The sequence below is a fragment of the Sciurus carolinensis genome, chromosome 8 (genome assembly GCF_902686445.1).
Source record: "Sciurus carolinensis chromosome 8, mSciCar1.2, whole genome shotgun sequence".
NCBI classification, from domain to species: domain Eukaryota; kingdom Metazoa; phylum Chordata; class Mammalia; order Rodentia; family Sciuridae; genus Sciurus; species Sciurus carolinensis.
This window is the reverse complement of record NC_062220.1, coordinates 40118961-40191049: the sequence shown is the minus strand read 5'-3', so window position 1 is coordinate 40191049 and position 72089 is coordinate 40118961. Positions and strand designations below refer to the sequence as shown.

At 34.3% G+C, this 72089-nt stretch overlaps 1 protein-coding gene across 1 annotated transcript; it reads left to right on the top strand.

The window, feature by feature from the left end:
• The first annotated feature begins 31644 nt into the window (after positions 1-31644).
• On the top strand, positions 31645-55493 carry Tmem106b (transmembrane protein 106B). The gene is made up of 8 exons (XM_047561051.1): positions 31645-31850; positions 34208-34429; positions 38164-38227; positions 43605-43764; positions 51421-51561; positions 51825-51874; positions 52558-52611; positions 53263-55493. Exons 2-8 carry the CDS (start codon positions 34210-34212, stop codon positions 53399-53401), a joined length of 828 nt encoding a protein of 275 aa, XP_047417007.1. The 5' UTR covers positions 31645-31850; positions 34208-34209; the 3' UTR covers positions 53402-55493.
• The last annotated feature ends 16596 nt before the right edge of the window (positions 55494-72089 follow it).

The window sequence follows — 72089 nt, the reverse complement described above, 5'->3', positions numbered from 1 at the left end:
GTTTCCAGAGAAGAATCCACCTGGTTGGTACCTTGTTCTCAGGCTTCCAAAGAATCCAGTTGAGCCAGACTCAGACTCCAGCCCCACAGTAACTTAGATTTAATAAATTGGTGTTGTTTTAAGTCACTAAGTTTATAGCAAGTCTTCTGTTAGCATAGCAAGTTCGAGGGTCTAATAGGCTTCTTCTCCCAAATTTATCATGTCCAAAATTAGAGTTGTGATCTTCCTGTTACTCAATTCTGCATCTCCTCTAATGTTCCCCAAATTGACTGCCTCACCATTCATCCAGCTGATTAGGTAAAACATCTTAGAAACACAGGGATCTTTAAGGGCCAAATGATCAGGCCCATCACTATATCTCCTCTTCTCATTCATTTTTTTTCTCTAGTCACACTGATCTCTTTTCTGAAAGCTTCTTGAACATGCAGAACAAATTCCCTAATATAGTCATTTAGTTTACTGCCCCTTTTGTCTAGAACAAATTTCCCTTAAATATTCTCATGAATTACTTTACTTTTGTATTAAAATTTCTGCTCACATATTTTCTCCTCATAGAAGCCATTTACAAATGACCTATTAAAGTAGAAAGCTATATGACTTCCATTTTGCCTATCTTGCCTTTGGTGTTTTGATTTTTTTTTTAATAGTGCTTATTGAAACTGTTACTTTTTATCATTTTTTTATTCATTTCTGTTGTCTCATTAGAATGCAAGCTACATTATGCTAGATAACTTATTGATTTCCCTTATTTCTGTATTTTGAAACAAAATAAGGTTAAAGTAAGCAGTTGGTTAATTTTCCATAAAATTGTAGTTCAAACCATTTTGGAATCTTTCTAGAAAAGCAGTTTGACACAAATTCAAGTTTTTAGAAGTTTGCATTATCTCAGGACAAAGCATATAATATATTTCACACTGTTCTGAAAAACTAATGCTAACTGATCCTGAGACATTATTCAGTCTTCATCTTTTTGTATTCTGTTTTGAGAAAAGATTTAAATGAATTATCTTCATTAGGCAATGAAGGTCCCCAACTGAAGTTCTTGTCTTCTTGGACTATTAAAGCTTAGCAATCATTTTTCACTTTAAGCTGCTTATTTAATGCAAAGAATTTAAAAAATAATGTGGTCATAAAGTAAAATAACTTATTCCCAAAGTATGCTAACAGTAAGTGTTTAAGTCAGGTCTGTAATGTTATTCAACAGAGGCCAGAGACACTGTTCACAGGAGATCTGCTCAGGGTAACTCAATCCATCACACTGCCATTGTTTGACAGTCAGAGGCAAGAAAAAACACATAGGAACTTCAGATGAATTTTCTCACTAACAACTCACAGCAATTTGCAGGATGTTGTATTGGGCACATTTTCTTCATACAGTTCCATATGTTATAATAGGAGGAAGTTGCTTTTTATGCTGTTCATATTTTGTACAGGATGATATTTTGTTAACAGAGAGGAATAATGTGCTAATGAATTGAATCATACAATCCTCCCTGCCCTCTCCTGTCTGAGTCAGTGCTTTATTGCTGGAGGAGTGGGCAACCCCGATGATTGATAACAGAATCCACAACCTTTCACCTCTGAGTCACCAGTTTGAACACAAGCTAGTTGAGCAACGGGAGACATTTGTTTCCATCGGCAGCTTGTCAGAGGCTTGCATGAAATGAATGACTCGTCTCTATTTGCTTATTGGACCTGAAATGATAGTTACTTGCGAAGAGAAATATATTGTGCTGTGAGTGAAGCCTAAATTATTATTACCTTAATGTTCCTTTCCCAAGGCCCTAAAGTTAATATGTGAGATTGGCTTGTGCTCAACTTCTGAATAGAATTTTACTCTTTGAGACAAAACTACAATATTTTCAGTGTTCCCAACATTAAATAATTATTTCAAATTTTTAATAATTACAACAAAATTTGTCAACAAACCAAAGATGCACATGATAAATAAGGTCTTGCCTTAGATTTGTTTCCATTCTCAGAAGTTAGGAGGTCACATTCCAAAGATTTTAAAATAGATTTTATAATGTTTCTAAGTTAGTTCAACAATTAATGAATTTAAAGATCAACTCATAAGACAATGTTTTCTGAAGATGTTTCAAGATAAAGAAAGGTTTATCTTCCTCTGTTCAAATGACATGGGATATAATGGGTGACTTATTCAGAAGTGAATTATACCAATTAGGACCCTCACATTTCCTAAGAACTATCAAACTGCATATAATGGAAGAAAGAAATATTTTCACAGGTAGTTTAAAAATGTATGCTACTTGTACTAGTCTCCTTTACTTGCAGTATCCCTATATTCACTATTGAGATTAGAGTCAACATTAAAGCTATTCAGAACTGTTCCATCTCTTCCTCCTGGAACAAATTAGTGTAAGTATCATACTTCCTGATCCTATGGAAGTTAGATGTCTACATTGTAATTTGCTTTTTCTAATAAAATGTGAATGGAAATTATATGTCACTTTTCCTGTTGTTGCCACAATCACAGAGCATGAATCAACCTTTTATAGTCCCTTCTTACTAACATGCATGTATTATGAGCAATATATTTTTCTTTTCATATTAAGCACTTGAAATTTATAGGCTGTTCATTATCAAGGAATAGCACAGCCTATCCTGATTGACACAAATTTTTTTCACAGACATGTTAGAAACACCAAAATTTTTTTCTGAGGATGCAAAAGATGCATGAGAAGGACCAAAGTATGTAATATAAGAAAGGGCAGAAGTGAGAGAATTAGAAGAAGACATATGCATGAGGAATTGTATAAATGATTAGGGAAGAAGGAAAATAGAGATTTTTACTTTTAGGTAACTGAGAGGAGAGACATAGAAACTGATTCCTCAGAGAGATTTTTAGAAAACTAAAAGTGTTGTGTAGTGTTTAATAAATGAACCACTCAGCTTCCAAGCCTCCTCTTCTAAAGGGCAGAAATCCTTTTTAACTCACTAGTTCTCTGTGGAGTGTATTTTCTTTTGGGAAATGGGAAAAAAATGTTTCAAGGTTAGGACAGGGATATCTCAAAACTGCTAACAGGAGAAAATCAACACAATTTTTCCCCAAAAGGTAAAGCAAAGGCATTTTGTGTGTGTGTGTGTGTGTGTGTGTGTGTACATGGCTGGAAAATCTCCAGTCTTATGTCATGAATAATATTTAGTTATTCAGAATCATTGCAAACACTAATAATTGGCTGAAACAACAATTTTGAGTATGAGTATTGAAACCATAGAAAGAGGGCAAAGTGTGTATGTCAGGAGGAAAGGTCAAGGAGGAGAAGTAAATCTCATGCTCACCTTCCAAAGAATTCAATAGCTAATATCTGTAACTGAAAATCAGGAAATGTCAATGTACACATGTTACTTTAAAATATGGACTAAAGTAATAGAAGAAGGAGTTAAAGAAGTTGAAAGAGATTATCATTGGGTAATGGAATTGGGATCAGGGTGGGTAAGTATGGAAAACTTATAAACTTTCAAAAAGCATATTTAATATTTGACAAAAATTAAATGCATAAGCTAAATTAAAGAAAGAATACAGTCATACTCTCATTGTTTATCTCTAAATCTCCATTTTGATGTCCTTAAAATTTAAAAACAAAATCTTGGTATTATTGCAGTTATCAAATAAAGTATGTGCCAATTTTCCAAAACATAAAAATATAAAAAATTATAATTAAACTTAGCTATATTTTCCTGACCAATGTCCAGAGTTGTTCTATGTCATACAGGAAATGAAGTCAGGGGTCACTCAACTGGACATCTGTGTTTTATTTGAATACTGAAACTATCTTCCATCTTAGGATCCACAAGGCATAAAAATACACCAGTTCAATAAATAATTATGGACTGAAAATTTCCAATTGAAGGTAAGAGAATCAATGCAGATACTCAGATTACAGAATACTGTATGCTATTAAGAAAACATTTGAAATGATCAAGAAAATCATTACATGTGATGATTTACACAATTAAATTATTGTGGGAAACACAAGACACTTGACTAAGCTAGTTCATTGAAGACTTTTGGATAAATGAGTAAAGAAATAGTCAAGGAAGAAAACAGATGGTAGATTTTTTTTCATCCTCTTTCCCTCCCTTTTTTCCTTCTTTTTCTATAAAAAGCAAGTGATGGAAAGGTAATTCTTAGTAAGTAGAAAGGTTTCTCCTCCGGCAACAGTTGTTTCAGGCTCAGGATTCAGCATGAATCAATCTTATCTGAGTAGCAAGGGGAGGGAAACAGGATTTACCAGCTACTTTTTCCATGGTTGTGACCTCCAGGGCTTACCATTCTTGTTGATGTTGTTTTTTTGACTTGTAGTTTTCTAATGTTTCTCACTAAATTGATTATTGCCTTTAGAAGTAATTTCATGGTTTCTGGAGTACTATAGCTTTATCTTTCTAACCTTCATGGTACTATGAAAGATTGGTCTCATTTCTTGTTAATTCTGATTCTTCTTTGAGGTTATTTGCTCACTCTCCAAGGGAATCACCAGGTGCAGTTTTTATTAGTTGTACACATCATGCCATCTCTGGAGAATTTATACTGGCTAATTCATCTTTCCTGACAATGGCCAAAATAATGGTAGCCTGAGAAGTTGTTTTATTTCTGTGAACTTATTTTATTTCATAGCAGTGAACAGTCATAAAGATCAAATAGTTGAGGACTTTCTGTTTCAAATATTTTATGTAATGGTCAGTTTTAAATTATCTTAGTTACTAACATTTTATGGAACATTTTAATCCTGCATTCTTTATCTGACATATTCATTTTTGCAGTGGTAGCAAAGTGTAATGTTAGATAGAGTTCACTGGAATTAGAGTTTAGATTCTGTCCTAAGCTGTGCATATGACCTTACACAATTAACTTGAGTTCTCCAAGCCTTCATTTTATCATCTGTAAAACATAGAAACGTAACTCTGACATTGGCTCAGTTTTTATGAAGTTGTCTTTCTAATAAGAAATGATATCTTGCTAGGCATGGTAATACATATCTGTAATCCCAATAACTCAGGAGGCTGAGACAGGAGGTTCTTAAGTTTCAGGCCAGTCAGGGTCACTGAGAGAGACCCTGTCTCAAAATAAAACAAACGAACAAAAATGGCTGGGGATGTAGCTCAGGGGTAGAGTGCCCCAGGTTCAATCTCCAGTAGCACACACAAGAAAAAGAAACATATCCCCAATGTCAAATGTTCAAACACCAAGAATTAACCTTGAGTATATTTTACATTACATTTATTAAAATGTATTCAGAAGGTAATGGCCATTGTTTCTCAATTTTTAAAAAGATATATTTTATCATGAAGTGTTCTTTTATAAGTATACAACAGTAGACTAATAGATGCCAGAATCACAAATGTTTGGAACACAGACTGAGGTTAAGTTAGAACAGTAGCTACTTTTAATTTTTCCTTGAAAATCCAGTTCTCAGAAGCTAACATATTTATTATGTGGCCCTTACCAAAAAAAATTTCCCCATTCTGAGAATAAACAAACAGGGATTGAAATTCCTTACAGATAATTCTAAATATTAAATATAGAAGAGAAATAAGAAATCTCCATGAGAACTCAATAGTAATAATCACAGACAAGTTTCACTGATGAACGTTAAAATTAGTGGACAAAACTTAATGGGGAAATAGGGATACATGATACTTTGCATGTCCAAAAGTATCTCTACCCCCAGGTATTAATTGTTACAGGGATTTTAACATATTAACACAAAATTTTGATACTTCTCTTCCAACTAAATTCTCCTTAAGTGTGGGCTGGCTTCAATGGCTAACTTGTAAAGAACAGAATATGCAAATGGAAAAGCAATCACTTTAGACAGATACAATCTCAAGTGATCAAAATTAAATTTTCCAGTGGCGATTTATGTTGGCATCATACTCCTCTGACAGAAGGAAATGAGAAAGGCACTTTGCCTCTGTGGTACTCTTCCCTGGGACCCATAAGCCCATTATAATCATGAGAAAACATCAGAGAAGCCCAAACACAGAGACATTTTACAAAACACCTGACACAGTAATTCTCACATATCTCAAAATCATACAAGCAAGAATGTATTTGGACACACCAATAGACAAGGAAACTGAGGAGTTATGATGCCTAGATACATGGCAGTATTCTGAATTATATCCTAGAACAGAAAAAAGACATTGGTAGAAAAGTGGATTATTTGATAAAATGGATGTTTTGTAGAATATACAGAGCAAACTTATAGTTCTATAATAAGATGTCAGAGAATCTTTATCAGAAATGAATAAAGGATTGAAACACACATTTTGCCAAACAAAAAAATTAACAAGAAATAAGCACAAGAAAGTTGTTCAACATCATTAACAAAGAAATACAAATTGAAACAATGATATACCACTCTACACCAACTCCAAAGGCTGACTGTAGCAAATACAGATGAAGATGTGGAACAAATGGAGCTCTTGAACACTGTCAGTGAAAATACAAAATGATACAATCACTTTGGAAAAATTGTGGTGGTTTCATATACAAATACACACTAGCAATCCCACGACTAGTTTAACCCAAACAAATGAAAATGAACTTTAATAAAAAGAACATTCAAACATTAATGCAGCTTTACTACTGAAAACAAGAAATTGGAAACAACTCAAACGACCATCAACTGGACACTGGATAAAAAAATAGATAAAAATTTTCATATCTACATGACATAATATATAGAAATAAAAAACAAACTACTGACACATGCAAAGACATAGATGAATTTCAAAAGTATTATGCTAAATTTAAGAAGCCTGACACAGAACACTAGCCACTGTACTACTCAGTTTCCACTAAATGTCCAGAAAACACTAGCTTATTGTGACAGAAAGCAGACCAGTGGGTGCTAGTAGCTAGACTTGATAAGGGAATTGCCTACTAAGAGGCACAGGTAACTACTTTGCTGTGATGAAAAAGTTTTATGTTATGAATAATGTCAAAGTTCATTAAATTGTACATACATTCACTGGTGAATTTTATTGCATGTCTGTCTCAAACAAGCTGATTAAAAATCATAAAAAACATTGAAAATAGATCTTATATGGGTTCTAAATATTTGACAGATTAGAGGGATAACCCTGGAGTGCCTGCCTAATTATTGGAGTCATTTAAGCATGTTTTCTGCAAGGCATTCACAGCACACTTATTTGTGGGCATTTTACTGCTTGTAAAAATGGAGCAATTTATTTAGTGTGTGAAGCACATGGACATCAGATTATAGCCAGATAATACTGCAAAATTATGGAAAGCTCAGGTTAATACGTGAACCTGAGTTGCATACGGCATGCTGAATATGAGACAGTTTCAGAGAACTCTTGGATAATATATAATTAACAGAGGGAAACAATGCTCCATATCCATGTTCTGATAAAAGTACAGTATTTTGTTAAATCAGTGATTGGGAAGGACTGAGTAAAACCCTGCTTTGCCCTGTTCCCATTGTCTCTTATTCTAATTTTTTTTGTATAGGGCTAATGATTATATTGGTCCTAATATGCAACCATGAATTATTTTTTTTATTAAACACACAACACTGGATGGAATAATAACAGGGAAATATCTCAAAATATATTTAAGATCTTGTGGGGCATGCCTGTAATCCCAGCAACTTGGGAGACTGAGGTAAGTGGATCACAAGTTCAAGGCTAATCTCAGTAATTTAATGAGGCCCAAGGAAACTTGGTGAGATCCTGTCTCAAAATAGAAAATAAAAAACATTGGGGATGTGACTCAGTGGTAAGGCAGCCCTGGTTTCGCTCCTCAGTACCAAAATAATAAATATAAAATCTTAATTATATACTGTTGTAAAAAAATGATGTATATATTAGTATTACAAAATAATTATAGATGACTATTCCTTTTAAAATATGACAATTTGTGAGCATTTTCAGGTTTACTGAGGTATAGTTGATAATGTTGGAAAAAGTGTACAATGTGAAGACTTCATATATGTATACATTGTGAAATTATTACTATAGTTTATTAGCATATCCATTGCCTCACATAATTACCTTTTGATTTTGATGAGAATGCTTGTAATCTCGTGTAGCAAATTTCAAGTATACAGTACAGTATTATCAACAAGTCCACTGTGGTGTACATTATATCTTCAGAACTTTTTCTTCTTATAACTGAAAGTTCATACACTTTGACCAACATCTCTTTGTTTGCCCCACCCCCCCAGGTCCTGGAAACCACTATTATTCTCTATCATGGCATTAAATGAGCAAAAAGCAAAAATAATGAAAGCAGTGAAGTGAATTCCACACTGCAGAGAAGAGAGTTATAAAGATTCGAACTTTATTTCTAATTTCGCTGTACTTTGAAAACATATATAAGGAAATGAAAAACAATGTGTGGATGAAATATTATGTAATAATCTGCTCTTATATAAAAATTCTTGACAAAGTGATGATGTGCCCTGAAGCTAAAAGTCCTGCGAAGTTAAAACATAAATGTTTGAAATACACATTCATGTTTCATTAGAATGTCATCTATTAGTTAAATAATTTTTCCTAACAGCAGAACAGTATCCCTTTTCTTTTTCAGTTCTGTCTTGAAGAAAAAAATAACAACAAAAAAGACAATTAACATTACTAAAGCAAATTCTACATTGTGTTAACTTCTTACTGAATTTGAATTATACAGGAACAAAGGGTAGCTTATGCTCTGGACACATAATTAAGCATGACTTGTGCATTCATACTTTCATAAAATAAGTCTGTTTACTAGGACAAATTATATCTCTTTTAGGAAGTTTACCCCCAAAGTTCTTACTCAAAATCTCTGACTGCCCTCACCTTATTATGCATGATATTTTTACCAAATCACATGTTTATTAATGAGATGCACTGAAATTCAGTCAGAACTCCTCCATCCCAGCCTAATTTGATGATTACTCTATGCTTCAACTCTACTAATTGTTGCTCCTTCCACACTGTGCCTTCTGAGAACAGATAGTTAGCAAAGGTTACTCTCCACCAGTTGTCTAGCATAATCCCTGACTTGTTTTCGATATTCAGTAATAGGTTGCTAAATACGCTATGCTTTTTTACCTGCTGTTACACTTGTCTCATTAACCCAAAGGGTACTCTCCCTGCCCCAAATCCAACTTAATTTTCAAAACCAAGACTGCATGCTATGCCATAGGAATTGAAGTTTTTGAAAGTTCAAATAAATCCAGGGCTTCTCCATTCTTCCAGAAATCAATCACAGCCTCCTTCCCCATCTTATCCCCTTGAAAAATATGCTAGAAAAGAACACAGAACACATGATAGGACTGCCCAAAACAGCAAAGGTCATGGGTAAAGTAAACTGCGGAGAAAGGCTACCCTCAGTTGTATATCCCAAACACTGGTGGTAGAATACACAGTTCTGCAAGCATCTCATTTTGAAGAGCAAAATCAAAAATTTTTTTTGTTTACAGATAAAGGTAAGACAGAGCAAAGTAAGACTAGAAAATTTGAGTGGCCCTTTATCAGAAGAACTATATGTAAGGACTATCAAACAAGCCAATGAAAGGGGGTCCGGAGTAAAGCTACAAAACGCCATACTAAATGATGAAATGTTAAGATGTGGATATCTTTTGGGCGAGGAGGCAGAACACCTGTAATCCCAGCCACTCGGGAAGCTGAGGCAAGAGGGTCGCGAGTTCAAAGCCAGACTCAGTAATTGAGTGAGGTGCTAAGCAACTCAGTGAGACTGTCTCTAAATAAAATATAAAAATAGGGCTGGGGATGTGGCCCAGTAGTTGAGTGCTCCTAAATTTAATCCCAGGTACCTCCTCCTCTCCCCAAAGAGATGTAAATGTCTGAGATTGAGAAGAAAAGAAAAACAAGAAAATAGTGAAAAAAGATTAAATCATTAGTTCAGAGAAGGAAACACAAATAAAGAAGAAAATTAAATAATATCTGAAACTACCTTACTCAACTCAATTTAAATAAAGTTGATAATTTGCATAAAATAGATGATTCTATTTGCATAAAATAGGAAAACACAGGTTGCTAAAATGAACTTCAGAAGAGAGAGAAAATCTAACTAGATCAGTTACCAAAGAAGCAATATCTATGTTGAAGAATGATTCTTTTTTCTCAAATAAAACAATAAATTCAGATTGAGATTTTGGAAGAATTACAATAAACATTTACAATAAGATAGATCCATTTAATACAATGTAAAAACATTCCCATGAGTAGAAAAATAATAAAAGTTTCAATTTTTTAAATAAGTATGACATTTGTTAAAAATTCCCCGAAAGCAAGGTTTAAAAAAATTCCAACAGAACATTTTTATTTATAAATATTGATGTAAAGATCCTAAATAAAATATTAGGAAATTTGGGATGATATTTGATATATAGCCAAGACTCAATACAAATTAGTAAGTTAATAGAATAATTCTGAAAATTAATTTATCATAAAAACAGCAATGAAATGGTATGCTAACATGACAGAGACCACAGCCAATGTAATATACATGAAGGATCAGAAATCGACCCAATACAAATATAATTTAGTGTAAAAGAAAACATTTCAAATTATGCGAAAAGTTGGTTCATAACAATTGGTGCTTTAATAACTGAATGCTATCTGGAACATCAAAATAAAATTAAGTAGAATCTTATACTTTAAAACAAAACAAACCCCTCATAAATATTTAAATATAAAAGATGAAAACCCAGAAGTACCAGAAGATTCATGGTAGAATTTTTGTCATTTTAGAAATGGGATGGCTTTATAAATATAACATAAATTCCCAAAACTATTAGAAAAAAACTGATAACGAAAAGATTTTAACAATGCCTTTATTAAGAAAAACCACATGAATGAAACTAATGGAAGGGATAACATTTGTAATTTGTACTACACTCAAAGAGCTAGTTTTGTCCACATATATAATGAGTTCCTAAAAATAAATTTTAAAAAACAATAATCCAATAGACAAATTACCGAAGTATGAGAAGAGTTAGACTATGTTGAATTAAATAATTTTAAGTATATGAAAATATGCTCACAGGCACCAATAAGAGAATGCAATCCAACAATAATGACATTGTATTTACCTATTTTGTTGGCAAGTGTGGGAAAAAAAGAAAGAAAAAGCAAGGAAGAGAGAAAGAGGGAGAGAGGAAGACGGGTAGTGAGGGAGGGCGGGAGGAAGGAGAAGGACATACTGCACTAGGTAGGTTATGGACACACTCTCATACGCTGCTATTAGGAATGTAGTTTGGAATAACTTCTATGGAGAATGTATTACCTATTGCTTCTTTAAAAAATTACTCCAAAATGCCAGTTTATCCCAGCAATAAACGTTTAGTTTATGGTCCAGTATTTTCTCTGTATCAAAATTTGGGAGCACCTTAGGTTGGGCAGTTCTAGATCACTGCCTCATAAGAGGTAGTGGAGGATGCAGCCATCTGAAGGCTTGGCTAGGGCTGAATGATTTACTTTTAAAAGTGGCTCATATAAGAAGCGGGTTGCTACTGGCTACGAGAATCCTCTGTTTCTCTCCATACAGGCCTCTTCCAGGGCTGCTTGAATGGTCTCACAGCACAGCAGCTGGATTATGCTGTGTGAGAGCACTAAGAAAACCAAGGTGGAATCTGTGATCTTTGGTGACTTACATTTTATAGTCACACACTATGATTTTCAGTGTCTGTACTATTCAGTGCAGGAGCAGATGCACAGGGGCTTGTTTTCAGAAGGAAAGGATAATAATTGGGGGTCATCTTGGAAGTTGGTAACCACAGGAGACAATGTGGAAAACATTTTTCAAAATGAATGTTGCATATAAATTCTGAAACTGAAATTTTACTTCTAGTTACTTATTGTTCAAATATATACTCTGATATAGAAAAGAATATATTCATGTAGTACATTAGCAATAGCAAAAATTTTAAGATCATTAAATATTTATCAATAGGACTTAAAAAGTGATTATAAAACATCTATACAATATGATATACATGCATTTTAAACAAATTGGATACCTTGGATCTCACAGAATCCATAAGAAAGTCAAAACAATACTGACTTTAGAAAAAGAAAGAGGTGACCAAGGTGACAAGAGAAGGAAACTTGCTTTTCAACAAGTATTCCTCTGTATGTTTTGTAATTTGTAACTATGTATATTAATTAACCACTTTAAGAAAGTGAAAACTATACAGGTTTTGTAATCTTTGCAAAACTTTTACTTATTCCCCATGTAAATCTGAGTTGCACTCCATTGAGTCTCCAGGGCTATTTGTCTTGCCTCTTTGTGATGTAGTCAGTTTGACATCATCATCATGATCAGCAGCATTATTTCTGAGATTTCAAGTTTCTATAGTATGCTGATTACTTGGCTTATTTTGCATCCCCAAATGTTCCTAAGCTCAATATCAAATATAGGGGAAGTGCTGTGTTTAAAACAGGGCTCCTCAGTCTGAGAACTTTGACTATCTGGGGCAGACACTTTGCTGAAAGTAGCATCCTGAGCACAACAGCATGTTTAGCAGTACTCCTGACCCCTTCCCACTAGATGCGAGTAGCCTATCCTAAGTCATGAGAAACATATCTCCAGAAATTGCCAAATGTCCCCTGGATGTGAGGAACCAACCCCAGTTGAGAATTGTTGGTTTAAAGTAATATATATCCAATGTTAAGGAGCAGGTACAGAATTTAAAGCCAGGTTTTAAAATAAGATTTAATGTACATTTTCTACTACATTAAAATAATTTGTCATGTGCTATTAGTGCAAATGCATGAGGAGTTGGGATATGTTATATACTAAAAACTAAACAGACTAATATTTAATAGTTGTTATTATTTCTTAATTGTTTCTGTTATTTTATATTCAGAGTTGACCTTGCAAAGGAAGGTAAAATTTTCAGAATTCCTTATTTAGAGAAATCATATGATTTGCATCATGATGAATGATAGCTGATATGTGAGATGCATCATTTTCTTTCCCCTTTCTTCTAGATGACTTTAATGATGGTAAAAATTGATTATTAGAACTCTGAGGGGATGATCTGGAGTAAATACTCCCTCCTTTGATGCAGATCAGTTCATCACATAGGGATTAGACTATATAAAGATTAATTACACTAGCCAAAGAGTTAGTTATGGATGATTTCTTTTAATTGATAACCAATGGTTTACAAACTAGAAGTTATCATCTGTGAAATTGGATAAAGAGCCTTAACAGTGAGAGTGATAGACAGAGTAACATTAAGAATATCTAGATAGATCATTGTCATCTCATAAATAGCATTAGTGAGGAGAAAAGACCTCCACAATACATGGGGGAAAGAATTAACAAATCAGTCCCTATCTCTAAGATGGTCGTTGTGTCATTGAAAAGTCTTTGCTATATTCAGAGCATTTCTCATTTCGCTTACTCAACCTATTTTCCCCCTTTGCATTAATTCCATTATATCAGGAAAGAAACAAAGAAAAAAGGAAGGAGGGAAGGAGGGATGGAGAGTGAGGGAGACATGAGGCAAAGAAAGGAGGGAGCAAAGGGAGAACAGAAGGGTTTTTCTCTGTGATAAAATAAAATTGCCATAAGTCTCTAGTCTACAGGATAAAATTAACCTATTGACCTAGTTTTATACCTTCTTTCTCTTTAATCCCACCAAAATATAATTTAGCCAACACCTATAAAATCCATGTTGAAAAATTACAAAGAAAATGTAATTAATAGAATGACTACGTTCAGAATACATGAAAGGACCACTGTAGACAGACTTTCTGGTTTGTTCAGCTTACCCCAACAATATTGTCTTAAAAACTAAAAATTCCTTTTCCTTTTATTCTAAAATGTTCTGTATTGCTTCCTGTTATCTGTCTTGATACCTGAATATCTGCTGCCAAATGCCAAATGTTCTCTGATATCTACCAATAGAAGCAGCACTTTGAAAAGGAGCTAAAGCTATTCTTAATTTTTAAGAGGATTTCTTTCCATTCTAATCTGACTAGAGTACAAGATAGTAAATTAGGTACAGTTTTTAATACTGACTTCCATTTCTTTGCCCCATCCCTATATAACAGTTCATTTAGTTAAAAAAATAATGAACCAATAGTTATCTAGTTATTCATTATTTATATTAGCATAGGACATTGTTATAAAATTATTTTAGTACATATTATTATTACTCGTTTTTTAGCTATTTAAAAGACTGCCAAACTTACAGATTGTTTATAAAGAAAGAAAAAAGACATTTAAAGATCATCTTAAGATAGGTTTCCTGTGTAATAACTATGAATTTACATTGAATCCACAATTCAGTACTTTGAGTGACTGGTCATTCATCAAGTTTCAAAGACAAAATAATTAATCAAGAAGGAATATGGTTGTGTGCTTTCATGTAGAAATATTACATCTTCTTTGTAAGATAAATGTTATTTCACAGCAAATAATAATGTCTATAACATGATTAACCTCAGATGAATTGATCTTAGAATCTTGATGAAGCTAAAAATAATGTTTATATTGATGAAGCTAAATCAAAGTTTTGCCTAGTAATTCCAGTTTATCGTTTTTCCAAGAAAAAAATTGATATAGAGCATTATTCATTGGATATTCAAAAACATGCTACTCTCAGCATCTTAAACATTTATCCATTTCCATGGTAATTTCTCTTACATTAATTTGAGCCAAATGAAAGAAACTGCAGGAATTTCAATTTATAAGGTTCAGCCTAATTGTATAGTCAAAATGTAAGGAGCTGAGATAGGAGAGAAAAAAGAAAAAGAAAAAGGAGAATCTTTGTTTAGTAGAGATAAACAAGCCTGTGTAATTGTGCAATATTCAAATTATTTTTTAAAAACAATTAAGGAAAATCACAAAAAGTATTAACATTCAAATGGTTCTTTGACTTCAAAAATTTACATAAAGCATTATGAGGCTTATGCAACCAATGCACATGTGATGTGTAAATTTTACACTTTAACTTGGTGTCATTGTCAGTGAGCTAATAGATTAGAGATTAATAAAACATTTCACTCAGCACTGAATAGTTAAGTATTATGCATATATAATTCTGATTATGATTTACAGAAATTAACATTACATTTGAAAAGGAAGAAATTCTTTGCTTTTCTTTCAATGTTGACAATGGCAGGGCTTTATCCTCCTTTTATTAAGGACTTAAGATTTAAAAATTACATTGTGACATCTTATTCCTGAAACTGCTCAAGTCAAAAACCCAAGGAGTACATAATGAATTCTAGGTTATGAACTAATGATATAATTGATACATTTTGGAGAATATGAAAGTCAGTTTTCTATGGTGATTTAGGATGTTAGTATTTTAATTAATTAGGAGTTACTATTTTAATGTTTCCAAGAAGAAATGATGAAAATACCACTGACCTCTAATTCTCTAACACCTGACATAATTGTCATAATATCCAAACCAACTGAAATGTGGACATATTCCTTAGAGTAAAGCAGTATGAAACTGTACTCAAAAATCTTTGGTGTAAGATGTAAGGTATTACTGGATACAAATACCATTAAACACTTCTTATACTTGGACACTGAATTCTGGGTCTTCTGGCAGCAGTATCACCTGGTAATTGATGACTCTGGATTCCTGCTTTGTCCAGTACCATTACATTCTAGGTGGCACTGTTGACTACTTGAGAGAAACATTTCATTAAAACTCTATCTTAAATTTCTTCCACTGAGTAGATATAGATAGATCATCACTGAGTCTTACATTTGGATATCTCCCTTCAATATTTAGAACATTGAATGTATTCATTTTCAGGCAAAGTAAAATATGACAACATTTGAGACTAAAAATTTACCATAATGTTCCCATGATGGGCAGGAACTCTTTAAGATGTGGTATCAACCTTATAAACAAGGAGGAAATTATATATTAATAGATACGCACATCCAAGAATCTGAATTTAGATTCTTTTGTTAAATCTTCAGCCTTGCATTTTCCAATTGTCCTGTTTTCTCCCTGTATGAGGTATAAGCATGACCATAACCACTCTTTTTTGGTTTTCTTGTTTTCAAACTCTGATATATCTAATAGGCAACAATGAAGTCTTTAGAAAGTCACTATTAGTAATAGCCAAGTAGGTCCATACTTATTCACTCTAAGAAAATCCAGACTATTCTGAAGTAAACATACAGAGAAAACACCCATAGGCTTCTGTGTCTGTGACAACTTAGGAGGCAACTTTTTACATGTTATATTTCCTATGCAATATGGAACTTTTAATTCAGGTCTTATGATTAAAATTTAACAGATTTTGTAATAAACAGATTATTAACCTTACAACAATATGGATAGTATAGAGGACATGAAACATTCTGACTTTGAAACAATTTTTTTGGTAACAGGGATTGAACTCAGGGGAACTTAACCATTGAGTCACATCATCGGTTCTCTTTATTTATTTATTTATTTTATTTTATTTTGAGACAATGTCTAGCTAAATTACTTAGGGTCTCGCTAAATTGTTGAGGCTGGCTTTGAACTTGCAATCCTCCTGCTTCAGCCTCCCATGCCACTGGGATCACAGATGTGTGCCATCACATCCAGCTGAAACTTAAATTTTTTAGGACTTTGAATAATGCAGGAAAAGTATTTAGAGTACAGATGATGCATGAACAAGTTGATATGAGTACTGTACTAAAGAGACTTAGGTTCCTTTAAGCTTCAGTTAGTCTTTTGAATACTTCCAGAATGCACCTTTAACTCTTAAGACTATGTATTTATATCTCTCTGTGTTTGTGTGTGTAATATGAGCATATGTGTTTGTGTGTATGTGAATGGTGAAAGAAAGAGAAAGAGGGAGGGAACTGAATTATGATAAATGATCCCTGTATCAGGAAGAACTGTGAGTACATATGCTATTGACTTTGGATCCTCAGTATTATTTACATGAAAATTATATTCAAACCTACTGCTCATTAAGTTATAACACTTTATAAATCTAGAGTTTATTATGTTATCCATTAAATCATGTTCCATTTCATAATTCATAAAATAATTTTGGTGGGTCTTCTAAGCAAATTTACTAGTGCTGATTCAATGAATTAAAGTAACTTATTAAATTCCACCTAATTTCCTGTGATTTCCTAACCCCAAAAAACAACATTCATTAAGCTGCAATACATGTTACTGCCTTGATATAAAAAAAGCATTACATATCCAAGTGATAGAGCTGCTATAGTAAAACACAACACTCTCTTCCCTTTTGGAAACTGTTAGGAAACCACATCTGATAGATGGAGCAAATCCATGGGAGAAACTCTGGTAGAACAATAAAACAATATGGATAGTGTAGCTCTGCAAAATTATGATCCTTCTTAGAGAAATTTCTCTTTAGAAATATTGCATAACTATCATCAATGACAGTTATGCTTGTTCACATTAAAATAACAATGCTGTTTAACAAATGGAAAATATATCTATTTCAAGATGCAATGTCAAGTTAAAAGACTGATGTTCTGCCATTACTCAAGTATCTCATTTCTCTCTCCAAAGTTAAAATGTGTATGTCATGACGTTATTATCTCATGATGATACTATTTCACATTTTCCCAATAAAATGATTTATTATTGATTATGTGTACTTTTCATTTGCCAAGAATGCACATTTTATTTTTTATTGATGTTAAAGTGGTTAATCAGTATTATTTTGCTGTAACACCATTACTACTGATAACAGCATTTGAAAATGCTCAAGGGAAGTAAGTACAAGTTTCAAGGCATTCTACTGCACCAAAATACTGGTAGGTTTCTGTCAGTGTCAATTTGTAATTTGTTAATGAAAATTAGCACATGAATCAAATTGTTTTATGAGAACATTCAAGTTCAAATTATATAAACATTGATTTATAGTTAGTGAGCTACAGAAAAATAAGAGAGAAGAGACAGGGCAGAAGTACATGGATGACGAAAGCAGCAAAAAATGAATAAATTGAAACATCATATGAATTCTTAATCTTTCAGTCTGTTTTTCCTATAAACAGTCTTTTTCTACCAAGAAATGGAATGACAGAGGAAAATTGTTTACCAATGTTGTGTTCCAAATGAGGTCAAGGGAAGGCTGCTTCTCTCTGCCCTGGCGTGGAGGGGTTTTCTGTCAACAGCACTATGGTCAAACCATGTGGTTCACTTTAATGAGTGCTCACCTGAATGGCTATTAATTAGCATGTTAGTACTTAAATAAGTCTTAATTCCTTCACGTTTTAAGATTACCTTTATGAGTCTTATGAAATACAAGTGTATACAAGAACTCAATGCAATAAATTGTTTTTTGTGGAGTGGGCAAAGAACTGGTTTTGGTGGAAAGGAAGTAGACAATAAATGAGCCAACAAAAATGGAGATTACAACAATGAAAGACTAAATAATAACTACAGGATGAGTGGAGTTAGTTAATTAATTTTCCATATTTCAGGCATTAGCACCATTTATCTGGAGAAAATATAGATGATGCAAATGACATTAAGATATTTTATCTTTCTTGGTGATTCATTCACTAACTCAATAACTACTTGATCACCTATGATATTTTGGGCAAAGAAATCTGGAATAAACTGACTTTTCAAATTTCCTGATAAACCATGAATTTTAGGTTCCTTACTTTTTGCACTTATACCTGACAGGCATCTTCTTGGTTGAACTTCAAAAAACATTTAAAGATGGAAGAGCATTGTAATAAAATATCCACATAACTTGAAAATGCATTAAGAAACTTTGAATACAAGTGTTTTACTTTGCAAACCAGGTAGAGAAGAATTCCTGCAGGCTACATTTTCACTGTGAAAAAATGCCCAGTTTGCCTATTTGCCATACTGAGAGGTTTAAGGTTATTTACATATTTCATTAACAATTATACAGATTTACAACTGCTATAGTGATCAAAAATTCTTTCCTGAATCATTTTTTCAAAAAGAAAATACATTTTTTACTACTACATCAGAATATATGGTTTGGGGAAATAGTTGAATGTACTGGAATTTCTCATCTAGATTTTACATAGTCCTAATGTTGACTATATTTAAACCAACTACTTTCAGATACTGTGGCCAAAACTGTGATGTTTAATCCTCTGTAAAGTGTATCTAGGGTTATCTGTAGATAATCTACATGTCAGCATAAATCAGTCTATTATTATTATCCCAGGCCATTTTTGACGTATTACACAAAAGTAACATACTCCTGTTCTTCTTAACTTGGATTCTTTCCTGCAATATTAGAATTCTATACTCCTCCTATTGCCTTGATATGAGTAAACCACTTGGGTAACAACCCAGAGAACATAAAAAACTCCATAATAGAAAAAGTGGTAGATGAGGTGCAACATATTTTCTCTAAAAAGAAAAATAAACTACCTAGAAATGTAAAACTGGCACTAAATATTTTTTAAAGAATATAAGAAAACCATCACTGTTTTAGAAATATAATCAACAAGGACAATGCTTAAAACCATCTTTGAAGACTTGGAATTAGAATTACAAAAGTTGTACAAAACCAATATGGGACATAAGCTGTAGAAGACACACAGCACAGCTAACAAGTTTGGAAATCACATGAATGAACATAGCTTTGACCAAAAAGAATACATCTTTACATGCACCAGGATACATTTTATTGCAATTTCTTAGTGGAAAACAAATCTAGAAACCTACTGTTGCACACAATTATGTTCCCAGTTGATTGCATAGCAACATTTATATAGTTCTCATTATACAGCGACCTCAGTGGTTCCAGAAAAGTTTTCACAGAGTCCTGACAAAATCACCTTTTCAGGTACATTTACAACAATGTCCCCTCTGTAATTATGCTAGCCAAACTCTGATGCCAGAAACAGGAAAAACAAAATAAGCAGAACCTTTTCACAGAGGAGTCCTTCCCAAGGCTTGTTTTCATTTGGGTGCTGTACTTGTTACATATGCATGCCTGATATCATGTGAAACTAAAACTTTGTAGGAATGTCAAGGTTAAAAGTGAGGCTCTGTAATTTTCCATTAGTCATCAGTTAGTAGATTCAAACAGTAGATCGCATCTTTTGATTTGTTTATTTTGCTGGTGCCAAAGTCTGTTAAATGTTCCCTGTGTGTTGTTTACTTTGTATTTGCGACTCTTGCTGCCAAGTAGTACATGAGCTCTCCAAAATATTTCAATGAAAACAGGTTGTCTAACGTCAGAGTAACGACCATAAGGGTAAAGTTTAAGTAAATCTATAAGCAGTGGAAAAATATGCCTTTCTGAGTGGATCATGAATTCTTAATCATGAGAATAATAAAAGTAAGGAACTGGTGATACACTATGTGCTTAACATTAGCTGGGAACAAGAATGAGTCAGCAGTAAAAAATACAGATTGGTGAAAGGAAGGTGATGAATGCTTTCCAAACAGAAAGCAGGATAGGAATAAACCGCAGTGGCTGAAAGTACAAACCAGGAAAGGCAGTCTTGGCAGAGAGTCTGCAATTGGATTCTCTTCAAAAGGACCAGTGTCTTGTTAAACAATCATCCTAGCAAACACTGGCCCATGTGGCCAAAGTCAGCCACTGGGGCTAAAGGACATAACAAATGTGATCAGCAGCACAGAAAGGCGCACATGTGTGGAATTAATCCAGCAACTCTGCAGGACACAATTCTCTTTTTTCTAATATCTGACGAATCCTCTTAACCCCGTTAGGTGAAGGAGCAAGTGGCATGTTGCTATTATCATTTGATACCAGCGCTTGAAAGCTACTGTCAAATTTGCCCATTGGCTCATAGGATTCAGTCTTTATCTTCTGTTTCAAAATTCTAGACATCATACATGCCTATTTTCTCTCTTCTTAGTCTATCCCACCAGATCTTAAAGATAAATCAGAAAACAATAGTAACTGTGTAAAATTTAAATGAAGATAGATAATAAAAAAATCTAATATGTGTATTAGATTTTTAAACATCAAAATTATTGATCACATTGGACCAGGTGTTCCAGAGAAAATTAAAATGAATTTGTTCAAATATAGAGGCATGCTGGGCGCAGTAATAATCCCACTGGTTTAGGAGATTGAGGCTGAAGGATCACAAGTTTGAGGACAGACCTCCACGACTTAGCAAGACCTAAGCAACTTAGTGAGACCCTGTCTCAAAATAAAAAATGAAAAGAGCTGGGGATGTGGCTCAGTGGTAAAGCAGCTCTGGTTCAATCCCCAGTACCAAAAAACAAAACAAAACAAAACAAAATAGTAGGCAATGATAACGTTTATTTCAAAATCAACATATCATTCCTCATTTCAAGGAGGAGCACTATGAATATGGTGCAATGCTCAATAAAAATACATAGACATAAGGAGGGACTTTAAAGTTTACTCCTGTACTGAAGTCAGAAGAGGTAATAAGATACAAAATCCAAGAAAACAGGTAAAGTAACAGATCAGAAAACAGGGCAAAAAGGCTGGGCTACACTGTCAAGACAAAAGTAGACTTTGTATACAACAGAATTTAGAGGTCAACTCTGAATATTAATGGGAATTATAGGTCCTCAGTATCAAATAGGCCCCTGAACTGATGATTCTGAGTTGTAAACTTACTGCTTGAGGAAAAAGGGTATCAAATATTAAACCTCAGAAATGAAAGTCAAGCCAGGTGTGGTGGCGCATGCCTGAAATCCCAGACACTCAGGAGTCTGAGGCAAGAAGATTGCAACCTAGAGGCCAGTTGGGATAACCTGGCAAGACCCTATCTCAAAATAAAGTAGAAATGCCTGGGAATGGAGCTCGTGGAAGAGCACTTGCTTAACATGTATGAGGCCCTGGGTTCAATCCCTTGTATTGCCAAAAGAAAAAAAGAAACAAAAAGCCAAGACAAAGAACACCCAGAAAGGAAGATGATGTAAGGTGAAAAAAAAAAAAAATTCTAATGCTTTTTATAAGAATGAATTTTTATTCAAGTATAATTTATGTGAAATAATCTTTTTTTAAGGCTGAGTAATATTCCATGGTGAGTATATACCACATTTTCTTTATCCATTCATCTGTTGTAGGGCACCTAGGTTTGTTCCATAGCTTGGCTATTGTGAAGCCAGCCATATTGTTTATACTGTGAATCAATATAAACATTGATGTGGCTGTGTCACTATAGTTTGCTGATTTTAAGTCCTTTGGGTATAAAGCAAGGAGTGGGATAACTGGATCAAATGGTGGTTCCATTCCAAGTTTTCTGAGGAATGTCCATACTACTTTCCATAGTGGCTGCACCAATTCGCAGCTCCACCAGCAATGTATAAGCAAACCTTTTTCCCCACATCCTCACCAACATTTTCATTTGCTTTTCTTAACAGTTCCCATTTCTTTGCTAAAACACCCTATCTATTCATGCATGTTTTCCACTATAGTTCTCTTAAGATTTTTATCCTAGTTTGTCAAATAATTCCATATCTGAGTCATTTCTGTGAGTGCTCCATTAACTGTTTTCTCTGTTTTATAATTCACATTTTCATTCTCCTTTAGAGGCTTATAATCTTCATTGTATGATAAAAGAACACAGTAAGTAGTATCTTAAAAAATATCTTCCCACTTTTTCTGTCAGGCTTCTTATTTGAAATGCTGAGTCTTGGTTTTGTTGAAAGTTTAATTAGATTCAGTTCACAGTTTCTTTCAGATGTACTTGGGTTCTTACCACTGGCAAGATTCTGGAGATCACTTTGTATCTTCTAGCTCATTCCACAAAACTGGTGTTTTCTTAAAGGCCCTGTTTCCAGCATATCCATGGTGTGCTAGCTTTAGTCTGCAGTCTTGCCTATCTTTCTGTGTCTCAGGAGAATTTTCTCCACCTGCAGCCCTGCCTCCAGCCTTCAGAGACTTGCTGCAGTGCAGCAGATGAAGGCCTGGATCTGCGAAGGGACTGCTCTCATCCATCCTGCCCTACCCTCAGCCTTTGAGGTAACCACAGTCGAGCACTTCCTGAAAGCCTCTGGGAAAGAGCTGGAGGGTGGGTGCAAACTCCCCCTGTGCCTCTGTCATTCCTGTCCACACAAGGCAATAAATATTTGGCTGCTATCCCTTTTCTCCTATTTATATTTATGGCACTTCCTCCTTGCCCTACTGTTTTCTAAGAGTTGAAAGCAGGAATAATTTTCTCCACTCTTTGAAAATTCTTAGTATCTTTTTTTTTTTTTTTTGTACTTTGGATTGAACTCAGGGGCACTTGATCACTGAGTCACATCCCCAGCACTACTTTGTATTTTATTTAGTGACAGGGTCTCATCGAGTTTCTTAGCACCTTGCTTTTGCTGAGGCTGGCTTTGAACTGATGATCCTCCTGCCTCAGCCTCCCAAGCCACTGGGATTATAGGCATGCACCACTGTGTCCGGCTTTCTTTATCTTTTGATTCTAAGTTATTTCTTTGCACTCTTATCCTTCAAATAAGAATTTTTTTATATATTTTTTAAAAACTGAGTTTTTTGGGGCTGGGGATATAGCACAGTGGGTACAGTGCTTGCCTTGCAAGCATAAGGCCCTGGGTTTAATCCCCAGCACCAAAAAAAACTGAGTTTGTTTTTTAATCTCTTGTTTGTGTCAGTTGAAGTGGAGCAACAGTCTCTTGTAACATAATCCTAACTGAACTCTATTTTTCTTTTTTTTTTAAGTGTAGAATATCTCTTTTAGGATTTCTGGACCAATTCTCTTTTTTGTAATAGTGAAGATCACCTAGGAAAAGAATGAAAATACATCTTTCTTTTCTCCCCTTTACCACTTGACTTCACTCCCTCTCATCACTTGCATTTCTGCAGAGGAAAGCTACCTGGTCTCCCTGTGGCTCTCAGGTCTGGCCTGCACTCACTCTCCAAGTCTCTCACTCCAGTCTTGTTCTTTCTTTTCTCTATACAGTTGGGTTTCCCTGTATTCCAGGAACACTTTTGATTTTTAAGAAATATATAAGTATTAAAGACCCTGGATTCATCGTTATACTCCATTCTGGGATTGGTTCCTTCCTCAGATATAGTGTTCAGACATTTTGCCTAGATCCTTAATTTTCATGATGCTGGCTCTTTATTCAGGGTTTCTTCCTCTGTTTTAAGGAATACCTCTTTTTGACACCTCTTGTTCACTTAATATTAATCAACTTGTCTAAGCCTGAAATCTGAAAGTGCTACCTCCAAGCTAGGTTGATGTTTTGGACTTGACTGATTGCCCAGATGAACACATAAAACTTGGCTATCATTTCTTAACTTCTTGGATGTTCATGCTAATGGCTTCTGACCTATTTGTGGAAAAAAAAAATCTGTCAGTTCCTCTTCCCCTTGCCTCCAATTACTAGAATTCCAACTTGAATACAATCATGTACCATATAACAACCTTTTAAAGATTATAATGGAGTTTAAATATTCCTATTGCCTAGCATTTTTATTGTGTCTATCATGAGTGAGCTACACCATTAATGTAAACCTAATTCACAAGCTACACATCCTCAGCAGTGGCAGTTCTCCAAATACTCATGGGTTGCCTGATAGTAAAAAAAAACGGGAAATCACGAATCATTTTATTCCAATCTTAACCACCAGTATCTATAATACTCAAGTCACATATCACACTTTACACATACATACACACATGTATTATAGGAAGGCTAAGAAAGGTTTAAGGCACTTGCAAAGGCAAAGTAGATACAACTGAGAAGTCACTGTGGGTAGATTATGAACCAGATGAAGACCTCATTTTGGGTGCAAAGCTGACAAAGTATAAGAACTTATTCTAGGCCAGGATCTGAGCAGTTTCAGAGAGTCAGCTTAGAGTGGGCACAGTTCACATAGACAGGAGAAACCCTGCTGTGTTGTGCAGAAGCCCTGATGGGACAGGAAATCAGAGGTTCATCACTGTGGCGATTTTCCTGGGCCACTGATGAGTGACAGGTTGACAGGGTCAGGGTACCACCGTGTTCATTCTTGACATGCTCCTCCTTTAATGAACCTCAGGTGAGGGGGTTGCTTCATTTGGTAGTCTGCTGTGTTTGATAAGCTCACGAGTCTGTTTTTTTCCCATATAAGTTTGAGATGTCCATGCATTCATGTGCTTCTGACTAATTCAGTAAGTTCATAGGCAGTCATTTTTATTAGCATGACTAATTAATTTATCAGTTTGTGTCTTATGGTTGTGCTAGACAGATGGTGGTTTCTTACTTGTACAGGTATGGAGTTTTTCTACTTCAACACTTACACTAAAAATGGAGCAACTCATGGAAAACTGCTGCTTTATAAAAATGGAGCAACTCAGGGTTAGGCATAGTCTGAAAACTATTCTATCCATCATAAAATAACTCAGAGCAGGGCAAACCTGTTCTCCCACGTTACCTTTTCTATATTTACATATTTACAAACATAAACACCATTGTGTAACAAGTGCTTACAGCATTCGGTACAGTAACAAATTCTGCAGATTTGTAACTTTGGAGAGATGTGATAAGATCTATCAGATGTGTGTAGGAGGCTATGCCTTCTAGGTTTGTGGTAAGTACTTGCTATAATATTCACACAATGACAATACCACTTAATGACATACATTTTCAGAACATATCCCCATCATTAAGTGACATCATTACAGACCCAGAGTTTCTCAAGTAACTTAATAGTTCTGCTGCCTAATTTGAGATTGTTGTTCTGTTCATGTGATTTAATATACATGCATAAAATACAAACACAAGAGATGCTAATTAAAATGCTGAACTAGAGTATTATTGTCCTACAAAGAACATTTCAAACAAGATTTGAATCCCAAATGATCTTCAACTTGAAGACCAAATTGGGGTGTATTTTGAGTATAGTGGGCTTACTCTATTCCTTGACTACTGCGGGCTATTAATTATTTTGTCCATCAGTCACCTCACTGATCCCAGCTCACTGGTTTATCTAGAAACAAAGTCCATTAAACAAATGATAAAACTTCAAATTACATACCCCACTCTTAAGTTATACCACTGACTTTGCTCAAGCTACAAAACTCCTTTCTACAAATTCCATTCTTAACTCCTGCCATAGCCTGTCTGGAAATACTTGACAACCAAAGCTCACTGAGTCTATCTCCAAATTACTCCTATGTGTTTATCTTCTCTGTCCTTAGGGCATCATTGCTTTTGCCTTGGATCTTTGTCACACTTCTCATCTACTCTCGGTCTCTCATTTCCCTCCTAACCCACCTCATAGGAATTTTCACCAATGATGTCAGAATATTCATTTTGAAATGCCTATATGACCATAATGATTAGCATTACACTACACTAACTCGTTTTCAGCCTAATTTCATCTTTTATTTTGTCCTCACACACAGACTATGCTCCAGTCGTACAGATGTTCATAGTTAAATACACCGTACTCTTCCACTGCACATGGCCTGTGAACATACTATTTTCTAGTCTGCAATTCCTTTTCTGTCTTTACCTAGCCTGCTCCTCCTCAGTTATCTTCTTCTCTAAAGTTTTCTTTAATCCCCAAGTCAGAAACATATGCCATTTCTCTATGCATCCTGTTCATCTCCCTGGTACCTATCACATGGTTTCAATCATTGAAGTACTTAACTTCTTCCTCTCTCAACTTTGTGTTGATGAATTTGATTGATTTTATTTTTCTTTCTTTTCTCCCTTTTTTTACTTTTATTTTCAAGATGCAGTCTCATAATATTGCCCTTGCTGGTCTTGAGCTGAAATGTTCAAATGATCCTCCCACCTCAGATTCCTGAGTCGCTGGGACTAAGGTGTGTGCCATCCTGCCCCACTCAATGAATCAGATGTTATTGAAATTTAAGAACTTTTAGCTGGGTTCAGTAGTGAATGCCTATGATCCCAGAAACTAGGAAAGCTGAGGCAGGAAAAATCCTAAGTTCAAGGCCTGTCTCAACAGCTTAGTGAGACCCTCAGCAACTTAGAGAGACATTGTCTCAAAATAAAAATCAAAAGGGCTGGGGATGTAGTTCAGTAGTAAAGTGACACTGGGTTCAATTCCCAGTACTTTCCCAAACCCACTTTTTTTTTTTTTTTTAATAAAAATGTAAGATAAAAAGTCACAATGGGCCTTGGTAAGTTAGTGGCAGACTAGGCTCAGGACAAAGAGAACTGCTACAATATATCTCAGCAGAAAATAAACACTGAACTTTAATAAGGAGTAATATCTGATATTCACATTCAAGTTGTTTCTGTTTTTGCACTTAAATTACTGATTTATTATCTACAAGCCTTTGGTAATAATCTGTTAGGCATATACATTGGGTAATTATAGATAGGGAATCCCTATACTCAGAATATAATTCAAATTTCAGATCTAATATTTAATGAGAAAAAACAAATTTATTTTGCTTTAGGTTCTAAATAGATGCTTAAAAAAACATTATTTTCAGCTTGGAGGATACTAGAAGCAGAAATGATGAAATATCTATAGAAGATGGCTTGAGACTTAAGCTTTAAAATTACTTTATTTAAATGTATTTTTACATATTTAGGAAATAGATGATTAGGGTATAGATATTTTTTAAATGATAATATGTACAGGTTTGAAACCATTTAGATTTTCTCCCCACTGTTCCTCACATTGGTGCCTATTGAGGCAACTTTGATGAAACCCTAAGTCAGAACCAAGAGTGTTCAGCTATGTCCTGTTTATTCTTTCAAACATTAAACTGCAATTTAAGAGAAGAAATGGAAAAACTGCAGAAAGAGGAAAATAAATTCACACAGGAATTTCTGAAAAGAAAAATGGAATTACCTGATAGGGCTATGCCACAATTGATTCCTCGACTCTTCTCTAGCTATTGTTTTTTGTTTTTTGTTTGTTTGTTGGTGGTATTAGGGATCATACCAGGGCCTCATGAATGCTAGGCAAGCACTCTACCACTTAACCACATCCCCAGCCTTAGCTCTGATTCATAATTATTGCTCCTAAGGCCATGTTTGAAAATGAGAAATAATGGCTAGCAAAAACAATATTGTTGTCATAATAATCAAGGTCTAAATATAGTTTCTTTATCAACTTGGGTAATCTATTTCCTTGCCACGTTGATCCTTAACTATTTTATAGCCAGGGTTTTTAATCTGGTCTTCATAGATGACCTTGAGGGAATCTGTAAATACTTTGAAATGTATACTATGTATACTATTTTTTTTTTTTTTTGAGGGGGACAGTCATGGCTCTTTTTATTTCTTAGAAGGAGGAAGCACATATCTTCTTTCAGATTATTAAAAGAGATTTGTGACCTAAAACTAATTTACAAAACCATTGCTCTGGAATACATTTTGAATGAACCATAATTTTAAAAGTGCTATTCTCTCTTAAGACAATAACCCAAGGTTGCATTATACGTGAAACATTAGGCTAAGATTTGAAAATATAAAGAATAATAAGATAACTGGTTTTGGGAAAGAACATCTGGGGAAAAATGATACATCTGTGAGCATATTTGCTTAAGATCCTCTCTAAGAAGCTTTTAAAAAATTATTCTTGTTGTCCATAATATTCTCTTTCATAAAAGTCTGTAGCAATTATATGCCCTCCAAATTTTTTACTATAAAGTTCAAGATTTAATTTTACACTTATACATATTTCAGTGATTAGTTATTTTAGTTTCTTTTTTTTCCAGATAAAATCCATCCTCCTCAAATAAATACAGATATTCATGCCACAGTGGCTAACAGTTTATTCTTTGCAATTGGAATATCTGAATGCTAGTTCTACCATTTGCTGACTGTGTGACCATGGCAAACAGTACCTTGAATCTTCTATTTTCTCTGTTTAAAAAAGATGTGAGATAATCATCAAATTTAATCCATAGTATTTCTAAAAATATTAAGTAGGAGGATGTAAAACACTTCATACAATGCATATACAACAAATCCATTCATTCAATAAACATCAAACTCTCAAAACTATTCTCATTAGAAATAATGATTGTGACAAAGACGAAAATGAATTTAAAGTCACTAGTTTTAAATTCATATTTAGGAAAAAATTTTAACAAATGGAGAGAGACAACACATCCATGTGTGAGGCAACATGGATGGGACCGAAGTACAGAAGATCCTGTCTCAAAAAAGAGTCAGAGACAGAAGTTGAGGGGTTCTGAGAGATGAGTTACCTACAGAATTTCACATCAGCCACAGGCTCTTAAAAGAGAGGGAATGACAAAGTTGTATCAATAGCGCCAGGAGTTCACCACCATCAAATGTAGGCCAAATGGCTACAGGAAATAATAGTTTTGCTATGTAGAAAATCTCCCACTCTTTAAATCCAGTTTACTAATGCAGCCTGGCCAGCCTGAAAGTGAAAGGGGGGGTGAGCTGACATCAACACCTGACAAACTGTATACTTCAGAATAATTGAGTGGAATGGTAATAAATCGCTTGTCTGCTTTTAATTTTAGCATCCATTTTCTAAGAAAGTCATTTTTGCAACATGTCTGACTGCTATTAAGATTTGGATATTAAAGGAGATTACAGAAAGGATTGGGAAAAGAAAAGGCTAAGTTCCAAGGTTTAATTTATCAAGAAGAAATTCCTTAGCTTCAGCATCAGTGCTGAATATAACCAGAGACTGAAGAACAATAGTCTTATATTCAAGTTATCCAGGACTGTTCAAATCTTTGCCCTTAATATCTGATAGCACATAGACTGGTAGAGATCTCAGAATTCAGGAAATCATGGTTAAGCAAATATCTGGAAGCTCTTCAGAAAAAATCCTTTCAAAATGTACCTGAATGATGAAAAATTAGAGTATAGGACAAAGGACAAAGTACTCAATTTGTTATAATAATATCTAATATTTACTGAGAGTCCTGCAGCTATCAGTATCTAGATACAACCCTTTGAGATAGGCATCATTGCTATCTTTATTTCATAGTTAATATATATAACATATAACAGTAAGTATTTTGCCCACCCCTACACAGACTTTGTGTATTCCTACAGGCCTTGGTTTATCAGGCAATCTGGCTCCTAAGGCAGAGTTCCTAACCATGCCACTAAACTGGTTCATTCAGGGATTTTCTCATAGAAAGATTCACTACTATGTGAATTCCAATAACAAGGAAAGATTGTGTTGTCTTGCAAATATAATTTAATTTAAATGATGAAGGTAATTGAGAGAATATTGGCTAAGTACTTCTTTAGGATTGAAACAAAAGATTTGTTTTTTAATTGAAAAGTAATTCATATTAAATTACAGAAACATTTTATAATTCAACAATGTATTAAGAGAAAAATCTTAGTTTCAAGCTACAGATGATTTAAAGATTTTATACATTTTCTTCCATTTCAAGGCAGATATATATGACATGTTTTATATGCAAATATGTATATCCTATTATAATACTTCATAGCCTATGTGCTGCAAATGATTACATTAAATTTATATTATTATAATTCCTGTGTAAGAAAATATCTATGCCACATGATTTTTACTGATTTTATAAGATCTCATTGCATGGCTCAATTTAAGTTACCCAGTTATTCTAAGGAGAGGGTCATACCTGCACAGGTAGACAAAAGAAATTTGGGAATTGTTTTTCACCCCCATCATTCTGATTTGTTTTAACCAACCTATTTATTTCAAAATTTTAAAACAATGTTAGTGGAGGACACCCCTGCCTCCCTACTTTGAAAAATATGGGCTAAATAAAAGAGGTTGGAAAGTGATGATTTAATTGATAGCCTCATTGGATATTTGGTATATTTAAACGGACACACTGTACACAAATCTTTTCAGAGTTTTCATTAAATTTAAGATAAATTCCAAGAAGTGTAATTGCTGGGCTACAGGATGTGTACATTTGTAAAGTTTTGATACAAATTGCCGGCTGGCAAAAAACTTGCAAGACTTTATATTTTCACCAACACTGTATGAGATGGCTTATTATCTGGTACGTGGGTATAAAAATTTTGAACATTAAATTGCATATTATTCTGACTTCTTTCCTATATTCAAACACTGATTCTGGGTACTGGCTCCTAATGTTAAGCTCTCCACAGGTGATCTAGCCTGCTTTGAAATTCACTACCATTATCTCAACCTTCAGAACAATTCTGTATACTTATTCTTTTATTCTAAATGAGATAAACTAGGCGTAGAGACGCTGGGGAGACTACACCCAACTCTCAAGGATGAGTTTATAAGTGCCTGGATTTGCGCTGGGATATTACACTCCTGGGAACTAACCACCTAATTAAGAGGGTGGAAGGGAAGAGAGCTTAAGCAAAACCAAGACCAGGCAAAAAGCAGGGAATTTTTTGCTTGCAGTTTCTAAATTAACGTAATTGAAATGTATGGAACTTTTTGGCTGCCAGAGGCGTATGTTAAAACTTCCAACCAGTTTTTGCTACTCTGAGAGACCAGCAGGTCGAAGACCCTGTCAGGGCACCGGAAAGGAGGCTGAAAGTTGAGTCAAACCGTAGATATTTTTCCCCTTGCAAAAGGAAATGGTCTGACGGCGGGAAAAGGACTCATTCTGAAGCCACCCAGAACCACAGCGGACAAACTTTTCAGGAACTCTAGGTTCCCAGCGGCACCAAAGCCCGCAAGCCCACACTCACGGCCGCACGCTTCCGGGCTCCAGGCAGGCAGAGGGAGGACGCGGGTGTCATGCGCGTTACGGGAGCACGCCCGCCCCTCCGGGCGCGCTCTGCGCAGGCGCGGGCGCAGGTTGCAGCAGCTCCCGGCTCGGCTGAGGCCCTCACGATCCCGCCCCTCCCCCGCCCATCTCGGCTGCTGCGGGACGCTCTAGGCCGAACGCTCCAACCCCCAACAGTCGGGACTGCGGACTCTGCGACCCTTCCCTCGGGCCTGTCCGGCCCGGAGCAGCCCGGGACTGCGCAGCGCCCCGCGTGCCGGTGAGCGACCCCGGACGCGCAGCCCTCAGGCCCCCTTCCATTGCCGGGCCCAGCTGCGCGCCTCGGGAAGAGCCGGGCCCGTCAAGGAGGTGGAGGAGGGGAGGCTGCGGGGGAGCAGGGCCCGCCGGATGTCGCGGCGCCGCGCAGGGTCAGGATGGAGGCGGTGTCACCTCCTTTTACCCGCACGCAGCCTTCTGCCAGGGAGCTCCCGGCTTCGTCCACTCCAGGCGCACGGAATTTGATTCCAGGCCCCCACACCTGGAGTGACCCTTGGTTTTTCTGTTCTTGAATTTTCTTGCACGATTGCTTGGATCTTATTTTTAACCTTTATAGAGTAGCCTATGTCCTGGGTTTTGTGTGTAGAGCTTTTTGAAACGTGCTGTTTTTCTTCGTTTTCGTGCCCTTTCGGAACTAACAACCAGTTTATGCACAGAAAGCTCACGATCCTTTTAAATTGGAATGCTGTATTTATCTTTTCCCCGCCTCTCTGGAGGCAGAGCCTGAGAACCATGTTGGTTTTTCAGTCATACTGCGATGAAAACATTGAGCACGAGAAGGGAGAAAGGGGTCTAGCACTTCTTTTGAAGCCAATAGGTCCCCAAGAATAAAAGTGATTGAATTTGTCAATGTTATGAAGAAAATGTATGTAGTAGGGAAGGCAGGGATTCTCAATACCTGGCAAAGTCTGGCGATTGTCCAAACACCTGCCTGAAGCACAATCAATCAAGGTGGCTGTTGCATTAGAACAGAAAACAGGCCAGGACCAAAAGCCACTTGGCTTGCCTTCTGAGTCATTTCCCCTAAGGCTCTCCAGTGGGGTGCACCTTCCACCCCTGTTGACAGCCTAGAACAGGTGCCTCTGGGACCATCCCAGTTCTTGTAGTTCCCAGACTCCAAGATCACAGTGGGCGGGGACAGTAATGATTAACATTCACCCCTGAACCACCTGTAGCTGGCAAGTGAGGTTTGGCCCTCACTTAATGTCAGTGAGCCAGATTAATACTTTTTTTAGACATCACTAGTCATTTATGTTTTGGAACTTATGTGGACAGTGTGTACATAGATCTTTTGTAATAGTGAAAACTATTTTTATTCCTCTTTCTACAATTTTAAGTTTGTATACAACTTGTATGATTCTTCATCCTGCTCTTTACAGTATGTTTCAACAAATACCTGGCTTGCCAATTTTATAAAAAGCAAATTTTTTTCATACTGTGGGGTGATTTGAAATAGTGTTCATTTTCCTTATTCAAACAAATGAGAATTTTTAAAAGAATTATCTATATGAATGTCTATAATAATCTGTATTTAGGAACTCATAAATGATACTTGATCAAATTTAGGAAGAGTAGAATTGTTATTTTAAAATTTTGCTTTTCCCTTTTTTCCCTCAAAATATCAGCAGGTTGTAATTATGTGACTTTTAAAGTTCTTTTTAGTCTTGAAGTTGTAGGAACTTAACTGCAACGTTACTGCATCACCTACCTGCAGAGCTTATTCTTGTAGAAGTTCTAGTACTAATTACCTATTTTATTTATTTATTTATTTATTTATTTATTTATTTATACTGGGGATTGAACTCAGAACCTTGCGAATGAAGGCAAGCACTCTACCAACTAAACCACATCCCCAACCCTAATTACTTATGCTTATTTGACTTTTAAATTCATATTTAATTTTCCTCATGTTATTAATTTCAAAGTTAATGTTCTGAATTTTGCTGCTTTGTATTAGTAAATTATGTTTACTATTTTAGAATTTTAAATTTATAATATTTGCCAAGTGTTGAACAAAAGAAGAATATTATAATTTGGAGTTTTTTGCTTTTTTGGAGTATTCTCCTTGACAGGAAATCTAAGAATGGAAATGAAGAATTCTCACTAAGGGGTGTGAGTTTTAAATGACTGAAAAGTACTACTTTGAAATTACCTAGTGATTCCCATAATAACTAGTATCATCTGCCTAAAGCAGCTTTTGCCTTTAGTGCCAACTGGTTTGAAGGTAGAATGTATCTTTGCTTTATTCTAAGAAAAGGTAGAATTTGTCTCTGCTTCATTTAAGAAGGTGTAGATTTTGTGTACATTTCTGAGGGAATATGACTGAGGGTTAGAGTGATCGCCTAGCTTGCCCAAGGTCCTGGGTTCTATCCCTAGTACCATGAAGAACTCTTTTGAACTCTAGTAAATATTTTCCTTGTTTCAGACATTATTTTGATTGGGTTTAATTCTAATCCCCAAAGTAGTTTGAACTCTCTCTTCAAGTTTGCTCTGAACTAATTAGGTTACCGTAAATATCCCATAGAGTTTGAGTATACTGTTTTCCCTGAGGTTTACTGTAAGATTTTTCTTTTTCATTAGACATGGGAAAGTCTCTTTCTCATTTGCCTTTGCATTCAAGTAAAGAAGATACTTATGATGGAATCACATCAACTGAAAACATGAGGAATGGACTGGTTAATAGTGAAGTCCATAATGAAGATGGAAGGAATGGAGATGTCTCTCAGTTTCCATATGTGGAATTTACAGGAAGAGATAGTGTCACTTGCCCCACTTGTCAAGGAACAGGAAGAATTCCTAGGGGTATGTGCTATTGCATTGTTTTTCCTTTAAAAAATGATTTCAGGTATTTGTTTGAATATTATAGAACCTATAATATTCTAAGCAACTCTATTTTAAAAGCCTCAAAACTGCATTATCAGTTATCTTCAGTCAAAAGGATACAGTGAAGGAAATATAAATACATAGTGGTTTCTAAAACACTAATGAAAATGACTTCACTTTTCCAGTAGTTTTTCTCTCCTGCTTGCTGTTATAGCCAATATGCATTGTCATTTGACTGAAAACTTTTTTAGTCCTGTTTGCCATCTTCAGAGGTCATATCATGATTGCCTTGTCATATTGCTTTATTAGAAACAATTTAAGTAATTTGATGATCTAACTTTTGTACTTTCATTATCTAAAGAATAGTAGTAAGTTGCTCATGTCCTAGTTAGTTATTTCCTAAAGAGAACTTCAAGGTATATGAAGTTGAGCCAAGTAAGGGAAAAAATTCAATTTGTGGTATACCATAGGGAAAGTTAGAGGGAAATTATCCTCTTTGTGCTGTCCTTAGACTATTTTAGTTGAAATGATAAGGTACCTTGTGCTGTTTTCATTCTCTGCGTGGTAAGTTGACATGTGACTCTGGAGAGACACTGAAAGAAAGACAGAGTAACAGTGAAGTTATACCAGAGGATCTGAGAAATGTCTTGAGTTAGAGGTAAGATAGTTTACTTTTGCATTGGCCAATGAACACAATAGTTTTATCTTTGTGAGGATAGCGACTATTTGAGAATAAAAGAATTTGTAGTTGAAGAAATTAATGCACAAGAGAGGAGGGATACTGTTTCAGCAATCTAGTTATGTTTCAGAGATGTGACCAATTTTGGCAGCTTGAATATAGTTTGGAAAGTCATCAAGCATGACTCTAAATTTTTTCATCTGAGCACCAGAGAAAAAGGAGTAGCTATTTATTAAAGCAGAGAAAAGAAGATTTGTGTATGTTTGTCAGGGGACAGATCAGGAGATCAGTTTTAAACATATATGCTTTCATATGCCTGTTTGACATCAACTGCTTTTAATAAGCAGTTTTCACAAGGGTCTGGAATCCAAGTGCAAGATCTAGCCTGGAGGTAATCATTGTATAATGATACTTAAAATAGAGCCAGATGAGAACACCAAGTTTATCAGTGTGGATAGAAAAAAGAAGAAACCCTAGCCCTGAACCCCAGGACATTGCAGCATTTTTAGGTCAGTGACATGAGAAAGAATTTGCAAAGGACACCAAGAAAGAGCATCTATAATGGGAGTAGGAAATTCTTGTGTCTGTGGTGTCCCGAAAGATAAGTGAACAAAGTGGACCAAGGAGGAAAGTGGTCAACTGTTAATGTTATCAAGTCATCAAGTTATATGAGGACTGAGAACTGACTATTGGATTAGTGATGTGGAGACCACTGGAGAACTTTAAAAGAGCAGTTTGCAAAAGCATATGTAACATGTCTAGAGTGGAATCAGGAGCACATAGGAGAAGTTTTATAGAGAAAATAGTTTTTTTGAGGAGTTTTGCTCTGTAGAAAAGCAGAATAGATAGGTGGTAGCTAGAAAGGGTTATGAAGTTATGAAGTTATGGATTTTTTTTTTTTAAGATGGAGTGAATAGTAGATGTTTCTATGCTGGTGAAAGTGGCCCATAGAGAAAATACAATACAAGAAATGAGAGAAGTATTGGAGCAGTGTCCCTCAGTATACAAGAGGGATAAGAATCTAGTGCACAAGTAGAGGCTGCTTTTGTAGGGGAATATGGGAAGCTTATTCTTAGTGATAAAAGAGAAGGTAGTATTTGGACATAGAAACAGGTAGTGGGCAGGAATTGCTAAATCAAACTTTTAAGACTGAGAGGTCTCTGAAATAAAGGATTTATTGAGCAGTTATAGATTCTGCCAAAGGTAAAAGGACCTGTCCTGGGACAAAGTCTCCATGCCAAGAGCAGCATGGGTAGATAACAGTCAGAAAAATTTATACTGGACCTAAGGACCAGAATGTTTTATAATAAAAGTTTGGGAGAAGAAACATAAATCATTTACATCAAACCTATATTAGCTGTAGATTAGAGGACAGGACATAAAGCAGGCAAATTCTGGGATAGGAGGACAATCAAAAAGGAGAATTTTTTACTACTTTTTGGTTGGCTTATTCCCAAAGCAGAATGAAATGTGGCCTTGATAGATAATCTTTGCCATAAGGAAAGGATTGTGGAGCAGTTTTTTGTTGTTGTTGTTGATTTAACTTGATTCTGTGATTTAAAGTGAACTTCTCTTATTTCTTTTCCCTCCATTCTCCAACCTGTGACTTAATTTAGGGCATCTCAGAATTCTTAACAACATGGTGGTAGTGTCTTGTGAAAGTTCTATTTACGTATCATGAGGAATGAGGATAAGAGAGAAAATATTGAAGATTTGACGAGAGTTGAAGCCTTGAAATTGTGGTTTTAGAATGTTGGATTAAAGGTGTGAGTTAGGGAAATGTAGTATGATTCTTGGTGTCATTAAGGACCACTTGAGACTAGTAATAAGACCAGTGAGCTCTTAAAGCTTGAGATGTAGAATGTACCCATTCTGGTTTTCAAGAGGGATAGTGCAAAATCCTCTAAAGCAATAAAGGTTTCAGGAAAGGGAGGCAGCAATATGTTTTTCTGCTGTTATTCAGATAACCAAATCAGTCTTTTTATTACATATATAATGAATATGTATATATATATATATATATATATATGTATATATTGTGCTTTTATTAGTGTATTATAGTTATACACAATAGTTGGGTTCATTTTGACATAAACAGACATGTATGAAATTTAATTGTTCCATTTTAGTCCCTGCTGCCTCCTCTTCCCTCACCTCCCTTTACCCTTCATATACTCTACTGGTCTTGCTTCTATTTAGTTATCTATTTATGTTTGTTGCTTTGTAGATAGACATAAAGGTGGCATTCACTGTGGCATATTTATATGCACACATAGTGTAATTTTTGTTAAGTTTGTGCCACATTTCCTCCTTTTTCTCATTCCTCCTCCTTCCCTCTCAGTCACCTTCTTCCACTGGTCTTCCTTCTATGCTTGTGATATCTGATCTCACCACCTTTTCACCCTTACTTTGTTCTAGTTTCTGCATCAGAGAGAGAACATTCAACCCTTGATTATCTGAGTCTGACTGATTTCACTTAGCATGATGTTCTCCATTTCCATCCATTTTCCAGCCAATGCCATAATTTCATTCTTCTTTAGGGCTAAGTAAAACTCTACTTTGTACATGTACCACATTTTCTTAATCCATTCATCTATTGAAGGTCACCTAGACTAGTTCCATAACTTGGCTATTGTGAATTATGCTACTGTCAACATTGATGTGACTGTATCATTGTAGTATGCTGTCACATCAGAATCTTAATGGAAAATAGTGGAGTTGAGGGAAGGCCTGGTAAATTCTGATCATCTGAAAACTGGGACATTTTAAATTTATTTTCAGTGGATAAAAGACTAACAGAGCCTTCATTATAATATTTTTTATTAGCTATTCATCTAGGTGTGAAAAAGCATGGTATATTTTCTATAGCTTCACTTTTGCTATGTACTTTTTTTTGAGGATTTGGAGAGCAGTTGACTAAAGAGATGATATGACTGTCAATGGGATTCTGGTTTTTGCAAATCAGATTATAATAGGGTATCACTATTGTTATTTAATCATGTTAATACATTTCTAAACCTTCCTTCACTTTAAGGTCAAGAAAACCAGTTGGTGGCATTGATTCCATATAGTGATCAGAGATTGAGGCCACGAAGAACGTAAGTGGTTATAAGAAAATGACAATGCTTTCTGGTTTTAGTTTTTGTATCTTTTTATTTTTAAATTATGTGTAAGTAATTACTCTAAGACTATTAAAAGAAAAAATGTTATCAGTTCTTATTTCATCATATGCTTCATGTCATTGAATAGAAAAGGATTCCTGACTGGGCAAGGTCTGAAAAGCAGCATGGTATCACCATATTCTCAAGTCTCTTTATTAAATCAGATTTCGAATAGCAGTACATTACATCCAAAAATGTGTGATAAGGTATTCCTACCAACTAAGAATAAAAATAGGTATTAAAACTATGGTGGTGGCAGAGAACACATACGCTTAGTAGCTGTTTGACAATTGTGAAAGGAAACAGAATGGAGTTCCTAAGAGCCATGATGCACAAACCAAATACTTGCCCCTAAAGAAAAGGACCCTACTCAGAATACTCCCAGCAAAGACTTTTGAGAATAACTTGTTAAAATGAGAAGACTGCATTCTCTAACTTGGAGAGAGTTCAAAAATGCCATACAGGACTTGAGAAAATCAGAAGGAACTGGATCATCCAGTTCCTTCTAAACTCCTCTAAGACCTTAGAAGACCTCAACAGAAACTCTTATGGAAGGAAAGACATACATCCTAAGGAAGAAATAAAAAATATATTCGGGTTCAGATCCAATTCATGCAGGGCAGGAACTAAGAATAAGAGAAAGGGTTCAGATTCTAAGGGGTGGATGTCAGATGTAAGGAGGGGAATACTCATGGAACCCATCTGTTTTAATGGAGATGGAGCCCTTGAGCAGTGACCCTAGAACCCTGGCCTATCTCCATCACCCAAAATGGAACCTTCTTTTACAACTACAAAAAATCTTGTTAAACTTGAGCAACAGAAATGGAACCCTGAAAAATGCTAACAGGTGATAAAAGCATATAAAAAAGATGAGAACTTAATATAAAATATACTGTAAAAATTAAGGAAACTATAGAAGCTATATGACAGAACGGCCTAAGTCAGAAACTGAAAAGCTCAGAAATGAGATAACTAAAAAGTAGGAGAATGTGAAGCATACAGATCCTTAAAAGAATTAGGAAAATGTTTTTCCCACAAAGCTAGAAGAACACCAGTGCAAAAAGATATCCTAGTTAGTGAAGTAAGGGAAATTGGAGAGTAAACAGGAGAAAACAAAAACATATAGACAAATTAATGAGAAAGATATGAAAAAAAATATAGAATATAAAGAATATTTAACAAGCATGTTATTAGAAAATCAAAAAAAGAAAAAAGAAAAAAAAAGTAGAACTGAACAAATAACTAAAGAATTAATTAAAGAAAACATCGCTGAAGCAAAAGAAGAAATGACCCTACACATATTAAAACAACATACTACCATCCTAAAAATAACCCTTACTAATGAAATTGTTAGACTTTTAAAGACTAAAAAAAAGAGAGTGCAAGAGAGCGAAAAAGAAAAAAAAAAAAGAAAAGGCAAAAATCTCTTTTTAACATTCAGACAAAAGGATCAGTTAATTTATTAAGGGTAGAATCAAATTGATGTGTTACTTCTTGATGACAGTGTTTTGAATAAATAAGCTATAGCTTAACATATTTAGTAATCATGGAAATAAAATGAACCTAGGATTTTACCAACAGTCAATCTAACCCTTTATTATAAAATGTATGTGACATATGAGGATGAAAACAATTAGGGTTAAAACTTTCAAAACCTGAGAGTGGTAAAACTTTTCCAACATGATTTAGAGTCAGAAGTGATGAAAGAAAAGATAAATAAATTTGAAATAGTCTAAACAAACTTTTACAGGTTGAAAACAAAACTTTAATTAAAGCCAAAACACAAATGGCAAACTGGAAAGTAATGTCTGCAAATCACATCACAGACACAGGGCCAATATCCTTCCTCTGCAGAGCTTCAAAATTTGAGGAAAAAAAGGCCAATTACCAAAACAGAAAAGAGCAGAGATATGAACAGCTATTTCATAAAAAAGAAATGCAAATGACCTTTAAACATGAAAAGATGTTCAATCTTATTCATAGAAGAAAAAATGCAAATTAAATCTACACTTAGATACTATTTCTGTCTGTCAGATTGGCAAAAGTGCAAAATTTTGTCAACATATTTTGTTGGCAATACTAAGGGAAAACACGTATATTCATCCCTTACTAGTGAATGGGAATTTGGCATTATCTAGCAAAATTACATATGCATTTACTCTTAGGCTCTTTGAGAAATTTATTCTATGGATAAATGTCAAGTATAGTACATGGACTTGCACAAATTATTCAAAGTGCCAAAGAAACAACGCAAATAGCCAATAATAGCAAACTAGTGAATTATGCTACATGTGCATAATGGTAGAATAGAATGAGGAAGAACTGTATTTTACACTGTGTAAACACATTTTTATTTGAAAACATATATAATATACAGATTTATGAATATACATATAAATAATGGAATGATAAAAAATGATAAAATTGGTTTTCTATTCACTTTGAAGAATGAACAAGTACACAAGTAAAATTGTGTGTGTGTGTGTGTGTGTGTGTGTGTGTGTGGTTTGACCTTTGGAATTATGTACATTTGTATATTATGTGTATATGTACATATTTATAGTTCTCTATTTGCATATATAGTTTGCATGTGTATATACATATATGATACATAGATGTATATAGAGACACACATACATATAACTTAAAAGATTAAATAAAAATTGTTTAAAAAGTAACTTCTAAAATTGAAAAAAAGGGAAACAGTTCTATTTATATATCAAGTTGTCAAATAAACAAAGCTGAAATAATTTTTTTAAGTAACTTGAAATCATTGTATTTTGTTTGTCAGTTTTTACTGATACATTCTAAATGCCTAAGGAAACCACAACAAATGTTAAAATGTATACAATAGTTGCATTGTTAGGAGTACTATTGATGTAATTTTGAAGTTGTTATACATAAAGCAAATAAGTAACTATGTAAATGCCATTAAGGAACAAGATTTTCAGCATAAGAGTAAAGAGATACAATCTAATAAATTGGATTTTCCACTTCCCATGAAGATGGAATAACAGTCTAGGTTTACCCTCCTACCTAAAATAACTAAGAAACTGGATAAATACATGAAACAATATTTTCACAGTTGATATCAAGCAGTACAGGTCAGTCATCCCTGAAAAAGGGAAAACAAATATGATAAGTCCTATGATTGTACCAGCTGTCTGGAATGAGGTTCTAGACTATAGCACAAGAAAAATAACCCAGGCAGAGTGTAGCAGTCTCTCTGGTACAAGGAGCTGATGCTGTGTGAGTCTTGAAAGCAAGATCACTGGAGCAAAAGGGCAGAACAGCAGAGGGTAGAGAGTTGCAGAGACTGCTCTTAACCTAAGGCTCAGTTTTAATCAGTGTAATGTGTGACAAAGTCCCTTAGCCTGGGGAAGACCACCCAGTAGAAGCAAAGGAAATAATCTGCAGAGCTTACACAAGGCCAGAAAGAGTTGTTGCTCAGTTTGGAATAAAATTATATTATTTTAGAAATAACTTTCAGTCTTTATTTGCTCATAAGTTGGAGTTATGTTTGAGGTCGTTAGGAAATTACTTATAAATTACTTATTACTTAATCCTCAAAACCTAAAGATTTTAAAGTGAAAGGGTAAATTACCTTAAATAGTGTAGGTAGGGAATGGAAGAAATAGAATTCTAACTTGACTCCACATATATCACACAACTGAATTAATACTATGTAACTCCTAGGATTTGCTTTCCCCAGGATCATAAGAAAAATTATAACTGATTAATTTTATAATAAAGATTTATATACTTTGTCATGAAATAGTCATATTTTCAATTTGGAATGAAATGCTACATGGAATGTTACTTTGTTGTCCTACCAGCTTCAGTATTTGCTGTGGTGTAAACTGAATGTGCAAAGTAATTTACAACACTGATTCATATATTCACAACTGAGGCTGACTTACAGGGCCTAAGCACTAAATTGATTCTGATGGACTCATCTGCCCACAAGTAATTAAAAGTAAAACAACACTATATAGAAAATCCATTAAAGTTCTGATTTTTTTATCACATTGACTTTAAACTTTTTCTATATTTCTTTTAGGTATTTGGGTGTATTGTAGGTACTGTAAACATGTATTCAAAGTACTTATTAGTAACCCAGTAGTGATCACTGCCTTACTCAGACTGAGAAAGTCCAAAACAAATGAGTGAGAATTGGTTTGTTTGCTCAGTATATTAGCATGGATTTAACAGTAAGTGGCAAATTTTTATTTACTTGTTTTATTTTTTTAATTAACCATTTTGCACTCTTTCTTACTTTAAGCAACTTAAAATACTAAAAAGAAAAAAAAAATAGGATATACCCTCAGGAGGCTTTTTAATAGCTCTCATGAGGCACAAAGATTAACTTCATCAAGGCATAGAAACTTGTTGGGGAGGAGCAAGTGAAAGAAAAGATAAAATGAAATTTTTTTGTAAGACTAGAATATAAAGAAGATGAAGTGACATGTAAGACTTAAGAAGAACAACAAGGGACTTTGAGCATAGAACTCTGTTGGAGAAATCAGGAAATTTGCAACTCTAGTTATGAGGGTAACCTTGAAGAAAAAAAGAAAATTTTCTTGAATGGAGTTTGGAAAGAAAATAAGAAGAGACATTTCTAGGGCATTAAAAGGATAGCAAAAGCATGTAGGACTTTTCTTCTTTTGGGGGAGTTATTTTTTTCCTTGCCCTTGTCTAATACTCTTTATTTTTATCTTTTTGATTCACTTTAAAAATAGTGTAACAACATCTTCAAAATCAATTAGACCAGTATAAGCAATATTTTTTAAACTGGGTTCATAAATACTTTGGGATGCGGAAACTCAAAAGACTGCTCATATTCAGTGAGATTGATGGGACAAATGGTTATATACTTATTTTTAAAAACTTCACAGGTGGTTCTGATGAGAAATCACTTTAGTGGATCATAAGATTTTGCAACTCACATTCAGAAACTCTGCTTCAGTGAAGTGAGAAGGAAACCTTGAAATCTATATTTCTATAAAGCTCCTAAGCATTATTCTAATGTGAAACCTATTTGGGGGATCACTTTAATAAATGTTCTATTGTAAGCTTCATATACCATTCTCCAAAAGGGTGAATACATCTTCTAAGGAGAACATTTTAACAATTAATAGAATCAGAGCAACCTCACCCCAATAGTTTTAATGTGAAAATTTGGTAAAAGTATACATGCTTTCTTGCCAGGTATGACATGTGGAAGAAAAAAATCAAATTGAAAAATCTCTCTCTAAACATTATGTTATGTAATTTTCGAATCTCACACATTTACATACTCCCCTTTGCTTTTCAGAAAACTGTATGTGATGGCATCTGTGTTTGTCTGTCTGCTCCTCTCTGGATTGGCTGTGTTTTTCCTTTTCCCTCGCTCTATTGACGTGAAATACATTGGCGTAAAATCAGCATATGTCAGTTACGATGTTCAAAAGCGAACAATATATTTAAATATCACAGTAAGTACAAATTTGTATTTAAAATATTTTATTTCATCCTTTATCTTGTTAAGCAGCACCTTTATTTCTATTGAAAGAATGTCTATTAAATGTGACACAGGCCGATTTACTTTTTCGTTTTTCTTTGCTATATTGATCCTTCTCTACCATGTCTTATCTGCTGAAAATGGCCAATGCTGGCAGTTCTGTATATACAGAATTATTTGACATTTGAGAATGTCCTTAGGAGGGTACAATAAACTAAACAATTTTTGACAAAAAAAAAAGTCTTACAATCAATTTACTTTTCAACATTTGATTCCAAATAGATCCAAGCAAGATGTTAACATAGTTGATTCAGTAGATATTATAAATGTACCATTTCTACTTCCTTCCATTTTGGGAAATACAATTCTCATTATTTTAATAGACCATTCCTTTTTTTGTGTTTAAAGTTCAGATGCATATAACTCTTTGATTTCTCTGTCATACTTTAGTATATGTGAAAATGTCCTCTGTGTTTCCTAGCACAGTACTTTTCAGAAGAACCTTGCAACCTCCCAACTCCAAAATAAGAGCTCAGAGAAGTTCTTCTGTTTTTTTTTTTTTTACACATTAACATTTGTTTAGAAAGAGCCAGAATGCATTACACCATATTTGTACATGCAGATAATTTGAAGAATCTCACTATTATGTAAAATTATAATGCACCAATGAAGAATAATTTTTTTTTCTTTTTTTTTTTTATTGTGAACAAATGGGATACATGTTCTTTCTCTGTTTGTACATAGAGTAAAGGCATACCATTTGTGTAATCATACGTTTACATAGGGTGATGTTGGTTGATTCATTCTGTTATTTTTTCCCCTTCCCCCCACCCCTCCCATCCCTCTTTTCCCTCTATACAGTCCTTCCTTCCCCCATTCTTGCCCCCCTCCCTAACCCTCACTCTAACCCTAAAACTAACCCCTCCCACGTCCCATTATGTATCATCCTCCACTTATCAGCGAGATCATTCTTCCTTTGGTTTTTTGAGATTGGCTTATCTCACTTAGCATGATATTCTCCAATTTCGTCCATTTGCTTGCAAATGCCATAATTTTATCATTCTTTATGGCTGAGTAATATTCCATTGTATATATATGCCACAGTTTCTTTATCCATTCATCAACTGAAGGGCATCTAGGTTGGTTCCACAATCTGGCTATGGTGAATTGAGCAGCAATGAACATTGATGTGGCTGTATCTCTGTAGTATGCTGATTTTAAGTCCTTTGGGTATAGGCCGAGGAGTGGGATAGCTGGGTCAAATGGTAGTTCCATTCCAAGTTTTTTAAGGAATCTCCATACTGCCTTCCAGAGTGGTTGCACTAATTTGCAACCCCACCAGCAATGTATGAGTGTACCTTTTTCCCCACATCCTCGCCAACACCTGTTGTTGCTTGTGTTCTTGATAATCGCCATTCTGATTGGGGTGAGATGGAATCTTAGGGTGGTTTTGATTTGCATTTCTTTTATTACTAGAGATGTTGAACATTTTTCCATATGTTTGTTGATTGTTTGTAGGTCTTCTTCTGTGAAGTGTCTGTTCATTTCCTTAGACCATTTGTCGATTGGATTATTTGTAGTCTTGGTGTTGAGTTTTTTGAGTTCTTTATAGATTCTGGAGGTTAGTGCTCTATCTGAAGTATGATTGGCAAACATTTTCTCCCACTCTGTAGGCTCTTTCTTCACATTGCTGATAGTTTCCTTTGCTGAGAGAAAGCTTTTTAGTTTGAATCTATCCCAGTTATTGATTCTTGCTTTTATTTCTTGTGCTATGGGAGTCCTGTTGAGGAAGTCTGGTCCTAAGCCGACATGTTGAAGATCTGGACCTACTTTTTCTTCTATAAGATGCAGGGTCTCTGGTCTGATTCCGAGGTCCTTAATCCATTTTGAGTTTAGTTTTGTGCACGGTGAGAGATATGGGTTTATTTTCATTTTGTTGCATATGGATTTCCAATTCTCCCAGCACCATTTATTGAAGAGGCTATCTTTTCTCCATTGCATATTTTTGGCCCCTTTGTCTAGTATGAGGAAATTATATTTGTTTGGGTTTGTGTCCGTGTCCTCTATTCTGTACCATTGATCTACCTTTCTATTTTGGTACCAATACCATGCCATTTTTGTTACTATTGCTTTGTAGTACAGTTGAAGTTCAGGTATTGCAATACCCCCTGCTTCATTTTTCCTGCGAAGGATTGCTTTAGCAATTCTGGGTTTCTTATTCTTCCAGATGAATTTCATGATTGCTTGTTCTACTTCTGTAAGGTACATCGTTGGGATTATTCTTCATTCATTCTACAGATTCAATGAAGAATAATTTTTTAAAAATAAGTAGATAAAATAAAAAGTGCACAGTTCACTAACATCTGCATTAGAAGAAGGGAATATATACATTGCTCATGCCATTCATCGTCATATATAACTTCAGGCCTAATGTGTGTCTGGGTGGCAGTGATCTGCTTGATTGTGACAGTGGAATTGGTTGGTTTTCCTTGTAGAAGCAGATGGTTAAGGTTGAGACAGGTGCCTGTTGTGGTGGTTGGGAGGAGGAGATTTTGGAGGGATAGAGAGTAAAGGGGAATGGTATGTTAAAGTGGTATTATTGCCTACTTACAGGAAAAAAAAGAGCTCCCATGGATCCATTTATCCTCATTGCTTACTATCAAAAGTTGCTTATCTAAGGGCTTTAAAACAAACTATATCTTTGGGAAAAATATATATGTGAGTAAAACATAACAAGACTAATTAAATTGTAAAACATTATATATGAGTGGGGAATTATTATTGAGCATTTTTCCTCTTTAATAGCCCATTGGTATAAGGAAGATATTTTCCTTTTTGCACATTGTGGCTGAATATTTTTGACCTGCTTCAAAAGTCTGGTATAAAATACTGTAAATACATAATAACAAATCATAATAAACCATGTGACATTTCCTTTTAAATTCCAATGTATTTAAATGAGAATATTACACTTTAATTTAAATAATTATGTAGGAATTCACACATTTGGAAGTACTGCCTCATAATTCAATTGAGAAAAACTGAAAACTTAGGAAATAAGATCAGGATTTAGATGAAAATTAGACTTCACTAGGGGGCACCAATAGTTTCCATAACACTATTTTGAAAAGCAGAATTATGTTGCCTGTTTTTTAAAATAAATAGAAATATAAGTAGTGGTACACATAGTACTTTTTTCTTCCTTTAGTTACTGAGAATATAGAAAAAAACAGTTTCTCCTACAGTACATAAACAGTGCAGATGACTTCTGTGATCCCAGGATGTGTGGGGCTTCTCCCCTGCACCATATAGGCAGTCAGTGCTTGTTTTAGTAAGCTTTTTCACTGCTGCGACTGAAAAACCTGACCAGGACAATTGTAGATGAGGAAAGGTTTATTTAGCGGCTCATGGTTTCAGAGGTCTCTGTCCATAAGAGGCTGGCTCCATTCCTCAAAGCGCAAGGTGTGCAGGACGTCATGGAGGAAGAGTGTGGCAGAGGGAAGCAGCTCACATGATGAACAGGAAGCAGAGAGAGACGCCACACCAGATACAAATATATACCCCCAAAGCCCTATCCCTAATGCCCCACCTCCTCCAGCCATACCCCACCTGCCCCCAGTTACCACTCACTTAATCTGGTCAGAGATTAATTCACTGATTACTTTAAAGCTCTCAAAATTTAATCATTTCCCTTGTGAACCTTCTCCCATTGTCTCACACATGAGCTTTTGAGGAATACCTCACATACAAACCATAACAGTACTGCAGGAGACACCAGCTGGGTGTCCTGTGATCCAATTCTGACAGTCTCCACCTGGAGCCCCCATCAGATCTCACTGATTGAAGGTTCAGTCCCACCAGGCTGCTCCCCACTTCAGATGTTAGTTGCAAGGCCAGGCCTTCAGAACTTCTGACAGACTGTCAGTTGGGGGTTCCTACAACCCTTTGCTTGGGTTAGATTGAATTGCTAGAGCAGCTCATAGAACTCAGGGAAACAATATACTTACATTTACTGGATTATTATAAAGGATATTTTAAAGCCTATAAATAAACAGCCAGATAAAGAGATATATAGGGTGAGGTCTTGGAGGCTCCAGTGAGCAGGACTCTGATGCTGGAGAGTAGGAGTACACCACTCTTTGTATAAGGATGAGTTCTCTTTACCTTCCTGCAAGCTTCCATGTGTTCTTATATCCAGTAGTGCCCTGAGCCCTCTCATATTGGGCTCTTAAGGAGGGTTCATTACATAAGCATGATTGAAAGATGGACAGATGTGATTGGACAAAAGGGATATGAACTGAGTGGAGAAACCCAACAAGGCCTATGTTAGTTGCATTTTCTAATTTTGCTTGACCTTTCTGGGCAGCACTCCTTCATTCCAGGGTAGTACAGGCCCCTTCTAAAGTGGGAGTCTTATGATCTCTCAGACATGGTGAATTAGAGAATTTCTTAATGACCAACTCCAAGACATAAAGGCAGAGGAAGATTACATTTTTTGTTTCTGTGACTAATCTTAGGAAAGGAGATTCCACTTTCTTTGTTCTGCCACGGAGAGAAGGAGCAGGTGAAAGGAGGGCAAGGGAAAGTCAAGAAAGAAATTGTGTCTTCTGAGGCCTGATGCATCCTGACTTATAATGAAAGACTCTTTCACCTTTATGCTATGAAGCTTTTTCAGAGTTGCTTCAGGGAGCAAGAATAAAAGGACAAATACTTTAACCATGTTGTTCTACCATTTAGGAAATAATACAGGCTTTGCCAGGAAGAGTGGGTGAAAACCAAAAAAATATATGTCATAATATATGGTCATACTTGTTGTCTTTATACTTATGAAACTATGTAACTGTTATTATTAGACATTGAAAATTCCTATGACATATAAAGATTTTTATTCCTACTACATAGTTAACTATAACATATCTGTGTATTTGGTGACACTGCATATATAAATTCACGTTATATTCATTATATTGACAATTGCCATTCTCATATTTATTTGTAAAGGACACACACATGCATCCACATGCACATTTTAACTGAGATCACACCACATTTTTCCATATTAAATGGTCATATGTAGTCCTTTATGTGACTTTTACAATTTAATCATTTTCTTAATGGATGGTTAGTTTTGTTATTACAAATATTTATAAAGAAAAGATCTTTGTACTTAAACTTTGTTTCTATTTCAGTTTAGTTCTTTAGAATAAACTCCTGAAAGTAAATTTGTCAGTTCAGGCTCATAGATAAAGACCTTTGATAATAAGTTGTCTCTCTTTTAAAACTGAGGATCATATACCCATTTTGACATATGGGTATACATTTAGAAATTAAATGAATCCTTACTGCTTTCAGCAACAAAATTCTGCTCTGTAACCAAGCACCATAGCATAGGTCTGTAATCCCAACAACTTGGGAGACTGAGGCAGAAGGATCTTAAGTTCATAAGCAGCCTCTGCAACATAGTGAGACCCTGTCTAAAAATGAAAAGGGCTGTGGTTGTAGCTCAGTGGCAGAGCACCCCCAGGTTCTATCCCCAGCACTGCAAAAAAGAAAAAAAGTCTAAAAAAAAAAAGACCTTCCCTATAGTGCCAGAATTTCGTTCATACTATCTTATTGTTTTCTTTCTCAGTGTTTATCTTTGTGTTTTCTAACTCTTAATATATATTTCTCTAAGCCTCATTAGTATTTTTGTTTTCAACCTGCTTTGCATCATTATTCCCTTTAGCGTTCTAATGACAATTATGGACACTTGCAACAAAAAAACACATACACCAACATTATTTGCCATGTATAGAGGGTTCCAACATTCTCTTAAATCCCATTCCTTAGTCTGCATCAGAATATCCATTGACTTCAATTTATCAACCCCTGTCCTATTGTCTAAAGATGAAATTGACACAAATATTAACAACCTAAAAAATACCTATTTCTGCAATGTTGGGGAATTTTTAGCAATTTCTTTTATATTTATAAATGTAATGATCTAAATGAAAGTATAAGTGTGATTATGTGGTTGCTAATCTCTAGTACATTCTTTTTTTTTTTTTTTTTTTTACTTTTTTTACTAAGACTGATTTCTGTCCTGTCCACTTATCCCATATCTTTCATTTCTTACTCCAAATTCATATTAATTTACATATACTTAACATGTTTAGATTAAAATTATTTTTTAAAAGTAATATTTTGTCCACGTTCTTATACACCGTGGTTTTCTCACTTGTTACTATGTTGTGGAAATAATTTCTAATAATCTGACTTAGATTTATTCCATTTATTTTGATGGCTACATAATATTCCATGTAAGGACTTAATATAATCTATTTAGTTATACTTTTTATGAATAGCAAACTTTATTTTCAGAGGTTTTTGGTTTGGGGGACTTTTGGGGGTCACTACAAAGAGTGCTATATTTAACATCCTAGTGGTTCTTTTTCTGTGAAATAGATGCCCAAAAGTAAGAATGTTAAGTCATAGGATTTCATAATTTTTATTTATTGCTAGATTACTTACCAAAACAACTAACACTTCACGTTTGATATTTGCCAGCAATGTAAACAGAAACCCTTTGACCATATCCCTGCTAGGAATAGAATTCATCTCTTTTTTCAAGTTTTACTAACCTGATGGATAGTAATATTCTGTTTTTTCTTAAATCAACTTTTCCCTGACTATAAATGAATTTGAGAATTTTAGATTTATACTTTTTGATTTGTTTATGTATCTCCTTGTGTGACATTTTTGTTTTTTTATTTTTAATTTGACCTTTTTCTTTTATTTTTCTTCCAAATTTTAAGGACTTCTTGTATATAATACATAATAACCATTGCTGTTTGCCTTATAATTGTTTCTTCTATATTTATTATTTAGTGTCTGTCGATTTTGTTTATGGGCTCTTTTCCTATTCCTGATTTGAATGTCTTATTTATTATCTGTTGTTTCTTGGCTTAACATTTTTCTTATTTTCATTAGCTTATTTCTAAAATAATTAAAGATTATAGTTGTGAATTAGAAATGTAGAAACTAAGCCCAATTGTCACTCAAGTATAGGAATGATGCAACCACATCTGAGTCCAACAGGTCTTGAATCTTACCCACTTCTCCATAGTGAGCTAGTATAAATGTCTACTAGCATGTGAAGGTAAAATACCAATTTCCTTTAGACAAAAGAATTTATTTCAGTACTGTTTAACATTCTAAGTGGCCATCATGTATTTAATAGGATCAGAAATACTAATATGATTGGTGGAAACATGTAAAGAAATTAGTAAAATATAGATGAAATTTTAAAATTATTCTTGTTGAATTTTGCTAAGACCACAAATAGATTTTCTAGCATTCATTGTTCCACATTTTTATATTCTTATATGTGTGTGTGTGTGTGTATGTGTATATATATATACTGGGTCTCTTTTTTTTTTATTTTGAATTGTGTGTTTATTATAGGCGTAAATACTCATGCATAAAGCCAAATAATCAGTTCATTTAATGTTCTTTGACATTTTTGGTGATACTTTCTTCCCTTATGAAAAATGAAGCATAACCACAGCTGAAGTCATTTTTCTTATTAATTTTGAATGCACATTTATATTTTCAAATAAATGTACAATTTCTGCCTTCCTTTCTTTTGCAGAACACATTAAATATAACGAATAATAACTATTATTCTGTTGAAGTTGAAAACATCACTGCTCAAGTTCAGTTTTCAAAAACAGTTATCGGAAAGGCACGCTTAAACAACATAACCAATATTGGTCCACTTGATATGAAACAAGTAAGCCTCAGTCATGAAATACTTTGGATGAGTTACACAGATCTCAGCCTTGTCTATCATATAATTTGGTGTGTGCGTTGGAGGGGGGGCCCTCAAAAACTTGATTTTGTAATATGTCCCATACATATATAAGATGAAATCTTAGAATCGGGTTCCTTGAAAGATCGATTTCTAATTCATTGAACTTTTGACATATATTTGAAGTATTTTATGTTTGGATCCAATTCTCTATTAATTCTTTGCCCTTTTATTTTCCCTTTCAGATTGATTATACAGTACCTACTGTTATAGCAGAGGAAATGAGTTATATGTAGTAAGTTTTGATTTTTATAATTTATTATTAAAATTTTTTTTTCCTTTTTAAATTTCTATAACCTTATCTGTTAATAAGACATTTTAGAATATTTTTTCTGGCCTCTGATTATCTTGGTTTTTCATCTTCCTTTATGAGCATATAACATTTATGCACATATGTCCATATACATAAAATTTGGTTTTGATTTCTTAGCATCATATTAGAGTCATACGTGTTATGTCACTTTATACTTTTAGTTATGTTATGAAAAGCATAATCTAATGTATTCTTAATGTTTTAAATGATTAAAATACTCTAAGTTATAAAACTTTTAAATTGGGTCTAAATATTTAATAAGTTTTCTTAAATAAAAATATTTAATTAGAAATTTCATCACCTTTTGATATAAGCCATATAGATAATTTCTGAGTAACTAGCAAACTGGTTACTAAAACATTAAAAGTTGATAAAAATATAAAATTGTAGCTTACATTAAAATAATTCTATAAGTTCAGTGATGAATGCATAAATAGAATAAAAAGTCACAAATATATCAGTCATTATTTAGAACATAGAAAATGTTCAGTTGATATATACTTCTTAATAGTATTCTTAGTAGTATCTCTATTAGCTTTAACATAGAAGAATTTTAAATTTGTAATGTAATAATGTATTTATTCACTTTTTAATTTCTTTAACAGTGATTTCTGCACACTGATGTCCATCAAAGTGCATAACATAGTACTCATGATGCAGTAAGTATAAATATGTTTTTGAAAAAGGTATTTCTTGTAAAAATTTTAGATTCTTACTGTTAGCTTATAGTATAAACTACGTCTTCACAAATGCCATCTCAATAGAGTTTTAAGACTTACAAGAATGCTATATAATTAAGTATTAGCACACTTGACAAATTAGGAAGTGGTTGCTCAGAGAAATAATGCAGGATCACATGGCTACAGGGTTTGGTACAGGGAGGATGGAACTCAACATCCAATTCCTTGCTGATTTGATAAATAATCCTTAACACTAACGAGAAGTACATTTACTGCTTTACAAAAGGGGTGTTGTCTAAACCAATAAAATATTGTTGGCTATAAGTTTGGTATTTTGGCCTTTAGTTGACATTTGATTAACCCTTTTCCTATGATGAGGGAACTATATATTTTTAAACTTATAGATAACTATTTTTAAAAATTATATTTATTATATACAACTATTTGGATAGGACTTGCTCAGATATGAGTCTGCTGGAGAAATATTCTCTAAGATGCCCATGTGTATAATATTGTTATTAATCAAATAATCTCTTCCTGGGAAAAAATGTTTATGTGTAAAATAGTCTCACTGTAGAAAACCTTTTAATATAACTATTGAACATTTCTCCCTGTTTATTTTATTTTTAGAGTTACCGTGACAACAACATACTTTGGCCACTCTGAACAGATATCCCAGGAAAGGTACCAGTATGTCGACTGTGGAAGGAATACCACTTACCAGCTAGGGCAGTCTGAATATCTAAATGTCCTTCAGCCACAACAGTAAAAACTGCAGGAGGTGCAACTAGAAAAGACAGAATACTCAGTTATTTTCCAAACTCTCAAGAAGAAGGTATTTCCTAATAGGAGATCTTAAATTGAACAAACCTAAAGTTTACACTTCTATTTTAAGAGTTTGGTTAAAAGTATGTGGACTTGAAATTATTGCAACTCTCCATAGTGTGTTGATGATATATTTGTACCAGGATCTGTTACTTGAATATAAATTTACTGATTGGGTTTCTTCTCCCCTGACCCAAAGGGAAAAACTGATACTTCTGTACTATAATTAATAATTATTTGAATGTCATAGCTCCAATTCATACCTTTACTGAGAACATGATTTTGGTGATAAACATAATATGAGAAACTTATGTTCTGAATGTTTTTATAGAAAATTACTAAGAGGATATTATTCATGGAAAACTTTTAAAAAATAATAATTTTTTTCCTATTTTATAAATTCCCATTACTACATGGTAGTATTTCAACTACATGGTATTTTAGCTTTTAGCTAAATGTTTTTAGCTTTTAGTTTGTTGATATTCTACTCATTTGCATGATCTTGTCTTATTTCAAACTAGTGATTGCACAACACCTACCAACCAAAATAATCTTTGCAAAATTTTGCGCCTAAAATTTTTAAAAATTTCTGAAGTGTTTCATGTGTCTTCCCTCATTAGCTATAGTTTTGTGAAATTTTCCTGTGATCTTTAAACATGGTCGTTTAATGTACAATATTGTAAATAAACTATGCATGGCTTTTATCGGGTTTAATAAACATCAAATAAAGTGGTACAGATTCAAAATTAAAGCAAGTTTATCACAAAAATAAAGAAAATAGGAAATGAAATTCAGAAACCTATAGAGTGTGAATAGGTTCCAATTATATGTTGGATCTGGCATAAAACATATTTGAAATAAACTACTTTGATTCTTCACTTTTTTTTTATGTTGCTTTCCATACTAAAAAATGTTGTAGACACTTTTCACAACTATTAGGTACCCAGTTGCCAATTTTATGAATGTTTTAGAGGAGGAAATTATTTCTTTGATAGAAATTATTCAAGAAATCCTGCCATTAAGTAACCATGGCTATATAAAAATAAAACCTGTATTATGGTTTTAAAAATTCAATCACTTTGCACATCACATGGATATGATGCCTTCTAACAGTTATATTTCTAAAATTATCTGCTTTTGATTTTAGTTTTACTTAAAATTGTTTTCACATATAACTTATTGGCATGTTCACTTTGCTGTTTTATATTTCCAGTACCATTTTCCATTTGGTCTTCTTGCCTTTTCACTTTCCAGGTTCTTATGACCTTTTAAATACATACCACTAAGTGTAGAACTGAATAGGATACCAAAAACTGTATAAGTGGGTAGAAGTTGATTTCTTTCTGTTCCCTAGTGACAGAAATCAGGTTTTCCTTCCCCCACCCCCAAGTGCCTAGCAGGTCTGAAACAGCCTGTTCTCTCAACTATAAAATGTAAATTTTAATTGTCACTCAGGTCTCCCCTTAGCTATCAGATCATTTTCTCCATCTTTTCTTGAGTAGCCATTTTAAGTGGGTAGAATATGCTTTATGGCTTTATTTTTTTTTCCCTTTCTTTCTTTTTTTTTTTTTTTAAACTACTTAGTTTTTTCTTGATCCATCGTTAACTGGGCCATTCTTACTTTAAACCCAGATCACCCCTTTAAATTCATTCAAACTTTCTAGTCAAACCTAGTCTTTACTTTCATTTTTCTTCGGCTGTGTTTTCTCCCATTCTCCTAGAAACCACATACTTCTCTGATGTTAATTCTGTTAGTATTTTTTTAAATCATTCTCCATTTACTTTTCCACATTCCCTCATTTAGACATAATTTATTTCTATGAATGGCCTAGGCCCACTTTTGCCTCAAACATTCTAATCCTATGACTTCAAAAATTCCCAGTATCTGTAGGAAGGCTTCCAAATCTGTTTCTGCATCCCTAACCAGATCCAGTATTTCTTGGCCTTCCATATGAAGAAAAAAAAAAATGTTGCAGAACTTTTATCATTTCTATTTGTTCCCACCCTGCTTTTGTGCCACCTTTACATCAATGTCACTATCCATTCCCTCAAAATCCTTCTTTAGATACACCTCATATGATAATCAGTTTTTATTTTCCTGCTCTACATTGGAAGATTACAGAATATAAATTAGACAGATTTTTCTGATGGTTTGTGATTCTTAGGTCTTTTTAGAGTACATGCATGGTATCTCTTGAAGAAGCAGGAAAGTGGAGGAACATTTGCTTTTAGTGACTTAATTTTGAATTATTCTTTACTCTTTAAGATGAAAACTCTTTATTGCATCTCATGTTAATGGAGACTGAATCAGTAAAACAAACAAAAATTTAATTGTAGCAAAAGACCAGTAGAAGACAAATAAAAATAAGATCACCTATGACTATGTTCACAGAGAGTTAACTACCAGAATAAGCCTGGAACAAAACAGGCTATAAATTAATAAAACTACAAGAACATCTTTTGGTTCTTGGAGAAGCAAAAATATAGCCATAAAAAACATCAATCTGAAAGAATGAATGAAACTTTTAGATTTCTTAGGTCAGTGTCCAGTGTGGTTTCTTACGTGGGAATAGGATAGGCATTAATATATTTTTATAACTACTCGCAGACCTTACCCAGGGACATGATAAAAATATTATAACATTTTTCTAATGTGTTCAGGAATAACTTAAGTTACATCTTAATAGTCAGGTCATTCTCACAAAATCCAACACTATAAAAAGCCCTTATGTGTCAATATTATATATATAACACATTGGCTACTTTTAGAACTTTTTTTGCGGTTTTTCTTCCATCATTTCCCAAAGGAGAATGATAAGATCCTCATCTAGAAGCAAGGATGGCATGGGCATATTGAGGGACTTCCTTTAAGATCACATATTTAGCACATAATTTAATTGGGGCTATACCTGGTTATTCTGTGTCCCATTCAAAATATTCAGTAGAAAGCCCTACTGACTCAGGTTAGTGGGATTAAAAATTAGGGGAAAAGATCACATAGTTAATGATGACAATCAGAACAGTACTAATGAAATAAGATTATGGTGGTTTTAAATTGTTCTCTGAAATATTTTAAAAGAGGATATTTAGAGCATATTCTATAGCTTAATTTTTTCATTAAGATTTAATGCTCCTTGATCATTCCAATAAAGATAAAACTGACATAGCAACAATAAGTTATTTATAAATAAGAGTGATTATTGCATTTGAAATTTGAAATACAAAGTGTGAAAATATTAGATACCAGATAAATTTCTTGAAATTGTTAACTGACCATCTTTACTGTGGTATGTAACATTTAAATGACTGTAGTTTTTTTGTATATAGGTTTTTGTTTGGTTAAGCTAATGAGGTAATTATTTTCTCTGAAAAAGTCAAACACAAAAATATAACTCACCTCAGATCCTCTGGTTTGTAGTTTGAAAATGACAGTGCAATATAAAAATAGGTAGGAGATAATTGTCAAAACATAATAAAAGTAACATAATAGGAAACTTGAAACTTTGGCCTAATGAGTCTTTGTGGTTCTTAACCTTATTATTGCAATATAATTATGGATATTTCATTGAAATCCATGTATCTAACACTCCTCCATTTTTTAAAAGTAGTTACAATAAACAGTTTTTTATATAATGATTGTTTCTTATTTAAGAAAATCATTTCAGTTAGGTACTTTATAAATGATGTAAATTTCTAAATTTTCCAGTGCATACCAGTCTTCTTTAATAGGCAATATGAATTGAACATCAAATTATTAGATTATAAGCAAAAGGTTACTTACCATAATGTCACCAGCTGATGATTTCTAGCTCATAGTAACTAGAAGCAGCAACTACTTAGCTCAAGTACATCTAAGAGTAATTAGTTTTATTTCTTTCACTTAAAAAAAAAAGATTTTAAATGAGATGTTTATTGTAAACCATCTTATCTTTAAGAAAAAAATATGTGCTCAAGATGGTGGGATAAAAAGACTGTTAAACATTATTTCTTTAAAATTTTTATTTTTATATTAAAACAACATATGTTTGTGATGTGCTTGGATCAAAAATTTATCTTCTATATTCCAGTTGTACTTCCATCAAAGTAAAAACTTTCAGTCGTCATCTGAGACCTCTAATTAGAATGAACATTTGTGTATTTTTGTGCTTGCTTAAAAAACAAATTTCACAGTGGCTTTTTGAAATTTATCCTTAATTTGAATAAAATCTGATACAAAGTCACCATAAGGATAAAAATGGTCGTTTCCATTTTTTGAACTGCTAGTGCAATTATGTCTATAGTTCTTTTTACACATGTTTAGCACAGACTGAAAATTGAAAAACATAGTAAGGTCTGTATTTAACCCTAAAAATATTTCATAAGTTGATTTATCAAGTATATGGCAAGTTTTTCATAGCTAAATCTAACTCTTCTAGAAGGAAGTCATTGCCTTCTATTTAATTACATTAATTGAAATGTGTTTAAGAGAAATGTTTTCAGCATATTTTGTATACTAAAAGACAAAAAAGAATTAGTATTGGGCCAATGGCACAAAGGTAATATTACTACCATGTAGACTATTACAGTTCAAAGTGTCCCACTTCCCCCAGAATTTTAGAAACTAGAAGTCTGGGAGATACTGTATTAGCTATGGTTGGGTGATTCTAAGTACTACAAGTGCTATTCATCTTCTAATTGTTGTGTGAGGTGGAACAAATGCCAAGTTGCAAAAGATGCAGAATTTCATTAAATGGCGGGTTTTAGACATGAGATAACAGCAACCATGTCTTTGTATTTCGTGTTATATTTTCTTCTAGAACTAAACTCGAAAAGATTTTGCACAATGATTTGGAATGCTTGCTCGTTCACATGAACCACTTGGTCAGGTATTGCAGTGATGGTATTATTAGACTAACCCTCAGTTCTCATTGTAGAATAATGCAAAAACATATATGGCATTTACACTTCGTTTATATTATATAATTGCCTCCATTATGACACATTTACTAAATTTATTAATTGAGTAATTCTGTAATTATAACTGTTATTGCTGTTCATGTAATAAAACATGCTTATGATAATAGCAAATGAATAGAAATGCCCCCAAATCCTATTTTTTTAATTCAGTTGTAACTGTCACTCTTGTAATTGTGTATGACCAAATGAATTTATAAAAATTTTAGCATGAAAAATAAAATTTCTATCAGTCAAGTATCTTGTTTATGCTTTTGAAATCCCCTTTACAATAAACAAATCAGTGCAGATTCTAAAACCCATTAGCTTTAAGCTCTTTAGTCCTTATAGTCCTTCCCAAATTCCATTTCAGCCTCATCTTTGACTTCTGTTTCTTTCTTTCACTTAACTTTCTATCAGTTATCAAATTTTATCTGTTCTACCTCTGTAATATTTCTGGAATCTCATACTTGAAATCTCTGTTGCCATTGATCCCTTATTTACTGAATAAAGCCCAAGTTCTTACTCAGGTATTGAGAACACTGCACGATCTAAATTCAGTCTTACTTCTTATTGCCCCTCACTCGTGACCCAGTACAAATTGAGATGTTTGCCATTGTTTGGAAACAGTACTTTCTTTATCCCTTTGCCCATTCTGTGTCTTTTTTTGTAGAAAATTATTTGACCATTTCTTTTTTCCCTCATGCCACAACTCACATCTACCTCATATCTCATACCTACTCCTTCTCTACTCAAACATTTGCTGACTTTTTAAAAAACATGTACTTTTAAAGAAATTACTTAATCACAAATAAGGTTGCTTTTGAACTCAAAACTTTTTTGTTTTAAACTGAACATGAAACTTGTTTTAAAGTTTTTGTTTGTTTATTTTTGGTACAAGGAATTGAACTCAGGGGCACTCAACCACTGAGCCGCATCCCCAGTCCTATTTTGTATTTTATTTAGAGACAGGGTCTCACTGAGTTGCTTAGAGCTATGCTTTTTCTGAGTCTGATTTTGAACTCGCGATCCTCCTGCCTCACCCTCCCAAGTCACTGGGATTACAAGTGTGCGCCACTGCACCCTGCTGAAGTCTTGTTTTAATCACCATTTATTAAAACACCTTTGTCATCTAATGCGGGAGTTCATGGCTCTTTCTCCTTTCTTTTTCTTTTCTTTTTTTGGTATATTTGGGTGGTACTGGTAATTGAACCCAAGAACCCAGGACCTTGCACAGTCCAGGTAACTGCTGAGAGCTACATACCATTCCTTTTTATTTATTTTTTAAAATTTTATTTGAGACAGGGTGTCACTAAATTGCCCCGGTTGGCCTTGAATTTGCAAACCTCCTGCCTTAGCCACACTTACAGTGTGCCTACCAAGGCCAGCTTAGAGTTTGTGTTTTAATTATTTTAAAATTCTTGTATCAAGTAGCATAATCTGAAGTTAGGTGAAATGTGCCACAAAATATCTTGGTAGAACAGGGAAGGAGGGAGAAAGAAAGAAATTAATTACCATATTAACAAGGTTTGTCTCTGATAAATTTCTGTTCCCTTAGTTAATGGTTTTCAGAATTTTTTTTTTAGGTGTAGATTTTAGTTTTTAAGCAACATCTTATGGAGGACCTCAGTATATGACAAATTGTGGCTGCGTTGATTTAGTTGAAGCAGAAGCCCTGCTCCACACTACTGTTCTCAATTCCAGTGGCCTCTGAGCCACTGGCCTCGAGCATGCTGTGCAGCCGCATCTTTGATGATAACTTACACTGATCTAAGAGAACTTCTTTGGTTTATAACTGAAACACATCTCACCACTGGGTAAATACAAGCTTAAATTTATATTTCATAAGTAGCTTTCAAAATGACAAGAGAAAAAAAGTAATTATTTTCTAAAAAGTGATTTTCTATTTTTTACATTTATTTCAAGGGTGGTCTTAAAGGAAAATTTTTAAATGATGCATATTTTCTACATTGCATTATTTTAAAGTGATTTCATAATGAAAAGGTAAACATTTTCATTTAATAAATTTCAGATTCATGAATGGAAGATATTATTGATAGCATTTTTAAGAAGTTTACTCATAACCACTGGGTATGGTTGCACACACTTGTAATTTCTGCTACTCAAGAGACTGAGGCAGGACCATTCCAAGTTCAGGCCCAGTCTCAGCAACTTAGGAAATCCTGTCTCAAAAGAAAAAATAAAAAGGACTGAGGATGTAGCTCGTGGCAGAGTGCCTCTGGATTCAATCCCCAGCAACTACCCGCCCCCAGACCAAAAGTAAAACAGGTAAGTAAGTACAAATAATTCTCCTTCCAAGTCTTTAGATATTTTACTCTTAACTTTGAAAGGATGTCCCTCTTGAATAAAAGCCAATTTTTCTGCCTTCTTACTAATATAACAATCATTATTTCTACTGTTTAGAATAAATCTAAATGGAGACATCACTGAGATTTCTAACAACCAATACTACTTTCAGAGACTATTTAGGGTAAATTTTCACAAATTTGTCCTCATGGACAATTTTTATATTTTTTAAGTTATGAGATAAGGAATTTCCCAAAATCACATTTTATGAATACATATTGTCACACTTTAAAAGCATAACCTTCTCCCACTAGTTACCTTATTTCCCTTCCTAAAAATAACTAGGTAGTTATTTGATAAACATGTCTAGTTAAAAAAATAAAGATACCAATTCATTTTTAAATCCCCCCTAAAGGACTCAGTTCATTTTGTTCTGTATTTTTATTGGTGCATTATAATTATACAAATGGCAGAATTCATTGTTAATGTATTCATACATGTACATGAATGATAATATATCACCAATAGTCCAATTTTAAATTTTTTAAAAAATTTTAATTTTAGTTGAATTCTAGCATAGCGATCATTTTATTTTTATTTTTGCAGAGCTGAAAATTGAACCCAGGGCCTTGAGCTTGTGGGTAACACTGAGCTACTGAGCTACATGGCCCATCCACCCCACCTTACCCTCTGCCCAGAAATAATTAACATTTTCAGCACTTCTGTTTTGTCTTTTTTTTTTTTTTTTTCAGTTCTGGAGATTGAACCCAGGAGTGCTCTACCACTAAGATACATCCCCAGTCTTCTTTGTTGTTTGTTTTACAACAATGAGATAGGACCTCACTAAGTTACCCAGGCTGGCCTATAGCTTATGATCCTCCTGCATGAGCCTTCCAAGTAGACACATTTACAGATATGTGCCACCCTGTCTGACTGCCTTTTGTCTTTTCCACAGATCTGTCACTATGGAAAATGTTGTACATACCTACTGATTTGCTAACTGCTGCATCTATTTATTTACCATCAATTTTTTTCCTTTCTTTCCTCACTCCCCCCTCGCTTACTGGGGATTGAACCCAGAGTTGCTCTACCACTGAACTACATCCCAGCCCTTTTTACTTTTCAATTTGATACAGTTGCCTGGGATAGTCTCCAACTTGGGATTCTCCTACCTACCTCAGCCTTCTGAGTTGCTGGGATTAAAAGTATGTGCCACCACGCCTAGCTCAAAATATTTTTTTTTGATGAAAAGAACATTGCTAGACTTTTATAGAATCTAAAAATTCAAAAAGTTTTTTTTTAACATTTTGAGGTCTTTCCTTTGTAATAGTTAATATGAAAACATATATATGTTTGTAGTACATACTTTTTGTTATTACTTTACCAATAGTAATTTCAAGAGCAGCATCTGTGATATGGTCAAAAGAGTAAGACCAAAATTTTGCTGTCTCATTAAAAAGTCAACTCAGGCTTTATATATATGAGTACTGTAAGTCATGCTCATTTTATATGAAGTAGATTGTATGAAAGACAATTTCTATGTTCTGTATTTTGACAAGTTTTAAAGAGGAAGTTTGAGTCTACTGAAAAAGAAAAAAATAATTGAATGTGTGTTGCATTTTTTATATCAGAAAAAAATTGTTCAGCTCTCCTACAAAGCCATACATATACATACTTTTTCGAAAGATTAGTGGTAATCTATAACCTTTGTATTCATTTAATTCCTACCAAGAAACATAAAAATCTTAGAAAAGTTATTTCAGGAGCCAATGTGTTTAATGGAGTGGAAGTGATGATCAAGGTGATATCTTTTCTATGTCATTCATTATGGTAACTATTCTTTATGCGTTATTTTGTATAATATTTACAGTCTTATGATCACTATATTACTACTGCTGGTATTTTTCCTATTTCAGTTTAAAAAAATAGAAGCTTAGTTCAATTTGGGGTTGTAATTTTGACTTGAATTTTCAACTAAAAAATAGCAATGTCAGAAAAATGAACCATTGCTTTTCAGGCATGCTACTCTGGGTATTAAGTCTCCTCTTATCAAGATTTACTAAAGGCAAAGGCATTTTTTTAAAGTAGCACCACAGTCATTTTTTATGAAAGCTGTTTTTATCCTGTTTTTCAAGTTATACCTAAAGATCTAATTTATGATACCTAGAATTGGCAAGAACTCAAAATGGTGTGATGATAGGTACCCAGAGCTTCAATCCAGTAAACTTTAAGCAATATCCAGGTACAAGGCACTCTGTTGGGTAACAAGGATAAAATAATAATAATAATAATTGAAAGTACCATGTGTTAAAGCAAAATTAAAATGGAGATGGACCCTGAAGTTTTTTCTGAGCACACAAAGTGGGCTTGAAAAATAGCCTTAATGTAGCTTAAATTACAAATAGAAGTGAAATCTTCCCTTGGGTCATAACTGCAAATATAAGCAAAAATTACCTTGGATCATTTCTGATAAATACTTATATTAGAAAGAAATAAAACTTAACCCCTACCAATCATAACTATCCAACCAACATGATCAAGTAACTAGGGACTTTCCAACAAAGAAACCAAATAATTAATTTTTTATTTTATTTTTTTGTGGTGCTGGGGATTGCACCCAAGGCCTTGTGCATTCGAGGCCAAATAATTAATTTTGCTTCTGCATTTTCCTAGTGAATACTCACATCTGACCTTTTGTCATTGGAATACTGCCCTTCTGCTCTGGTTGCCCAGTTTATGAACTGCTTCTAATAAACTTTCTAAAATTCTAATGTTCCTCAGATATTTGTTTAAGTTCCAACCTCAAAAAAGAGAGTTTAATGGATAAAAATAAAGTGACCCACCACTTTTTTCCCTTGTACACTTTATCCGCCTGTTATGGTTTGGATCTGAAATGTTCTATCAGATCTCATGCATTGAAAACTTTACCCCTAAGGTAGAAAAGTTCAGAAGTAGGACCTTAGAAAGTGATTAGATCATGAGGGCTCTGACTTTCTTCAATGAACTATTGGCAGATGGTTAAAACTGAGGAGGCCCAATTAGAGAAAGTGGGTCCTTGGAGGCATGCCTTTGGAGTCAGTCAGTCTCAGTCTGTCTGTCTCTGTCGTTCCCTCCCACCCCCTCTCTCTCTTCTTCCCAGACCTATGTGGTGAGTAGCTTTGCTCTGCTGCTTCTTGCCATCAAGGTATTCTGCCTTACCATAGGCTCCAAAACAAAAGAGCCAGGTGATCATGTCCTGAAGCCATGAGACAAAATAAATATCTCCTCCTTTTAAGTTGATTTTCTCAGGTGTTTTGTCACAGCAACAGAAAGCTAACTAAAACACCTCTTCCACTTTCTATTACTCATTTCATTACCACCATAGAGACCAAAGCTGGAGTGTAACCATAATATGTTAAGGGGCTGTGAGAATGCCATCCAAGGTAAAATGAGGGGGGAGTCTAAACAGAGCATTCCAGTCTACTGCAAATGGTATGCCAGCCCTCTATTGGCCAGCATTATTGTTTGTCCCCAGTGAGCTGAAAAAGATACTTCATGTAAATACTATGGAGGGAAAATGTTGGGAAACTTTGTACTTTAAGGAGTGATGAACAAAATAATTTTCATTGTTAATCATATCCTATAGGAAGTTTGTGGTACATTTACCTACTTTCATTAAAATAGATTATAAAGTTATTTATTTTTTTCCTTGAATCAATTCTGGGTTTTAACTTAGATCTGCCTTTATAATTTTATGACTTACTGAAGGTAAATAATTTTTAAACATAAATATATCATAATTCAAAGAAAAAGTATAATAAATTAACTTTTGGGAATAATCATCTTATATATCATTTCTTGTTGTATAGGTATATTGATTTACAGGAAAGTCAGAGAGACTTTATAGAGCATGAGTCACTTGAAATAGTCTTTAAAATGCAACATGATTTTTATTGCTAGAAACATTGTTCAAATACTCTTTATTTTCCATCTGTAAAAATAAATACTTAAGGACACTTGCTCTCAGTGGTAAGCATTTTATTTAGTTTATCTAGGATCATAGACAAAATACTGGCAACAAGCTTCCACTTTGAATTGTTTCACAAACTACCTCTTTAAAGTTCCAAACAGTTCTAATAGGATTCTAGTTCAGCTGCAGAGATGTTTAGACAAGCCAGTTGGCTGTATCTGGAGTTAATTGGAACTCAGATTTGTGCAAATAATAGATGTATTCATATGTATTTATTTTGTAAGGCTAAGTTACTTTGTGACTAAAAATTTGGAACATGAAGGCAGCCTCATAACCATGTCTGTTTATTCTTTTTCTGAGCAGTCTTTTCCATTCCATGGCATAGATAACGTAATTATCTGATTATATGGGTTTGATTTTTAATCCTTTTATAGGTTCATGGTCCCATGAGTAAACAAAGATGGTGAGACTAACACAAGTCCACCATCCATAATTCAAATCCATTTATTGTAGATATCATCTTTAATCAAAGTGTCTGAGTGAGAATTTACACTTGAACTTACAAATAAATAAGCAGAAATTTATGATTTTTTCTTTCAGACTGAAAAATATTTAAAAGATTTATATTGAGGTCAGGCACTATGGCTCATGCCTATAATCCAAGAGACTAGGGAGGCTGAGACAGAGGGATCAGAAGTTTGAGGTCAGTTTCAGCTAAACTTAGTGAAAGCCTGTCTCAAAAAACAAACAGCTGGGGAAGTAGCTCAGTGGTACCCCAGTAGTAGGGAGAAAATATGTATATATACATATTAAACATATATAAAATATATATTAAATATATATAAATATATATATATATGTTAAACATTTGTGACAAATGTGGAAGTGGTTGTAACTGTGCACTCTGTTGGTAAGAAACTAACTATAGCCACTTTGGAAACCAATTTGTCACCATCACTTAATTCCAAATATACATTTGCCTAGAACTAGCAACTCCTTTGGGAATTTTTTCTTTTTGGAATATTAATATGAATAAATTAATGAAATTAGGATTTCAAATTTAACATATTAGATTGAATATATGCTACCATATATATTTTTCTAAACCCAAATCAATTTAGAAATAAAAGGAACAACTGTACTCAAAAGGGAATTTCTGATTAACTAGAAACTAAAGAAATGTCTGAAATAGAAGAAAAGAAAAAGGTGGCATTATATTAAAGGTGAAGGTAGCATCTGTATACAGAATAATATTATTCTAAAGATGGAAGTAAAGCGGGTATTGCACCTGAAGAGGTGGGACAGAGAGCAGCAAAGAGCCCAAGGGATACTCAAGGTGATCATCTCTCTGGGTAAAACAGTAGGAATGGTACAAAACAAAAGAAAGAGATCTCTGCTCAGGGCATCTGAGAATAACCACACAGTATTTTTATAGGTAAAGAAAAACATAGGAATATTTTTATGATTTTTGAATCTAGCAGTTGTATTAGTTATAGCAGGTTAGCTACTGTATCAAATTATCCTAGTGTATCAGTGCTTTGACATCGTAAAAAATTACTTCTCACTTGTGTCCCAATTCTAAGCTGATTGTTTTGTTTGCTGAATGTGGTCTCTTAGCAGGTGTTTATGGTTTGGATGTGAGGTGTCCCCCAAAATTTCATGTGTGAGACAATGCAAGAAGGTTCAGAGGAGAAATGATTGGGTTGTGAGAATCTTAACCCAATCAGTGAATTAATCATCTGATAGGAATTAAGTGAGTGGTAACTGAAGTGGAAGGGTGTGGCGGGAGGAGGTGGGTCCCTGAGGGCAGGGCTTTGGAGTATATATTTTGTATGTGAGCTGCTTCCCTCTCCCATACTCTTCCACCATGATGTCCTGCATCACATTGAGTCCCGGAAAATGGAGTCAGCTGCCTATGGACTAAGACCTCTGAAACTGTGAGCCCTCAAATAACATTTTCCTTCCCTAAAATAGTCTGGTCAGATGCTTTAGTCACAGCAGTAAAAAGGTCAACTAAAACACAGATGCAAGATCTTTTATCCCTTAACCCCATGAAAATCTGCCCTAGTTAATTTTGATGAAGTTAAAAAAAGCAGAGCATATGAAAGATCTTGGGGGACAGTGGGGATTTAAAGTTTTATCCTCAGACTAGCATGCAATATTTCAGTCTATATCCCAGGAATCCAGCCAGATGCATCTAGAACACTGCCCAGAAAGCTAGGTCCCAAGAACTCTACTGCCTGTTCTGTTTAATCTCAGGACCAATAGCTGGGCTTGCCAGACACTGACACAGCCTAACAGAGCACAGACTAAAGAAGTGACCGGCTCCCCCAATCCATGCTCAAAGGAAGCGTCAGATGGGTGGGATGCAGTCCAAGTGGTAGTTAGGACACAAGGAAAAAAGATCTAGAATAAATCTTGTGATAGAAAAGGAATATATAAAAGAAAAATATCTAAAAGGATAATGACTCCAATTTTCCCTAGGCAGCAGAAATTTTTCATATTGAAAAGACCCCCCCATCAGAAAGTATTAAAAACAAACAATAAAAACAACTTCATTCAAGTGTCTCCTGGGAGGTATATAATGGCAGTTTATGGAGCTAGATGTGTTTTAGTGCAGATAGAAAACTCCGCTACTGTTTATCCAATGTTCTTCTTTCTCCAACTTACCTCTCCATCACTTGAAAGGCCCAACGGTTTTTGTTTGGAAACTCAGGAAGGAAGGATTCCATCCAGACAGGTTGACCTGGTAAGACCAACCATGTACATCTTATGTATGTATGTATGTATGTATGTATGTATGTATGTATTTCAAGGACTTGGCACTCATGATTGTGGGAGTGGGCCCAACAGGTCCATAGGAGAAATGGTCAAGAAAGGAAGATCATCGAGATATGAAGGAATCAAATTCCCTTGGGAGGAATCAAATTCCATGACTGAAACCACTGTTCATAGGTGTCATTTCTTCGTGGAAAATCTCAGCCCAGCTTTTAAGAGCCTTGTACAGATTCAATCAGGCCCGCTCAGACTATCCAGTAATACGTTTCTTACTTAAGATTTATGTCTTTATTACATCCTCCAAATGCCATCCAACAGTTTCTATTAGTGTTTAATTGCATAACTGGGAACTATAGCCTCGTCAAGTTGATTAAGCAGTGAAGCTATCACCCTTGGCATCTGTATACATCTCCTTAAAAAAACACATTCAATTTCTAAGTAAAGATGATGAAAAAATTATACCCGTACCTCACATGACAGACAACTTTCTCCATTAGAACTGAAGACACACTAATCCTTTCCCCAGAAAAGGATGAAAAATTCTTGGATGATGTTCTCTTCCTTTTTGGTATCCCATGATATAAATGCTGAGATAAAATAGCATCAATAATTGAGGAAAAATACGGGCAACTCATGTGACAAAGTTATACCCTCAAAAACTCTGAAAAATCAATAGGAGAAATATAAGCATTTCCATGTTTAAAAGCAGGCTTCTTTTCAAGAATCAAAATTCTTAAGGATTTAGATCAAAGTTTCAATATCATTCTGACTTTAAGTCTTCTCCTAAATCTCAAGTCAGGTCTCATCTTTTGGGTCATAAATAAGCAGAAGAAAAGAGAGATGGTCTGTCTGTGTACATTCTTGATCTACTTCTTCCCTTTCTATTTTCTGGATGTGGGGTATAAAGGTGTAGGGAGAAGTAATTAGAGGGGGAAAGACTCAGGTCTTTTTATTTAGGGGGGTAGTATTTTTAATTCCTATTGGGTTGATAAAGACTGATCCTCAAGCTTCCATTATAATAAGGAACCACACATTGGCTCCTTCATAAGGGCACTTGCAAGGTCTTTGAGGGTTCTGCCATAAGGACCTATTCATTTCACTGTTCCCTGGAGTTCCAGCCCAGAGTCTTTCTCCTGGAGTCCTTTTGTTCCTGTAAGCAGTCTCTTATCTAGGTCATGTTGCAGCAGTGACATTATGTAACTTTGTGACCTTGGGGAAATTCATTGTGAGCTCAGTGGTCAAACCAAGGTTCAGAAAGGATACATACCCATTTAAAAACAATGGATATCTCATATAGTGCAATTATGCATGGTTTCACTTTCACTTTATTACTATTCTTTATAATTTTTATTTTTATATAATAACTGGTGCATATATTTCAAACAAGTAGTTTTTTAAACCAGCATGGGTCATCTTTATTCCAGAGAAACACTTTTAAGGGTGTTTAGAAAAAAAATTAAGGAATAGTAGTATAACTCAGTGGTGGAGCACTTGCCTAGCATGTACAAGGGTCTGGATTTGATCTACAACACTACAAAAAGAAAAAGTACAAATACATAAAATATTTTTTCAACCATACATATCATTCAGTTGCAGTGAGCAACATAGTCACTAAAACAACTTTGCAATTTCTCATAATTGCATAGATAAGTGATCCAAATGTTATGTATAGGTAGGCTATGTTTATTTTGCAGAGAAATACTTAATAAGTCACTTAAACTTAGGTTCTACAATTAGTCTTCTTTTATTCCAAGAATATAGTACATAAAACATTTCTATTATGAAATCTACTTTCTAGATTGAAGACAGTTTAATGTTTTGTACTCCCTATTAGTAAGTGATTTTCCGGGAGCAAGAATGCTATATATATTGGCTAGACAACTGAAGATTATGGAAAAGCAATTTGACATTGCTTTTCAATATTTACATGAAGTATGCTTGTTGAAATGAATGTGCCATTTATGAAGTACAGATAAATAATGTAGGTGAATTGTGCTGACTCTGTAAAGGTGATTGTGGTGTTTGGATTTATGTGAGTTCCAAGAACAAAGCAGCTATAGGGCTAATAAATCAGTTACCTTTTGTGAGAATGGCTTCTTTACATATCAGTCATCTATCTGTTGGGACTCTCTGATTCTAGTATCACAATTCCTCACAAAGATAAAATCATGCCCTCATATAGTGAAGACTTCTAGTCATGAACTGAGAGTATAGATGCAGGGAGGAGATTGGAGGCTTGAGAAGAGTGTCCTTTAAGGGAGTTGGCTACTTTCAAACTTAAATATACATAAGAATCTCCTAAGATCTTGATAAAACTCAGATTCTCAGTAGGTCTAGGATAGGATTTGAGATTCTACATTTTTCACAGTGCCTAGGTAATATCAATACTCCTGACCCATGGAACACACTTGAAGTAGCAAAGTTCTAGGGAAAAATGACAAAGTTGAATGAATCAGGAAAGAGCTGCTTGAGTGTCTGGCAGCATTAAGCACCTACTTGGGTTCATTACCATTGACTAAAAGTGAATCATCAACATTTTTGTGTCTTTTGTGTATATTCAGCCCAATATACACAAGCCCAAAGTAAATGGAAAATGGATTTAGTCATAAATTTTATTTTGTAAGGTGAGAATGATGAAAAAAGAACAATCCAAAGTCAAGGGTGAGGAGAGAGCCTCATGATCACATTTAAAGTAGGTTAGGACAGGGAGCCATGGACTGAATACTCCAAATTTATATGTTGAAGCCGAACTGTCTCCTCTGTGATGGTATTTGGAGGTGAGACCCTTAGGAGATAATTAGAGTTAGGTGAGGTCATGAGGGTAGGGCTCTTGTGATGGGAATAGTGGCTTTTTAAGGAGAGGGAGAGAGAGGTATCTCTCCTTCCATATTCACTAAGGAAAGGTCATGTGAGGACGTATTAATAAGTCATCCAGTCTGCAAGCTAGAAAGAGATCTCACCAGAACCCAAATCAATCGACACCTTGATCTGGAACTTCACAGCCACCAGAACTTTGAAAATAAATTTATATTGTTTAAGCCACTCAAATAGAGTTTTTTTTTTTGTTGTTTTTTTTTTTTTTTTTTTTTTTTTTTTATGGAAGCCTGAGCAGACTAACAGAATAAAACAACCAGAAACTGAGGGTGGGTGAAAGAACTTTGGATGGTGTTGAAACTTTTGGTATTGAAGAGACTAGATATTGAGATTACATTGCTGGGAGGGTGCCAGATGTTCATGTCAAGATCTATTATGTGACCTTGGGAATAAGCGGCTAAATTAAGGTGAAGAACAATGTTCTGGGTTTAAACAATTTTTGAGTTTAAAAAACTGAGAGGTCCATATTTTACAGGTACTATTCACATTCTCATCAAAGATCAGAATAGAGTTGGAGACGATGAGTCTGAGACTAAAAAATTATGATGATTGTTATAATTGATGATACTTCCAAAGCTACAAGATTTAGAACCAGGAGGTAATAACAATCATGGTAAAAGAATGTGAATCCTCCATAAGTTTTCTATATCCATTGTATTTGTTATGCTTTATCACAGCACTGAAAGAAAAGAGTTATCATCACCATTTATAAATTAATAATATAGCTGCAAGGCTGAGGCTGTAGCTGAGTGGTAGAGTGATTACCTAGTATGCGTGCAAGTCAGGGTTTGATCTCCAGCATCACCAAAAGAAAGGGAAGAATCTACCTGGGCAAGGTGGTCCATACCTGTAATCCTAGCTGCTGGGGAGGTTGAAGCAAGATGTTCTGGCCAGCCTGTGTAACACAGTGAAAACCCACCTCAAAAACAGAAAGAAAAAAAAAAAAATCAGAAGAGAAAAAAAGTAAAAGAGAAAAGAAAAAATAGCCAAAGCTCAGAAATGTTAATTAACTTTCTAAAGTCACATCATTTGTAAGTGGATACACTTGAATTTTAACATTAACTGTTGTGTATCTAAACCCTCATAGGATGAGCTACTTCTTTTAAAGATCTCTTTTTTTCTTAAAAGTTTTTAATATCTAGAAGTACCAGCAAGGAATCATTTTCAACAGATTTGTCTCCTCAAAAACAGAAACTAAAAGTAGAACTGCCAGCCTCTTCTCTTTTCACTTTACTTCATATGACCACACACCTCAAAGCATGTGAAATGATACACAGTAGTTGGGGTGGGGGGTGAGAGAAGAATGGAGGAACTTTAGATTATGTAGAGGGAAATGAGAAGGAGGGCGGGGGTATGAAAGATGGTGGAATGAGATAGACATCATTACCCTATGTACATGTACGATTACATGAATGTTATGAATCTACATGGTGCACAACCATAGGAACGAAAAGATGTACCCCGTTTGTGTACAATGAATCAGAAAACAGTCTGTAAAAATAAAAAATAACTAAAAATAAATAAATAAATAAATAAATGTCCCACCTTCATGCCTATCATTTCCCTTACTTCCCAATCATAGATTCTACTTCTTTCTGCTTTCTTGTAAGTACTAATTCCTATAATACCACAGTTTAGTTAGGGAAATTTTTATTTTTTTAATACATAGTGGGACACATAATTATTAAATTAAAATACATTTATGTACCCAAAACAAGTAGTGTGGTAATAGTAACAAAATTATCACATTTTGACAAATTCACAGATTAAAGTGAGAGCATTGGGTTAGGAG

Excerpts from the sequence above, each read along its gene's own strand:
- Tmem106b (XM_047561051.1), top strand. The coding sequence starts at position 34,210 with ATGGGAAAGTCTCTTTCTCATTTGCCTTTGCATTCAAGTAAAGAAGAT. Across the intron at positions 34,430-38,163 it reads AACAGGAAGAATTCCTAGGG|GTCAAGAAAACCAGTTGGTG; the intron begins GTATGTGCTATT and ends CTTCACTTTAAG. Across the intron at positions 51,875-52,557 it reads GAGGAAATGAGTTATATGTA|TGATTTCTGCACACTGATGT; the intron begins GTAAGTTTTGAT and ends TTTCTTTAACAG.